Source organism: Hippoglossus hippoglossus, chromosome 3 (assembly GCF_009819705.1).
Source record: "Hippoglossus hippoglossus isolate fHipHip1 chromosome 3, fHipHip1.pri, whole genome shotgun sequence".
Lineage (NCBI taxonomy): Eukaryota > Metazoa > Chordata > Actinopteri > Pleuronectiformes > Pleuronectidae > Hippoglossus > Hippoglossus hippoglossus.
Genome location: NC_047153.1, coordinates 3,201,852 through 3,273,921, shown reverse-complemented (window position 1 = coordinate 3,273,921; position 72,070 = coordinate 3,201,852). Strand labels below are relative to the sequence as shown.

General features: G+C 44.7%; 3 protein-coding genes across 9 annotated transcripts in view; 1 reads left to right on the top strand and 2 right to left on the bottom strand.

Annotated features, from left to right (window-relative positions):
• The first annotated feature begins 15,397 nt into the window (after positions 1-15,397).
• On the top strand, positions 15,398-22,976 carry LOC117779361 (transcription factor E2F8-like). Of its 2 annotated transcripts, none has more exons than XM_034615467.1 (13): positions 15,398-15,647; positions 16,992-17,252; positions 17,355-17,508; positions 17,626-17,916; positions 18,259-18,420; positions 18,512-18,649; positions 18,768-18,977; positions 19,061-19,145; positions 19,674-20,169; positions 20,288-20,554; positions 20,663-20,795; positions 21,165-21,487; positions 22,209-22,976. In XM_034615467.1, exons 2-13 carry the CDS (start codon positions 17,082-17,084, stop codon positions 22,374-22,376), a joined length of 2,598 nt encoding a protein of 865 aa, XP_034471358.1. In that variant the 5' UTR covers positions 15,398-15,647; positions 16,992-17,081; the 3' UTR covers positions 22,377-22,976. The 2 variants fall into 2 exon arrangements, with proteins under 2 accessions (XP_034471358.1, XP_034471369.1); XM_034615478.1 differs by lacking the exon at positions 15,398-15,647 and adding an exon at positions 16,192-16,387.
• A 913-nt stretch (positions 22,977-23,889) lies between these two features.
• LOC117752565 (ribonuclease inhibitor-like) lies at positions 23,890-55,357 on the bottom strand. Of its 6 annotated transcripts, XM_034570015.1 has the most exons (5): positions 54,588-54,669; positions 53,005-53,181; positions 52,448-52,621; positions 50,951-51,048; positions 49,703-49,916 (listed from the first exon to the last, which is right to left on the bottom strand). In XM_034570015.1, the coding sequence occupies exons 1-4, from the start codon at positions 54,638-54,640 to the stop codon at positions 51,042-51,044; spliced, it is 411 nt and encodes a 136-aa protein (XP_034425906.1). In that variant the 5' UTR covers positions 54,641-54,669; the 3' UTR covers positions 49,703-49,916; positions 50,951-51,041. The 6 variants fall into 6 exon arrangements, 2 of the variants coding, with proteins under 2 accessions (XP_034425896.1, XP_034425906.1); XM_034570005.1 differs by lacking the exons at positions 49,703-49,916; positions 50,951-51,048 and adding an exon at positions 23,890-23,946; XR_004612102.1 differs by lacking the exons at positions 53,005-53,181; positions 54,588-54,669 and adding an exon at positions 55,300-55,357.
• Positions 55,358-69,864: 14,507 nt separating this feature from the next.
• Positions 69,865-72,070, bottom strand: part of LOC117759329 (ribonuclease inhibitor-like) — an 11,247-nt gene continuing 9,041 nt past the window's right edge. Inside the window, exons 6-8 of the mRNA XM_034581394.1 lie at positions 71,472-71,645; positions 70,915-71,091; positions 69,865-70,051 (exon numbers count right to left, since the gene is read on the bottom strand). Of these exons, the coding sequence (XP_034437285.1) occupies positions 69,865-70,051; positions 70,915-71,091; positions 71,472-71,645 (538 nt within the window). The remainder of the gene's footprint in view (positions 70,052-70,914; positions 71,092-71,471; positions 71,646-72,070) is intronic.

The following is a 72,070-nucleotide window of genomic DNA, read 5'->3' as shown; positions in this document are numbered from 1 at the left end:
CCCCCCCCCCCCCCCCCCCCCCCCCCCCCCCCATCATGTCCTGATCTGATCCTTGCCACAGACCTGATCTACAAAACATACATTGTCGTTGTCATTTCTATATGAGGACGGCACGATCTCTTAGGACCAAGTGCCTCACATGGAACCCTTCTCCAATGCGACCTTCTAAATTCTCGTTTGAATATTTGCTACTAGGACCGAGAACTGACGCTGGCTTCGAACCCGACAACCTGCCGGGGGCCTTTAGATTTCTGCGGGGGGGGGAGGGTTTTCTCCAAAGACGATGCACATTAGGTTAATTGGGGACTGTAAATTATCTGTAGGTGTAAATGTGGACATGAACGGTTGTGTATCTCTGTATGTTGGCATTGTGATTGACATCTGACCTAAGATTGGCTCCAGCCTCCGCCCCCAACCCCCAAGGGACAAGCAGTATAGATAATGGACAGATTTATATATGAATTAAATGAAACAAGTAAAAGCATTTGAAGTCAGCACTTGAATAACTTCAACCAAAAAAGATTCTCTATCCTTCTTCTGTTATTCCACATTTTTGGACTAACAAGCCGCAGAAGTGTGAAACTATTTTCCTTTAAGCTTCCATGTAGGTGTTAATTATACACATACGGTTATTTTGGTGGTGTTAGAACCAAAATCTCACACATGGATGAATTACAGACTGCAGACATGTTTCAACACTGCTGGTAAAAGAAAACATAACTATTTGGACTTCAATCAGTTGCACCTACAAAAAAGAAAGCAACGTGAAAAAAGCCGCAGTACGTGACATTTTGTAAACCAAGACAGTTTAGTCCTTCGTTAATTGGGGCAGGCTAATAAATAAATGGGCTATTTCTGCCTCATTTGCATTCAGAGCATCAAATTTGACACAAATACCTCTGAAAGCACAAATCATGAACAAAGCCTGAGGTTTAAACAGATTAAACAGCTTAAGAAAATTCACCTGCAGCACTACTGGTTTTTCTGAATACAGTACAAAGGAATTTAAACATAAGACCTTCTGACCCATTTGTATGCTTCACTTTTTTAGATGTAACTCACATTACAGCATGAATATCGGACAACTCAAGACTATAAAAAGATTTATTGCTCATAATTGTTTCTTCACGAGCTTCCTCTTTTAACCAATAATAGAAACCACCTGTCATCCCAGCTGCCCTTTATTTATATTGATTGTGATTTTGCCATAGACAGAGCCACATGAAAAGCATCTGTTCCAACACGAAGCTTAGTGCTCTCCGAGGAATCGAATGGCTCAGTTACAGCAGAGCTGCATGTCTGCAGCACCACCCTCCAAAACAGTGCTGAGGCAGCACCCGACACGCCCCCCTGGGATCTGAGACCCCAGATCCTGAAAAATATCCAGGTCCGCTGTGATAAAAATATCAAATATCCCTGTGGTATAATGAGCCATTGCTATTACATCTGAACTACAGATACGTCAGAGTGCAGGGACACGTTAGTCAGCTGTAATTTGCAGTAGGAACAAGAGTCTACAAGCAAAACAGTTCAATTCTGAGCAAGGCCTCATAAAATTGGCTGCAGACACAGATCAGAAGTCTGTAATTAAAAAAGGTCGTCACTGTCTTGATTTTGTTTCTTGTTACAGAAGTTAAACTTATTAACTAAATGTACTAAGTGGGGCTCATTTTTTTAAAATACACATCCACCTATTTCATCCATCTAAACCACAAAGAGCATCTGATTCCCTTCAGTTCAACAGAGGCAGATGAATTACTGCAGCATTCTCTTATTTGACAACAGTAATCACACCAAAGAGTAAAAACCATGGACCGTAGAGATGGACGAGATAAAGAAGTGTTCCTCAGGTGCAGAAACAGTCATAAATAGCTCCATCTCACGATTCAACACCACATTGAGTCTGTTGCAGCGCACTGACATCGACATGCAGATAAAACCCACAGCTGTGTCTGGGAAGGTGGAGAAAGACTGGGGGGAAGGTGCAGGAGACAGGAAATCATTGTCTGATTTATCATTTCATGTTCAGCAGATTAAACACGGAGAGAGACACTGGTGGAAAATCTGTGCTATTAATAAAAGAGAATTATTTATTCAGAAAGATAGAAGAAGCGTGAAGGTCTAATCCCTCCATGGAATCATAAAGTATCTCAACAACGATCTCATGGACCTTGCAGAGCCAACAAAGGTCCGACAACGGATGAGCCTGGATTTAATAAAGATTCAATTATCACTGCCTTATGAACCCATTGTGCCATGGTCCTGGATTCTTTTACAAAAAGAAATTCTCAAATTTTGAGCAACAGCTAAAAGAAAAATATAATTTTCCTCCTGGAGAAAGAGGCAACAAAGAAAAAGCCCTCCTGTCCCCTCAGTGCCATTCCTCACCATCCCGGTGCCAATTGTGTTTTCTCCAGCCCTGAAGGCAAAACGTGTGCAGCAATATTTCCCTGAACAAAACACGGTGGAAATCTCTTCTTCTTGCAACAAAGGAGGCTGATGTAGAGGAAGTTTGTCCAGCCTCCCTCTGCTCCTCTTCACCATTCCTCTTTAGATGTGGCAGATTTACACCAAGCTGGAGACGGGGGTTAAGGTTAAGAGGCTGGGTAGTGTGTGTCTATGTGGGAGGGGAATTGGCTGAGGAACCTCCAGCTCCACTTTCGAGGCTTCAGATGAAAAACAGCCCCTTTTCTCAACCCTCATCCTTTGCTATCGCTCGGAGAATCCCTGGTGTGTAAAATTGAATTCTGATCATATTTTCCAGGACCAAGATAAAGGGAAGGGATTGACGAAATCATAATGTGCAGAAGCCGCAACAAATGCTCTTTAACACAATCCCTCAATTTCACCCACACGTACATTAACTACAGACACAAGATAACGTCTCCGTCTTCCTGGAACCAAGTAGGTGGACTCATATTAAGCCGATGGTGCAAAGAAGAACTGAATCCCAGTATCATGCATGCTGATCTGGTAGCTCTGTGATGTTGCATGTGTTCACAGCAGCAAACGACTAAAAGAGGCTAATACATTTGAGTTTTTAACCACATCAGCTCTGCCACGTTGACTCCTGGTGTACACACTACTAAGTGTTTTAGAGCTGCTACAACTGAGAAGTTTGGAAACGCTGCTGTCCCCATTTTACTTTGAAAACTCAGGGGCTGCGTTCTAGTTTTGACGGGCAGAAAGGGGGACGTAGACACACAATCGTTTGCTTTTTGGGGTCTTTTCATTCACAGCATAGCCTCCTCTCATTCCTCAGGCTCCGATCACGTGATGCCAAAAACAACCAGCATCAGCAACCAGTGTAGAACGACATGGACGATCAGTTCCAAGCGTCCGCTGACCCTGTTGTCTTTGCGAACAGCTGTTGTGTGGTTGAATTCTGAGTCTACTGTTTATATGTGTAGGCGACGAGCTGTTACTCAAGAAACTTTACTGCTTCTCATTTGTTGCTTCGCTCTCTCTGCAACTAACCAGCTTCCTGTCTGCACCAGCACACACAGGCCCGGTGTATGTGAGAGGTGGAGGGATATTCAGGCAGGTTAGTGTGGACGCCAGGGATTCAAACTGATCTGAAGCCAGAGATGCTCATGTGGACAAAGACTGTTTTGGTTTGAAACAACCTTTTTCTAATGAAAGTGTAGTGTGAACGCAGCCTGAGACCCCTTTGCTGTTTTTAATCTATAGACTTCTCCTTCCTATCTATTCCAGTCACATACAAACTGAGCCTGCAGCTGTACTAACAGGTGCTGCACATGGATGGGATTTAATTTTTTTATGAGATTCAAATGAAAAAAAATAAAAGAATGCTTCATAATATAGAAAATATATCCACCGGCAAGAGCCAATTATAATAACTGCTCTTAGAGGAAAGATAATTTGGAAATGGGAGCAGCATTGACGTCTGATCGGGGTGAGGCAGCTTTAAAATGAGCTCTCCCCAGATATGACCAACGCTGCTTCTCAGCTTTAATTATAACCTCATTATTCAGTGAAATGACACGAAAGATAAAAGAGTGTTTAATTTATCAGGACTGTTTCCAATTCACCGCCACCTGCTCAAATTATTAAAACGTCTTGTTCTCACCGTGCAGGTTTGTGTGTGGATGCGATGAGCGTAGTAGCGCGGAGGAAATCCCGTCGCCACAGGAGCGAGCTGAAGCACCTGTTCACCGGCCGAGCACCTCCCCTGCCCGCTGACCCCCAGACCGGCTTCATCATGTTGTGTGAGTCAGAACAGCCGGACCCTCTCACACCCTGCGGAGTGTGTTACTGACAACACAATTTCTCCAGCCATATAGACCATATAGACATGTCACACACATACAGTGCAACAACTTGACCTCTGCTGATGTACAGTTCAATTTAAAAATGAGGTGAAACATGTAGCTTTTATGTAACTTTTTTAAATGTCATGTACTGATGTCTCGTTTAAATGCCATATTATTTTGGCCACTAGGTGGTAATGATTCTTCCAAGTGTTCTTGTTAAGCAACAATTATTAAATAAACAAAACATGGCTTGAGTTCTCTTATTTAACTATTTCAAATTCTATAATTGATATACTCGTTTATTTAATCAGAAATGATCTTTGTCGAAGCAGATGCATCATCCTGTGGATGGTCTGAAAATGACAGATTTCTAACCAGGGTCATCGAGGATGTCCTTCCTGACAGGAAGCTGAGCAGACCTCCGTTACGTGACGGGTCAATGTTTCATTCGACCCAACTGGCCAATCGTGTTCCCCCGTAGCTGAAGTCCAGGCCATCCCACCAGCCCCTGCCACCTGTCCTTCACCCTCCCTCAGGGTGCGGGGAGAGGGTGACGGCCAGATGGCTCTTGAGGGCCAAGCAGCATCCTGAGTGCAGCATCTCTCCCCACCCCCAGCCTCCGAGCTCCATGCCTGGTCCCACCTCCACCCTCTGACCCACCCTCCCCTTCCCCGATCCAAACCCCTGAGCCCCAGCGCTCGTCAGTGCTGCATGACTGAGCAAACACAGTCCTTCACCAAAATAAATCCCTGTCTCTCCTACGCAGCTGCCTGGTTTGCGAGAAAAGCTTAGCCGGCGCCTTCATCTCTGCTGGCAAAACAGCATTCATGACATTAAGATTCCCACTATCACTGAGAGCCAGAACCTGCTCCTGGTGCTGAAAATAAATTGTTAAAGGGGAAATGGTCTACGTCTGTGCCAGCTACAGAGCACCGCAGCTAAATAAGATAATGAGTGCTGACCATTGTGATCTATAAAGATGGTCATCATTTATCTGAGCCGACCGGTCAGGGGCAGGCTGGAGAGGAGCAACTGTTAAAGAGGGATAATGTGTACAATAGGTTTTAAATAATCTCACAAGGCTGCTCGTTTGTCACCACGCTCTCCTATCGCCCCGATATTACATTCAATTAGTTTCAGATACCAGCCGTGCGCGGCCGCTGGCGTTCGCAATCAATCAAACCCCGTCAATGACAAATCGTCACCCCTGCAGTCACTCTCTATAACTGGGCAGCAGGCCAACGGGACAGCGGAGACATGAGAGGTGAAGTTTAACAGACGCCTCAACCTGGAGTCTGAATCCAGCAAAAAGGTCTTTCAAATCTGTTCCCGTACGAGAAAGAAATTGTCTCCTTGATTCAGAGACAGTGCACGAGGGAGGTGATGACTGCAGTAATGTGAGTGGTAGCTAGCACAGATGTTGCCGTCCTAATGAACAGGTTGGCAGCTCAGGGAGGGGACGGCTGCGCTGACCTTGCCCATATGTCTGTCTAACTGTCCACTGCTGGAGGAAATGCTGGAGAGGAAACAGGGAAAGCAAATAACTCTTCTGTTGATTATCTTTACGAGCAGATTAATGTGACAAAACTGAGGCGTATGCTGCAATCGGAGCGTGAACATCACAACTCTTTCAGTGTGAAGTGAGCACCTGAGCAAGAAGATCAACATTTCTGATCAATTTAGCCATTTTGTCGAGGGACCAGTTTGTTTAACAACTCCTGTCAAAGGTGATTAGATTCACTAACCTGGATAAACCAAAGTAAACCGCACACAGGCTGTGACCTAGAACCAGTAAACAAAATGTGAAAATGTGCTTTTCAACTAATATCAGGAACCTAGTGAGGAGCTCAGAAAACTAGACAAGGAGATCAGAGTGGAAACACTGGTGGTTCATTATCTGATCAGGGTGACGCCTCCTTGTGGAGGATCATCTGACAAGGAGGACAACCAAGAACATTCTGGTGGGATTACATGCAGATGGATGGATGAAAGGATGAAAGGATGGATGGATGGATGGAAGGTAGGGTTGTGACTATTTTATTTATAATTCAAATGTGGAGGGCAAAGTTCCAATTCAAAATATACAGATCAATATATATTATCCATCTAGACTATGTGAAGTATTACTCATCAGTAAAGTGAGCCAGTAATACATTCAAACAAATGTGCTATGTCAAATTCATTCTAACATCTAATTTTGTTATCAATTTTGTCATAAGTTTTGAAAGTGACATGAAAATGATCATTTTCTGCTTTTGTTTTTGTCCGAGCCAGGATCTTATTGCTTCAAGAACCAATTAACCAATTAGACTTGTCCCATGCATTACAAACTCCTTGTCGGTATAATAAGCCAATGTCTCATCACCGTGTCCCACATCACAGAAGCCATGGAAACAAACTGTGAAGCTCACTAACCACAGTACGACCTGAATCCTGAGCCATGTAGGTTTTCCCACTCATCTGTGTCTCTTAACTAATTATGAGGCTGTAACAGAATTACTGCAGCAGAGCAGTCGGCAGCAGACACATCCGCTGTAAATACCTCATTATCCTACAGAACCTCACCCGACCGTATCGAACGCCTCTTAATGAGCGGCCTCAAACTAGACTGGTGGAAATAAATACATAATATGCAATGGCTCTGTTTGCACAATTAGTGTCACATTCCCTTTCATTCTCATTGAGCTGAATCAAAGATGGATTCCACTACAGAGCGCTCTCCTTCACCTTCTCAGTAACCTTTGTCATCTGCGTCACTCCAGTGGATAGGGATTTGATCCGCTGCCAGACTTCATTTTAAAAAACATACATTTTGTGTTCTTGTACAATTAGTGTCCTGCCAAGTTTAAAGAATAGAGATGTTCCCATATCAAGATCAGAAGTACCAATCGTCTGAGTATAAGTTTCACCCAGATAAAACTGCAATTTTCTTTTCCCAGAAATCACCTCTCCTTCTTCTACTAACAGCTCTTGCCAATGGCAGTACTGCATTATGGAAATATTTCCTTCTGGATAGTCCCACAAGTGAAACGGCGACGTGTACTATATGCAAAACTAAATTTTTTAGAGGTTGGCACTAGTGTTGCCAATGACAATACCAACAATCTCAAAGCATTTGAAGAACCATCACCACAAAAGAGCACAAAGGGGGAAAAGGTAGAAACTGCAACTGTAAACTTTGGCAAACGCATTCAAATGAAATTCGACAAAGCAGGAAAGATAATCAACGAACTCAGTGAGTTGATTGTTGTGTGTTCCTAGATTTATTTGCTCGTGTTGTTTTTCCGTTGAATGTTACTAGAGAATAAAAGAGGTTCTATATGGCATTCTGGGTTTAACCTTAGCCAGGCCACACAATAAGGCAATCAGCATTTCAATACAGGGTTATTATCATACAGCTTTCAAAACACGTTATATATGCTTTTATTTTTTTTAATGCACGGGTATCAGAACAGTTATTTGAATTTGCAAATATGCAAAAGTCCAGGTATCACTGTATCTGTAATTAAAGAACTTGCGATTTCTCAACACAACAAACCTTGGCCGTGGATAATATTCAGTATTAGCGCTGTAAATCTGCGCCGTATCCACAACAACTCGGTGTGAGGTCAGGATATAAATCACAGATCAGTTCATTAATATAAAGTTCAGGGTTTCATTAGCTCTTTCTGCAGAACCAGGCTGAATGGGAGGAGGGGATGTGCCAGCTGTCCAATATGCTGCGGAGTCATTGTTAATCAAAGATCAGCTCAGAGCTCCTTGTCTTTGACTGTGCTCCAATAAATTAAACATGCCTGCTAGACCTGGAGTTCACAGGCATCCCAGTTTCTCAGTTTTAATTTCACGCTGGCTCTCACAAGTCTGCGATACAAGGGAGATGCAATGCACGAATCAGAAACCATGAATATGTAGTGTATGGTGCAAAATTCTTAAGTGCGCTCCCTAAAGTAGAGTATGACACCAAAACTAACCAGATCCAATGGAAACAATAGAACAAAGACGTTCAGGTGTGAAAATGCCCTAAAACATGAAAATCCCCAAAACTAAGCTTGAAAACATCACTTTATTACAAAGCTACAGATCAGGATGGTGCTGAAAGGCCAAAGCTCAAATCTCACGGATCCTAGTTTCCAGTCGATCAAACCCTGAGCCGGGTTCACATCATCATAATACATCTCTGATTCTCCCTCTCTCTCTCTAACGCTCTCCATGATTGCTACTCAATGAACATTAATACATGGGGCAGGGGACATGTGAGAGAGTAAATCTACAACCAGAACAAAATCCAATTACCTCCGACTGGGGCGAGTATCACATATAGGATCTTGAACTCGAGGTAATTGTCGGGGGACGTTGAACCTTGCTGCCTGGGAGTCTGGGGTAATTCTCCAACAATGAGCGCCCGCGTGTCCACATTACTACCTCAGTGCTTTCAATTTATTTAAGTCGGCTGATGTCCATTAAGAGGGAAGGTGAGTATTGGCTCAGTCTGGCGCAGCCTCTCTTCCCTGGAGAGCGTCGGGCCCCGTCTGGACTGGCGATGCCGCCGCATTGTGAGGCTACTGATGACATCTAGACATGTCGCTGCCTGAAAACACCAAGAGCAACAAAACCCCACTTTATGAATTATATCAGGGTCCATTGTAGAGCCCGACCCATGTGGATTTTTGAGGGCTGATGCGGATTCCGATATTTGGAGTAAAATTTCAATACCAAACATATATTTTAAATTAGATATGTATTTAAAAAAGTGTCTTCATCAAATGTCCGCTTGATATTTTACATTTAAACCATAAACTTTATTAGAAATGAAAAGAAAACACAATCGAACCAAATACATAGAACCTGAGATAAGAAAATAAAACCTCTTTTCTGTATTGTTTATTCTACAAAATAAAAGTTGTATGTGTCGCAAAAAGTAAAAGCAGATACCGATATGTCTCATAATGGCCGAGTGTTATATCGGTCGGGCCACAAACAAAAGGAAAATGGGACCAGACTTTGTAAATACTGAGCGTTGAGCTGCATCCCAACACTTGACAGAGAAGCCGAAGTCATTCTCCCGCTCAGTGCGTCACTTAGCTTCCAGAGAGAAGCTCGGCAGTCTGGAAAATTGGAAAACAGCAGCTGGGACTTTGGTCGGGATCAATTAATATTCATGTTCTACATAATCCCGAGTGACTAATTTAACACACCTGATCAAATCAATAATTCACAGGGGGAGGGGGGGGGGGGTAAGAGATAGATGGGAATGAAATGAGAAAAAGGACAGAAACCTTCTTTTTGACTCTAATCCCTGCAGCACCTTCAGCAGACAGAGTCCAACACATCTCCACGAGGTTTGGAACTGAACCAGACTCAGCAGTGACCAAACTCCACCGACCATGCTAATCCTCACCTGCCCCGAGAGGTGGCCCCCATCCAGATGAGCCCCCCCCCCCCCCCCAGAGGTCATTGGGGATCCCTCCTGTTTTGCTACCTGAGCTGCAAACACACTGTAAACAGAGCGATGAATAAAAAGTCCACCACAGCATTAAAAGGGTTCACACACCGGAGGAGCTGTCAGGTTTCTCAGAATCTATATATATATATATAAAGTCAAATCATGAAAAGCAGAGAGCTGTGGGGTTTGCATACAACAACGGCACTACATCAACATCATGTGGAAATGCAGAGCGAAGCTGAAACGGGAAAATGAGCAGCGGTATTAAGTCGTCCATCAATCTTAGTGCAGGCTGCTGAAGTAATTCTACAAAACCACAAAGCATCAAAGAAGACTTAACAAGACGCCTCAGTGCTTTCACACACGCTTTAGCTTTTAATCAACATCGTTGTGCTTTCTTTGGCACCTCGTGAAAAGTGATGAAGGTCAGACGAGGTCAGGATGCAGATGTTTAAAAATCATCCCTGACCCAGTAGAGGGTGTTTCTGTATTTTTGCAACTCAACAATCTGGTTTAAATCTGTTTGGTTGAAAGTTTAGAATGTAAATTTAGAATTTCAAAGACTGTGGGAGGTTCGGGAGACATTATAAAAACATTTGTTTCAGCCCAAAGTCGTCATGGAAACTGATTTAGATGAAGCAGAAAATGTTCCTTAAAATATCCTCTGGCATCCAGAAGGAGCACAATCAGAAGCAGTACCTTTGTTTTGCACACTGCCAACATCAATCAATCCAGATTTGACTGTCAACACTCGAACCCAACTTCCCTGACTCAGCCTCATCGCACGTCACACAGCACAGTGCAAGATGCAAACATCTGGAGGATGAAGAGGATGGTTCCTCGACTCACCCTTTTCTGGTCCTCCAAGCCGTGCAGCACAGGTTTCCTCCTCGGGTGCTGCGGTGGACTCGCCTCTGCTCCCGCCTCCATCTTCCCATAAGTGAGTGAGTTCTCGGACTCTTCCACGGTGAAAAATATCCTTTCTGGGACCGAAGGGAAATACCTGCTCAGAGGATTTCAGTCCCCTTCCCGGCTGGATCCCAGCTGTGGTGCATGAATGTGTGGCCAAAAACAATACAAAAGCAAAAACGGTCTGTCCATCAACTTTGCTTCATGAAAAAGATGGTACCCAATCTCCAGGGGGATCCGAGCTCAGCCACATGCCGCGTCTCAGTCATATCCTTCCTCGATGCTCTTTCTTTACAGCTCCTGGTGTCGAGAGGCTGCAGCATCAGGGCGGAGAACAGCAACCGACGGTAAACAGGATGGTTTTCTCTGCCTCAAACATCATGGGATCCTAAAGGAGGGTGTGATCCTCATCGTGATCCTCTGTGCTGCTTCTGACTCAATCCGTCTGACGCTGGGAACAAGACGAGGGCAGGATTCTGTGTCTGTGCAGCGAAATGGGCAGACTTCAGTTTTCCAGGAAGCATCCACAAGTGTAAAAGCAAATAAAAAAAAAAGATGTGCAGCAAAGGCAGGTGTGTGAAAGCTGGTGTCACTCACAGCTCGAGAGTCGAGTGCATGGCATCCTGACAGGGAACAAGTGCTTGAGAAAAACAGAGTTACATAAAATATTATTGAAAAAGCTGAGTTGTCAAAGAACTTAAGGTAAATACTGGAATTATTTCATAGTTTAAGACTTTATATATTTTATGAAGGGACCAAAAACCCACAATTGAGTTAGTCCATCTCTCAAATATCCCAACTCGTCTGTAGGAAGCAGCACAGGCTTCATGAACAAGACGATTTTCAAGGAATGGAATTACTTTAGCTCAACAAGAGAAAAGGTGCATTTTAAAAAACTGTTTTCAGGACAAAACAAATACAGTGTATATACATAATGAAGGAACATGAAGCTGGTGCCACTGCGATGGGATTTTAACACTTTTTGAACAACAGCTAAGATCTATGTGGCACAGAAGAATGAATGGTTTTAGTTTTAATGATGGGATTTACAGACTAAATGCTGTGCAGTGACATTTACCATCAATTGCATAAATAACATAGTACAGCCCACAGCTAATTCCTGCAGGTGTGGTGCTTTTTCACAAACGGCAACTTTCTCACTTTTCATCGTTTGCAAACTTCCTCTCCTGCAACGCAGTTCTTGCCAATGGAAGCAATTTGCCGACGGACCAACACTGAGTGAGGAGTTGAGACGTGGAACCAGTCGCCCGCAGAAGCTCGGAGCTGCAGCAGCAGCATCTCTGCGGGAGAATGTGCGAGAACTCCGCGAGCTGCAGCCCCCGAGCTTCTCTGGAAACTTGCGGAAAGCTCTGGATCCGCGGGCAGCCAACGCACCGGGAGCAGGTAGAGGAACAGAAGTTTGTGTGGTAAGAAAAGATGCTCACCCCGCACTGCTCCGTGTCTGTCGGTGGAGGTGATGCTCCCTGTCTGTCTGTTCTCCCCTCCTGTCTGTCCTCCCTCCTCTCCTCCTGTCTGTCTCTCTCCTCCGGCTGCTGAGCAGAGCGGCCAGCTGCTGCCTTCACGGACTGTCGGAAAAAGACACACACTTTCAGAAAACACTGGCGTTCACGGTTTTCTTTTGCAGCACAAACTATTTCCTCTTTTAATCGCGTCAAATGTGCTTTCAAGCTAATTGTGTTTTGTTTTGTTTTGTATAATGCTCACATGCACATTGGTTGGTCTTCCTGGGATACACACAAAGCGTAAAACATGACATCACTTAAAATAAATACATAAAAGCCTTTAAAATGTTAATGATTCTAAACTAAGGGGAATATTTGCTGGATCTGACCATTCATCGAAGCACAGATAAAACTTATAGGTCAAAAAATTGGTGGAAAACTCTCAGGTCGTTGATCTCTAGTAAAACTTATATATTCTTCTTTCTTATGCTGAATTGATTTTGTATTAATCAGCAGACCTGAGCTGCAACAGCGTGGATCTCCTTTCAGTGGTTCATGGTTGTTTTGGTCGTGTTTTTAAACTCAAAACTGAAAATTTGTGTCATGGCTTTGAAAAAACTTAGTGCGTGATGGACATGTATCTCCACCACAGACCATCGAAAGAAGTATTTAAGTTTATTCTTCTGGCCAAAACAGACATATTCACCATGGTCACTCATTGTTTCATGATATGCAGACAAACTGGGTCCATTTCTAATCTGTACCCACCCAGCTGGAGCGGGTGGTCAAATTGACGAGCAGTACCTGAAGGCAGCATCAGGGTCCTCATTCTCACACCCGTAACATTACGTCACTGGATGCTTCGAGCTCGAGTGTTTTCGCCCAACATCCTTGAAGGTGCCCGTCGGTTTCCATGGTGATTACCAGTGAGGAGGACTGTAGCGCCACCTAGCGTCACGACAGAGACACGTCAGCGACCACTTAAATGAAATATGTTACCTTGAGGAAAACCTGCAAGAAGAGACATTTCGATAAGTCGTAGGTTCTGTATGCAGTAAGGGAATTTGGGTTTTATTTTTAAGTTTTGTTCTTTCTGTGTGTTCTCTTTGTCTTTCTTGTTGTTATCTACAATACCAGAAGATGGTATGATGTATGTTTTTGAAAAGCATGGCTGTGATGTAATCCCCAACAGGAACGGGCCACATGCAGAAATGTATTTAATTGGACTTTATTCAAATGCAAAAACCTGGTGTGATTTATTGAAATGACATGAGCAGTAATGAGGTCCTGCACTGTGGTTTATTGAAAACAGTCTTTCTCTGCAACTCAGTACTCGACATTTAAAATGAGACTGGGCCTGAATTTACGACGCTGTGGGCAGCTTGAGCAGATCAGGGGGGTTTAGGGTGAACATTAGCTGCTGCACCTCCACCTCACACACCGACAGCTCCCGGTGAATTATGTATGTGCCCTGTCACCGGTGAACACAAAAGGCTATTTGTACATGGCGGCTACATTATTTACCCAGAAACCACTTCTGTGCTGGAATAATAGCTCAGCCTGCACGGCCCCGGCGCCAAACAGGATTTTGACACAGGCTCCATCTACAGAGCAGGACAAAAATATAATTAATAATGCAAGACCTGCATTATTTGATATTTCAGTGGTGCGAGTTCCCAATTCATCAAGTTACCAAAGTCCAGTGACGTTCTGATAACCAGTTTAACCGTTTAAGGACCATGAGGTAAATGATCATATTACCTGGACAGTTGTTTCCTGTGAGCAGCCAAACATCTCTCCCTGATAATGAAATCACGTAAAACCTGAGTTTACTGCAAACCGTGCAAATGCTTCCATCAAACAATTATGTAAATTTGGTTATTTACTGTGGTGTGGTTACCGTGTGCATCTGTGCATCTGTGCATGTGATGCACGATTCACAGCTGTTTTCAACCGAACAGCCAGATATTTGTTTCCCAGCACGTTTTCCTCTGCAGCTAAATGAGCCCAGAGCATGTTTCACTCTGTTTTACTGCAAATAGACAGACGGGCTTGTAAAAATCCAACCGGCCGGAAACATCTTCACATTTTGCATAAATTCTTAAAGGATTTTGTCGGGAAAGAAAAGATCATAGGAAGTAAATGAAGTTCTGTACATCAACACATCTGGTTGCCGAACACAAGAAATGTAATATGATATAAATAAGATAGAAATCTGATGGCAACAAATACCACAGATGATTTTTAAATAATTTCTCACCTTGCATTGATGGAATGTATTCCATAAATACATTCACCTAAGTATTGTAGAAGTATAAAAACAAGGTGAAGCATCATATTGGATTCAGATAAACTGGTTAAGACACATTTTGGGAGGACGACAATTTTGTCTGTTTTAATATTAATCTAATCTGTTGATGTCACTTATTCTGAGGTTTGAAGAATTAAAGACATAATCACTTCTTAAAACATGTCATTTTTTAAATCCTTTTGATTATCTTACATCACTTCATTGTCAACTATTCTGTTCTATTACTGGTAAACGCTTTGTATTTATAAAGAGCTTTTCTAGTCTCGATGACCATACAAAGCACTTTTCCCCATTCAGGGTCTTGAGCAAGGACCAACGACCTTCTGGTTAGTGGACGACCCTCTTTACCTCCTGAACCACAACCACAGCCGCCCTGTTATTATTATTATGGATTTAATGGGGTTTTTTTTGTATTATGGGCCAGAGCAACCTCCTCTCTGCTCAGGTGACTGAGGTCTTCTGGAGTGAGGCCATTTTGTGACCCCCGCAGTGGCCTCGGTTGACAGTGATAACTTTGTTTGTACAGTACGGTGAGCGAGGGAGCTCAATGCACTGCGAACTCACAGAGCATTGAACTACAGCCAGGTTCATCACTTGTTTGCGGTCCCCTGGAAACATTCCCGTTGTCGTTTTCCCAAATTGCAGCGTGTTTCTGTATCTGCAGGTGTTGATGGAGCTGCTTTCTTAATTTTCACACCTCATTTTTCTACTTGCATGAGATGTCTTCATTGGAAGTGCGTTGACCACCAGTGTCGTGCAGGACTTTCTCAAAACAAATAACAAGGTGCACGTGCAATCTAATATGATTTCCATACATTTGTATTTCTCCTTTGTGTTGGAATCACTCACATGTCTGTGCATGCATGTGTTTGAAATGTGCAGTGTGAACCTGAAGCTCACTCCACCACTGTGATGTCAGCCTGGAGGAGGAGGAGGAGGACATGGCGGAAGTGCAGGGGCTAGTGTTTGGTGACGTTGGCAGCATGCTTACACTGGGCGGGGCTAAACTCTGCTGGACACACACACCAGGATCAAACTTTGCTCCTCTGCTGTAAACTTTGACCAACACCGGGATGAAAACACAGAAACCTGGGAGCTGCGGACACATTTGACTGTTTCCTCTTTGGAGTTTTATCCTCGTTTGGAACCCGGAAGTTTGAGATCTCGTGTTTTCAAACCTCACATCTGGAACAGACTGTGACGATGAGGGGGTTCTTCTGAGCAAGAGGTCGTTCTGCGGATTTTCGGTAAGTGTGGGAAACATCTGAGAAGCGTTGCTATTCTCTGTGAGGGGATAAAAAAGTTTGGCTCGATTTAAATCTGCGGTTTCGGTGTCGCGGGGGGTTACCGCCTCCTGGATTCACGTACAGGCGGCGTAACCTTAACGTAACTCTTCGCCGTGTGTTTGACTCTGTTGGATTTAAACCGCGGCCGCTCGGGAAGTTACCGGATCGTCCGGTTTTTTTACTGATTTAACGGGTTTTCCTCTCTGAACCAAACCGGACGCCGGGCGCTCGTCTCCGGCTCCGTCCCCACAAACATGAGCCCAAACTACTCCCGCGACACACTTCATCACGTTGTCCGTGTCGCCGTCACGTTAACGGCGGATCACACATCAACGGGTACAAAAAGGCTTAACGTGGATCCGCCGGCGTTTCCGTAAAACACGTTCCGCGCCAAGGATTTTTCAAAAACATTTCACCTGCGCGGGACAGCCTTCGCTTCCGGTACGCCGCCTCGTGCCGCGCTCCCATTGGCCGCCTCTTACGGGGAAAAGGGCGGGACCGCTGCGGGGATTCGACGGATCGCACGTCAGTTACCGCCAACACGGATGAGGCGTTTTTAATGAGATTTAAACCGATGTATTTAATTTATTGATCCTCGTTATCGCGCAGAACGGGAAGGTGATTTAATCTCCGCGTTTTTATCTGACGCGATGTCGTCACGCCGGGTGTAGAACAGACCAACGCGTTTCGTCCTGAAAGCGGTAAAACTGAAATAATAATGTTTATTCACCTAAAGTCTCGTGTTTCAATTAACTGACTAACTGGAATAATGCAGGACAAACTCCCGTTGAGTTGGTGTTATAGTTTGTAGAGTAGAGTTCGTGGTAGCTAGGGTGAACTAAGTCATTATTGTTGTTGTTGTGAGATTTTATTAACTGAAAATGCATTGATTATTAGAGAGAAATTGTCATACTTGTTAGAAAATGATTGATTGAGTTTCTTTTAAAGTTAGTTAGCTAGTGTTCAGTAAAGTTAGGGTAAGTTGCTTTTTGGTCTCTTTACTTTACTCTAAACAGGACTTTTGTTTTTATTCCTCTCTGTGGAGCACTTGCATTTTTCACGATTTAAATATTTTATACACTGAAATCAGTTGATTATTAAAGAGGATAGTGTCCCAACCTTTAGCTGAATGTATCTCTAATTAATATGAACCTTTCTGAAATACCCATGCTAAGGTGGAAAATGTCAAAACAGCAAAACATCTCAAAATCTAATCAAAATTTTTTTTATTCTAAGGGTGAAATACCCGTGTTGGATTGATTTAAATCGTATCTAACTCATTCACTCTCTCTTTCTCCTGACCAGGACGATGGCTTTGTAAAACCTCAGGTTCCTGTAAATACCTCGAAGAGATCATCTGACACGCGTGCGGTGTCGGAGGAGAACCAGCGAACCATGGGTCCCCTCGCTACGCCTAAGAAAGGACGGGAGGGAGGTTCTGTTGATCCATGGACGCCGACCTCCAACCTTAAAATGCTCATCAGTGCTGCTAGTCCTGACATGAGGAACCGAGAGAAGGAGCTGTGCATGGACCCTGACGGACGGGAAGGTCTCGACTCTGCACAGGTATTAAAATACGTCCGAGAATTAACACGTGACAGATTCTCTCTGTTGAGACAAGCTGTTCAAATATTCATTTTCCTGCTCTTGTCCGTGTTATTTTTGCAGGACGCTGAAAACGGAGAAGAGTCTGAGAGAATGATCAGCAGAAAAGAAAAGAGTTTGGGTTTGCTCTGTCACAAGTTCCTCGCCCGCTACCCAGATTACCCAAACCCCGCCCTCAACAACGACATCTGTCTGGACGACGTGGCCACTGAGCTCAGTACGTCCTCTCTGTCTTTGTCTTTAGCTTAAGCTTTCTTTTACATCAGTAACTTATGTTGTGCTAGTTTGTTCCTAGAGTTGATTCAATGTCTTTTCCCTTTTTTTGTCCGTACAGGTGTGGAGCGCCGGCGCATCTACGACATCATGAACGTGCTGGAGAGCCTGCACATGGTGAGCCGCTCGGCCAAGAACCGCTACACGTGGCACGGCCGCTCCAAGTTGGCCCAGACCCTGGCCATTCTGAAGCAGGTGGGCGAGGAGCAGCGGTACGGTCAGCAGATGCAGCAGATCCGGCAGCGTCTCCTGGAAGAGAAGGAGAACGAGGAGCTGGTGGAGCTGGAGAGCAGCGAGCAGGGCCAGAAGGAGCTCTTCTTCGTGGAGCTTCCGGGCGTGGAGTTCAAAGCAGGTGAGAAGCTGGAGAGTCTTCGGTCCACTTCCTCTGGCTGTCCATACATCAATCAGAGCGCGGTTAGCTGTGGTTTTGCTGGGGTAATGAATATCCTTGAAAAATATGTTGGAGGGTGTTGAAAATGAATATTGCTTAATTGCTGCAGAGATCACGTGATCATGTTCACGGTCGTCAGCTCTTATCACCACAAACTCTCCGTCTGACGTCCCTGTGAATACACCACACACAACGTTTGTCTTAGAATTAAACATCCAAGAGACAATGACAAGAACCTGCTACCTGAGTGATTCATATTTAAACAAATCGTCCTCTTCCTGTCTCGCTGTTTGTCCCGTCCAGCCTCTGTCAACAGCCGGAAGGACAAATCTCTGCGGGTGATGAGCCAGAAGTTTGTCATGCTCTTCCTGGTGTCTTATCCTCGCGTGGTCAGCCTGGACGTGGCTGCGAAGATCCTGATCGGAGAGGACCAGGGCGCCGATCAAGACAAGAACAAGTTCAAGAGTGAGCACAGAGTCTGACGGACAAAAAGTGTTTTCCTCTCTGTCTCTGTGTTGACATCAAATCATTTCACTGTTTGCTTATGTGTTTGCAGCCAAAGTGCGGCGGCTCTATGATATAGCTAACGTGCTGCGGAGCCTGAAGCTCATCGAGAAAGTGCACGTGACAGAAGAGCGGGGGAGGAAACCCGCCTTCGAATGGGTCGGCCCCGTAGAATTCCCACAAGTCAAAGGTATCGCCAGACCTCGTTTCTTATTTGCTATTTTTCAATGTTGGTTCAGCGTTTACAGTAAGTTTGTGATATGTGAACACATATTCTATAGGCAACAAACGTTCAATTCTTGTTTCAGACTTGGGGAGCTCCACGATTGAATGTCCAAGCAGGAAGAAAAATGTTCTGGAATCACGTGCGTCTGTGGACAACTGTGCCAAAAAACTCTTTTCCTCACCGGGGGCTAAACGCAGTTTCACCCGGCACCCCTCCCTCATAAAGCTGGTAAAGAGCATCCAGGACGACCGGCGCAAGATCAACTCGGCGCCCAGCAGTCCTGTCAAGACCAGTGAGTAGAGTCCAGATCTGCAGGTCCCTGTTTTGTAGGTTTGTTAATGGTGTGATGACACATGCATCTTCTCTTGTCTTAAGGTGATTCATCAAACAGCGACATCCCGAACAAGATGGCTCAACTTGCCGCCATCTGTAAAATCCAGCTCGACCAGGAGTCAACTGTGTAAGTTTGGTCCCATTTAGATTTGTATTCAGCCTGAACTGTTGCGTTCTTGTAATCAAATCTGGCTCAGTTATACATGAGGGAATTTGGTGCAGAGGAAAGTCAACCAGAAAGTGTGAAATTAATATGGATCTCGCCATGTTGAAGGAAGTGGGGAAAGTATTTCTGGACACGCCAATTCATCCAGATTTGCTCTGGCAATTTAATTGGTTCTTATTTTGGGTCATATTTTGGAATATCACGGAAATCGGTTCAATGGTTTTTGAGTAATCGTGCTCATGTGTTCATACTGTGAGTAGAAATCTGTTTCTCTTTCTAACTGCTTCTGTTTACATTGACTTTATTTTTACATCCCTTTATTTGTTTGTCATATTTTCCTTTAAACAGAAAAGAGAGAACAGTAATGGATGATTTACAGCTTTGATAGAGAAAAAGAGAAGCAACTAAAGGTTCAGCTCTGATTTAGTATTTTACAATGAAATCATTGCAGATTTCTGGATTATTAAATGAGTTTTGCTTCTGTTCCAGGTCTGGAGGTAAAAACCTTAAAGCTGCTGCTGCTGAGTCGGACGCAGCCGCTGCGAGACTCCAGCCGACCTCCTCTCATTCAATGGAACCGCCTCAGGCACCGTTATGGACTTCAACCCAGGAGCCTGGAGTCAACACTACACTCCACCTAACCCCCCACCCCCCACTGTCACTGCAGTCCGCAGGCGCCGTCGCTTACATCCCCACACAGTGTTCGCCCCTGATCCCCGTCCTGTTTCCCCAGCAGCGGGGGAGCGGGCCCTACGCTGTGTATCTACAACCGTCTTCCCTCAGGCCAAACCCTCTGGCCAGGCCGCAGCCGACCAGCCTCGCCGTGCGCTCTATGACCTTTGAGGATAAAAGCGGACAAAGCCCGAATGCGCCGTCTACCAGCAAGACGTCAGACGCCAGCCCCACGGCGCTCAAACGGCTGCATCCAGATTCAGCTGTGGAGAGCAGCCCGTCCAAAGCCAAGAGGGCCGACCCAAACTTTAAGGTGAGAAATAAAAGAAGTGGCCACAATGTATGAAACCCACAACAACAGGGCAACACGAAATGCATTCTGGGACATTTACGTCCAGAAAAGTCACCCCCCAGTATTCTGCCCCCTGTAGGACACCTCTCCGAAGCTGTGTGAGATCCTGCAGGCCCGTCTGAAAGCCCGTCGTGGCGACCAGCTGTCCAGCCGGCCCTCACCCCGCGTCCTCCACCTGGACCCGGAGTTTGTCAACACCCCCACTGGTGCTGGGGCCAATCAGACGCTAGAACAGAGCTTGGAGACCCTCCTGGACACAGAGGACAAGACTGTCAACTCTGACAGCGAGACGGGATTGACCCCGGTCAGAGCTGTGCCCCTCACACCCGGACAACTCCACACCGAGGTAAATAATGAACGATGCTTTCTGTGCTAAGTGTTATTCCAGGAAGGATTTTAAAAGCCTTCACGTGTTTTAGCTGCATACGAGACATTTGTTTTTCTGCCCATCCAGACTTTAGTACCGGCCGGATACCTGATCCCGATCTCCCAGCAGTCCCTCATCAGCTACAAGGAAAGTAAAGCTTCAGGGGGAGAAAGCCACAAGACCTCAACCCCCACGTACATTTACCAAACACCAACCGCAGGTAAATACCACAGAGAATCTGACGTCTGTTCATGTTTCACTATACTATGCTTTGTTATAGTCCGATCAACACTGGAAACTGTTCATCGTCATCACTCCAGTTAAATTGAACTGATTTAACTATTGAAATTAATCACTTTTCAGATGATGATAGAATTGATTTGTCTGATCAATGGTAGAATATCAAAAATATACAATGTACAGAAAAATACCAAAGTCAAATTTAAGACCAGAGTCTGTTTTTAACGTCTTAAAGAGCTAATTTATCGTCAAAATGATGAATGGAATCATATTTTCAGAACGAACAATAATTCGACGTCAAACGTCATCAGAAGAGCTCAGACAGTTTTTTAAATTTTGTTGTCCACAGGCTCCAGACCTGCCTCGGTCCAGGAGATGACACCCACCAGCCTTCGCCTCCACCGACCCGCTGCTGCCGACTCTCCGCGCCCCTCGCAGCAGGCTCACCACCTCCACAGCCCCAGTCCGGCCATCCTCAACTTCACCCTGCAGAACCTGGGCCTGATCTCCAGCCCAGGAAACGCCTTCGCTGCCCCTCAGACTCCAGAGCGTTGCAACTCCCTGTCCAGCCCCCTGTCAGCCCCGCTGTCTCTGCAGCAGAGAGGCATGGTCTTCATCAAACCCGTGTCCCCTGTGCCTGCACACCCAGTGACGCTGTTCAGTGTACAACAGGTGAAAATACACTCTTCTGTGTTCTGACTCACTAACTAACTTGATTGTTTTTAACTCTTTGGGTGGAATGGGGTACTTAAATGTTGCTTTTCGAGTTTTGTGAGTCGCGACCCACTGGTAAAGTCAGATTGGTGCACGACTGAGCCGCCAGGTCGCTGCTGTGTGGCCAGAACGCCCCCTGACCTGACTCTGGACCTGCTGAATTACAAATTAAGTTGTTAATACATCACAGAAACAGACTTTGATTCTCACAAACACTCAATAACTATTCAATCTTATTACTGGTACTGACAATTCAATACAAAAACAATTCCCAGTACAAAAATGTCATTTGAATTTGTAAAGAAATGATCTCACGACCCCCAGGTTGAGACTCACTGGTATAATATCATCAGCTTTGTTCAGTCTGAGGAAGTCCGTCATGTAATTTAACTATAGGGGTATACTTATATACTATATCCTTTATATTTGTATAAGATACAGGGTTTTTAATGTCTGTCCAAAGTGCCCAGACTTTAGGGAAGTGCAAAACAAAAAATGTAGTGCTTGAAAAATATCAATAAATGGTCAAATTGATTGTAACGCTTGACAAAAAGATATTGGCGGGAGGATGTATTGAAATTGAACTGCTTTTCATTCTTTATTTTCATTTCCATTGACTTATTTATCATAACCGTGAATCATGAGCCGTCCCACTAACTGAACTCTGTCCGTTGTCCAGCCCCTGATGACCACCCCCAAAGGGGCCGCGCTCCCCCAGCACAGCTTCTTCCACACGCCGGTCCCCCTCTCGCCTCTGGCCGCCATGGTGACCACAGCTGGACACGCGGCCTCCCAAACCGTTTACATCCCTCAGAGGAAGCTGGACGTGGCGTCCGAGGAGTCGTGAAGGGAAACGCTCCGGTGTCTGTGTTGATTACGTGTGTGAGTGCTGCGTCTGTGTGGTGGTCGGTTGGTGTTTCTGATGTTATTTGGTTTGTTTAGCGTGTTACAGTATTCTCTACCTCTGAGTATTTCACAGCGGCCTTGGTTCTTATCACAGTCGGCTCTAAAAATAGCTGCCGGACTGGGAGTGTGATTTCAAACCAACTTCACCAGCAACACTCATTGTGATGGGGGGGGTTCATAAACTAATGGAACAGAATTATAATTTTTGTTTTATTTTTTGTTGTATCAAATTTTTCTTCAAATTACCACAAGTAGTAAAAGTAAAAAGTATAAATAGCGCCACACGCAGCTCGGACGGATGTTTTGAACTGAAGAGACGAGTTTGATTGACTGATCATTTTAATAAGATGACTTTACTCTTGCACATATGTACATGTTAACTGTTGCCCCCTTTTTTAAAAAATGGAATTGTCAAGAATGTGTGAATACTTGAGACTAATCAAACGATTTGATGAGTTTAATTTATAAGCAAATGACAAATTGTTTTTGATGTCCTGCGAAATGTAAAATGCTGAATAAATTTGAATCTGTGTTTTTCTAAGAACGTCACACGCCATGTCTGGTTTTTCTTTTCTCCTCCAGAGGAATTTCTCCATATGCTGCATATCCAGTGAGCCTGATTTAAGTTTTTTTGCTCTAGTTTAGTTTAATTCATATATATTTGCCTTCTTCTAAATTAAATTTCATTTCTATATTTGGTATTTTTACACCAAGTATCTCCAAAGCTCTCCTCAGTTCTCTGATGAAGTTTCTCCCATTCAAACTGTTTTCTTCCCTTATAATTAAAATGATTTCTCATTTCCTCTCACCTCATTCTTCCTCTTTGAATAAATCAGAAACATGTTTCCTGATTCAGACGACTTAGTTCAGTCATCTCCATCATTTAACTGCAAATTAACTATTTCTACAATATAATATGAACGTGCCTGAATCCTTTAGAGTCCTCGGCTACTGCAGCTAGTTTTAAATACGTTAAATTTAGTTTCACCTTGCTGATGTTTGGTATCTTTTTTATTTCAGAAAATACATTTTTCAACATATTAGACCCAAAAAACACACAAGACAAATCAGGTAAAGACTCCAGAGGTTTTAAATGACTTCAAAACAGATTTAGAAAAGTGTTGATCTGCAGTCATGTCATCGTGTTTGTGTTCAGAATATGTGAGTGAATAAAAGAGTGGAGGAGGTGGAGGAGCGTGAGTGTGTCTGCAGACACTGAGTCAAAGGACAGAGCAGCAGCAGATCCACTGATGATGCTGTGTCACATCCACAGGAACACACAGGGAGGATGGTGGACTGGACACTGTGTGACAGCTGATCTCAGAGCAGCTCACCTCCTCTGATTCCTCTGGAGCTCTGTCTCCACTCTGCCTCCCAGCAACAAGGCCCAGTCAGAGCCGCTCTACACACAAGCTGCTGCTGCTTCAGCCTCTGGATCCTCAGGACACAGCTCAGCCTCCGTCCACACACACTGTCCTCTTCACACTCACCTCCACATAGATCCCTCCCAACTGTTGAGAGAAGAAGACATCAGTGTTTCCAGAGACTCACTTCATCAGCTGTGAGTCAGTGATGCAGCACATCCAGTAGAAAGAGCAGCAGGGACTTCAGTCCTGTTCAGAGGTGGAGCAGCTTCCTCTCTGCTTCATGTTCACGTGTTGGAATGAACACGCTAAGAGCTAAGTGTGTTTCCTCTGCATGTCAAAGTGCAGAGTGGACACCTGAGAGGTGGATTTACTGCTGTTACAGGTGAAGCCATGTTTCACTGTGTGAGCACGTGCACATAAAAGGGGCGGGGTTTACTGCGTATGACCAATCACAGACATGGACAGTTTGACTGACAGCAGAGCCTCATATTTCACGGGGATCAAACTGTTCTATAATAAAAATCAGAGGAGAACAAACACATGATCCAGAATAAAAGAAACTCAGTTACAGCTGCTAAATGCAGGAAGAACAGCTGGTAAAACATCTGGGATTGTGTCAATGTGTAAGTTACAGCGCCCCCTGGTGGCATTTGGTAAAGATATATTACGTGACCACGATATAATAACGTGTGTGAACGAGATAAATAACTCGAGGCCACGAGATCTGAATCTGTTGTTTACTAACAAGACGAGTGGAAGAGAAGAAGTTTCTTGATGAGAAACGTTTGAATCCCAGGATGTGACACACAGTGTCTCACTGTCTCTGAGGACACACACTGTCTCTGAGGACACACACTGTCTCACTGTCTCTGAGGACACACACTGTCTCACTGTCTCTGAGGACACACACTGTCTCACTGACTCTGAGGACAGACACTGACTCACTGACTCTGAGGACACACACTGACTCTGAGGACACACACTGTCTCACTGACTCTGAGGACACACACTGACTCTGAGGACACACACTGTCTCACTGACTCTGAGGACACACACTGACTCACTGACTCTGAGGACACACACTGACTCTGAGGACACACACTGTCTCACTGTCTCTGAGGACACTCACTGTCTCACTATCTCTGAGGACACACACTGTCTTACTGTCTCTGAGGACACACACTGACTCTGAGGACACACACTGTCTCACTGACTCTGAGGACACACACTGTCCACTGTCTCTGAGGACACACACTGTCTCACTGTCTCTGAGGACACACACTGACTCTGAGGACACACATTGTCTCTGAGGACACACACTGACTCTGAGGACACACACTGTCTCAGAGGACACTCACTGTCTCACTGTCTCTGAGGACACACACTGACTCTGAGGACACACACAGTCCCACTGACTCTGAGGACACACACTGTCTCTGAGGACACACACCGTCTCCCTGACTGACGACACACACTGACTCTGAGGACACACACTGTCTCACTGTCTCTGAGGACATACATTGTCTCACTGACTCTGACGACACACACTGTCTCTGAGGACACTCACTGACTCTGAGGACACACACACTGACTCTGAGGACACACTGTCTCACTGACTCTGAGGACACACACTGTCCACTGACTCTGAGGACACACACTGTCCACTGTCTCTGAGGACACACACTGACTCTGAGGACACACACTGTCTCACTGTCTCTGAGGACACACACTGACTCTGAGGACACACACGGTCTCTGAGGACACACAATGTGTCACTGTCTCTGAGGACACACACTGTCTCACTGACTCTGAGGACACACACTGACTATGAGGACACACATTGTCTCTGAGGACACACACTGACTCTGAGGACACACACTTACTCTGAGGACACACACTGTCTCACTGTCTCTGAGGACACACACTGACTCTGAGGACACACACTGTCCCACTGACTCTGAGGACACACACTGTCTCTGAGGACACACACCGTCTCCCTGACTGAGGACACACACTGACTCTGAAGAAAACACACTGACTCTGACGACACACACTGACTCTGAGGACACACACTGTCTCACTGTCTCTGAGGACACACACTGACTCTGAGGACACACACGGTCTCTGAGGACACACAATGTGTCACTGTCTCTGAGGACACACACTGTCTCACTGACTCTGAGGACACACACTGACTCTGATGACACACATTGAGTCTAAGGACACACACTGACTCTGAGGACACACACTTACTCTGAGGACACACACTGTCTCTGAGGACACTCACTGTCTCACTGTCTCTGAGGACACACACTGACTCTGAGGACACACACTGTCCCACTGACTCTGAGGACACACACTGTCTCTGAGGACACACACCGTCTCCCTGACTGAGGACACACACTGACTCTGAAGAAAACACACTGACTCTGACGACACACACTGACTCTGAGGACACACACTGTCTCACTGTCTCTGAGGACACACATTGTCTCACTGACTCTGACGACACACACTGTCTCTGAGGACACTCACTGACTCTGAGGACACACACACTGACTCTGAGGACACACTGTCTCACTGTCTTTGAGGACACACACTGTCTCTGAGGACACTCACTGACTCTGAGGACACACACTGACTCTGAGAACACACACTGACTCTGAGGACACACACTGACTCTGAGGACACACACTGTCTCTGAGGACACACACTGTCTCACTGTCTCTGAGGACACACTGTCACACTGACTCTGAGGACACACACTGTTTCACTGACTCTGAGGACACACACTGACTCTGAGAACACACACTGACTCTGAGGACACACACTGACTCTGAGGACACACACTGTCTCTGAGGACACACACTGTCTCACTGTCTCTGAGGACACACTGTCACACTGACTCTGAGGACACACACTGTCTCACTGACTCTGAGGACACACACTGACTCTGAGGACACACACTGACTCTGAGGACACACACTGTCTCTGAGGACACACACTGTCTCACTGTCTCTGAGGACACACTGTCACACTGACTCTGAGGACACACACTGTCTCACTGACTCTGAGGACACACACTGACTCTGAGGACACTCACTGACTCTGAGGACACACACTGTCTCACTGTCTCTGAGGACACACACTGTCTCACTGACTCTGAGGACACACTGACTCTGAGGACACACACTGACTCTGAGGACACACACACTGACTCTGAGGACACACACTGACACTGAGGACACACACTGACTCTGAGGACACACTGGACCTATCTTCAGGAAGCTGACTGAGTGCATCTGGTGTTTTGGTGATAGGATGAGTCTGGAGAGATTGAGATGTTCTGGGTGAGTTAGAGATCAACTGAACCAACCAGACGTTGATTTAAACTTCCCTTATCCGTCCCTTTAAGGAGAGTGTGCACCACACAACAGTGGAGAGTCACTGTGGTCAGTGGGCGGAGCTTTGATACAGGTTGATCTCCAACTTAACCTGGAGCAGGTTAGCCGTTCATCAGAAGTTACCATGGTGATTTACCTCGTTAAGAAGTGAACGAGCTTCGTAGGACTGAAAAAACTAAACCTGAAGTTAACCTGATAACCACAAATCCTGCTTGGTAGCACAGACCCTGGATCTGTACTGTGATACTGACTGTGTTTAGTAAAATACTGATGAAAGCAGCGTGGACTGACTCCAACCATCTACTGACCTCACAATCTGCAGTCGACAGCCTGAACTCTGCTGTAGATCAAGCAGCTCCTTCACTCCTGAGTCCTGCAGCTTGTTGTTTCTACTCAGATCCAGTTCTCTCAGATGAGAGGGGTTTGACCTCAGAGCTGAAGCCAGAGAAGAACAGCTGATCTCTGACATACTGCAGCCCCCCAACCTGGATTGATAATAACAATAATAAACTTTATTCATATAGTACTTTTTAAAAACAGAGTTTACAAAGTGCTTTGACAGCAAAGCAAGAAAGGTGAATAAAAACTTGAACCCATAAAAGCAGTAAAATGACAATAGAGATAAATGAACAAGTAAATAAAAGGTGAAAATGATAAAAACACAGTAAAAACACAACATCACATAAAAGCAAGTCTATAAAAATGGGTTTTAAGAAGTGATTTAAAAGAAGTCACTGACTCTGCCTTATCTCCTCAGGGGGCCGCTCCAAAGCCGAGGGGCCCTGATGGTAAAAGCACGGTCACGGTTTAGTTTTCAACCTGGACTTTGGAACAGCAGGATCCACCTGAGGATCTAAGGCTGCGTGCAGGAACATACGGGCTCAATAATTCTGTGATGTAGTTTGGGGTCAGATGCTTTAAAACTGATCAGTAAAATCTTAAAATCAATTCTAAAACGGACAGGGAGCCAATGGAGAGAAGCGAGGATCAGGGAGATGTGATGTTGCCGTTTAATACCAGTGAGAAGCTGCTGCGTTCTGAACTGGTTGGAGGCAGGAGAGTGACTTTTGGCTTATTCCAGAGAGGAGGGAGTTACAGTCGTCCAGTCTAGAGAAGACTTGTATAAAGTATAAAGGATTAAACTAAACTGTAAATTAAACTGAGTCCATGTGTGAAAATAAAGGACTTTGACTAAACATCCCTGTCTCTGTTTTCAGACCTGCATTGAAGTCTGAGTTAAGTTGTTCTGGACATTTTCTGGAACTTTTCCTGCAGCCTCCGAATAACGTTTCTGGGTGAGTCCATGTGAGAATAGAGCAGGTGAATGTCCAGAGGATTCACAGAGAGCGAGTGGACGTGTTGATGACACAAACACGTGACGGACGTGAAACTGGAAGAACACAAATATCTCAGGATGAAGAAGAGGAGCCGTACACGTCATGTCCGGCCTCCTGCTGCTCCACCCATTCTTCATATGTGAAGCCATGTTTTTTACAGTAGCCCAGACTGGACAAACTAAACCTTTTGAGTTTCTTTTACAACTGAAGCTACCACAGGTTCTCTGTCATGTTTGGAAGGGGGGGGGGGGGCAACATGACACTTCACCATTAGATGTCACTAAATTCTACACGTTGAACCCTTTAACAATAAAACATGATGTCTGACCTCAGAGTCTCCAGTCGACAGGTTGGACTCTGTAGAAAACCACACAGCTCCTTCACTCCTGAGTCCTGCAGGTTGTTGTCACTCAGATCCAGTTCTCTCAGATGAGAGGGGTTTGACCTCAGAGCTGAAGCCAGAGAAGAACAGCTGATCTCTGACAGAATGCAGCTCTTCAACCTGGATAAAGAAATATGAATATTAGAATGTGTCCTCCTGTTGTTGTGGATCGTCATCATGTCAACACAGACTCTCAACATGCTGCTGACCTCAGTCCAGTCTGTGACCTGAAGATAAACATCAGATCAGACATGTTGGACCATTGTTTCATTTATCACCTTCTACTCTGTGTGTTTGGTCACTAAGCAGGTTTGTGTAATTAAACACTGTTTAAAGTAGGGATGGCTCCTGACAGTCACTTCCTGTTTGTTTCTATACTTATCAACTGTGCAACGTGTTTCAATAAGAATGTGTCTTATTTTGAAAACCTGAGGAGGACGAGTGCTCGGCCTCAGTCCACATGTTATTTACTGACACTTTCTTAGTGATCAGGAGCAGGTGAGTGCAGGTGAATGGAGTTGATGAGGTGGACGTGACTGACAGGCTGGGTGAGTGACAGATGACTGAGGGACAGTGAGCAGAGCAGAACTGAGACAATTTAAATAAATAATGACCGAATAAGAAAGAAAGTTGGAAAAGTGAAGAAGGATTTAAGGACCTCAGAGTCTCCAGTTGACAGTTTGGACTCTCCAGTCCAGAACACAGCAGCTTCACTCCTGAGTCCTGCAGGTCATTTTCACTCAGATCCAGTTCTCTCAGATGTGAGGGGTCTGACTTCAGAGCTGAGGCCATGACTTCACAGTGAGTCTCTGAGAGTCGACAACCACCGAGTCTGTAAGTAAAGAAAATATCAGTTAGAATAAAATCAGAAAACACAACATTCATACAAAACGTGATCATGTGACCCTCACCCTGGTAAATCCCCTTTTTGTCTCATGAACATGTTAAAGGGGACATAGCATGCCCATTTTACCACTAGTTGATATGGTTCCTTGGGGTCTTAATGAAATGTCTGTAACATACTTTGGTCAAAATACCACAAGGATCATTTAAAACAGCTCCTTTTTACCCTGTATAAAACAGCCCTCCACAGAGCGACCTGTTTTGAGTGCCTGTTCCTTTAAATGCTAATGAGCCAGCTCCCCCCTCCCCCCTCTCCCCCCATGATTTTAAACAATATAAATTACATATTTTATATGATATAAATTATCAAATATGCATCCCATACTTTGTATTCCCCTTCTGTTGTCCTGGAGTTTTAATTTCCCCAATCACATAATTAAATGTCCCCCTCTGCCCATCCACTACAAGCACACAAGCAGACAGACAGAGGTGTAAACCCGGCGGAACTACTGTAACCCGGCGTACAGTAGTGCTGAACACTGCGGAAGTCTTCCACACTGCTGGCTGTGTGGCGCTGACAGAAATTCCAGCTCACGCACGGGAGAGCGAGCGGTCGCGCCCGAGCAGCTGCTGCAGCCTCCCAGTCCCAACGATCCAGACAAATGCCACATGTGAGTGAATAGCGGGCTGACCAGCGGAGACATGCTCGTCCCGTGTGAACAGCCAGGCGGCTGCGTGCTTGGGAACGGCGCTGCGCTGCCTCGCAGCCTCGCTGCCTCCGGCGTAAACCCGGCTTGACGAGTGTGGGGGGACGGGGGGGGGGGGGTGAGGTGGGGGGTGGGCCAAGACCATGTAGGGAGACTTCCAGTTCCTTGTTACGACACAAAACCCAGGAAGCGCAATCGAGTCGCTCAAGCATGACGTTTCTGACTTAGAGGAACTATAACAAAACGCGCAAGTGTTTTTTCCCCAGAGTTTTTGGGTTGGTAGACATGCCAGATACCCACATTAACCTGTAGAAGCACTAACAAAGTGGAATTTGCTATGTCCCCTTTAAAAACTCCTCAAGAGAATCCTTTCAGATTTGGTACAAGCGATTAGATTTCAGTGGTCAAAGGTCAAAGGTTACAGTGACCTCATATTATTGTGAATGCAACATGTCAGGAACCTAGAGGGACTGACACTGCACTGGTTGGCGGTGGCGTACAAACGCAGGGTGGTAATTCTAGTTTGACCAGAAAGAAGAATAAACAATATTTCCAGTTGTGCTTCTTCAGTTTAAAGGAACAGTCAGTGATTCTCATCCTAAACACAGAGAAGCTGTGATTTATCTGATTAATCACCGTTTCTAAATGCCCGAAAAATCCCCATTATCTCTGTATATTGTTGTGGGAACAGAAAGATAAATGACAGAAGGTGGATATATACATTTAACATTAGTTAAAGTCCAAATAATAGTTAGTAAGATTGAAAAATACAACAAAATCAAACTAAAACATACCACACGATAATTCAATCTTGCTGTCTCTTTGCTTTGCGTCTGAGCAAACATGGGATGATGTTATTTAGAACTTTTTTTTTTATCAAACTCAAAGAACCTTTATCTTAAACAATCGGGGCTTCTTAGCCTTTGCTCTTTTTTTTAGCAAATATAGGATGGTTGAATAAGACTGTTTTCTTTTCTTTTTTAAATCAAACAAACAACCAAACCTTGACACAATTAAATGTGAATGTGAAATCTGAATCTGAGCCCATCTGTAGAAGCAGAGTTCAGTTCATGCAGATGAAAATGAACTAGTTCACGTTCACAGTTCATTTTTTATTGGGAGGATTCAGGTGACAAACGTCCGGTCATGTGTTTGGTTCTGAATCGATGGAGTCGGATCATGTCTGCGTGTCGCTCATTTTAACACTGAGTCCTGACTGTGAGCGTCTCGTGTTGTACTGAGCACAACATGTTGACGAGTCATTTTCATGATGTTTAAATGCAGCCTCATAAACTGTGGAATCAAACCAACACTCAGTGACTTCATGTGCTGATCAGGTCCTGATAACTAGTGATGAGTGTTTATTAGTTCCAGTGAGAGCAGAGTGGAGGAGGACACAGAAACTCCAGCTCGGTCCAAACCAGCTGCAGCTTCTGCTCTGATCATGAAGCAGCTGATCACTGAGCAGCTGAGACCAGAGAAACTCTGTGTTTCACTTCTACAAAGTCACTGAGCGGCTGCTTCACGTGAACGAGCTCTGATCTCACTGCGTGTGTCGCTCTGAGCGAGTGAGTGGGGGGGGGGGTTCATGGAGCGGATCATTCTGCGCATGCGTTAATGCGTTAAAATAATTAACACGTTCATTCCACAAATTAATAATCACACGTTAACGCGTTAATTTAAATATACGGCTCCAGCACAGTGATCACTTGGATTTCACTCTCCACATCTGATCTAGTTGCTCTTATATGTAAATGAGAACAATGAGAATGTATATATACACACCAAATGTATACATATATTTACGTATTCATACGCATAAATACACACACACACACACACACACACACACACACAGACACACACACACACACACACACACACACACACACACACACACACACTCCAGCCAGTAGCCACTTATCCTTTAGCGGTCTCAGGGGCCTGGAGCCGATCTCAGCTGACACTGAATCTCAGTCTCCAATCAACCTAACTCCGATCTACATGTCTTTGGGTTTGTGGAGGAAGCTGGAGAACCCAGAGAAAACCCTGCAGACACCAGGAGAACATCCTCCTCACAGAAAGGCTGCACTAACAGTGTTGACCACTGCAACACCATGCTGCCCAAAACAATGAGAATCAATTAACACTGAGTGTATTTGAAGAACGACTCATCTCCACTGATTGAACATGTTATTGATCATGTCTGGACTCACAGAGCCTTCCTGCAGTTCCTCACAGCTGGGATCAGTCTCCGTCGACCCTGGTCTGATGCGTTGAACTTCTCCAGGTCCAACTCATCCAGAACCTCCTCTGACATCAGCAGCATGTAGGCCAGAGCTGAGCAGTGGATCTCAGAGAGTTCCTCCTTCGATCTGTTCTTTGACGTCAAGAACTGTTGCATCTGCTGATGAACTGAGTGGTCGTTCATCTCAATCAGACAGTGGAAGATGTTGATGCTTCTGTCAGGAGAAATGTCACCACTCTTCATCTCCTTCAGGTTGTTGATGACTCTCTGGATGATCTTTGGATTGTTCCCTGTCCGACCCAGCAGGCCTCCTAAGACTCTCTGGATGATCTTTGGATTGTTCCCTGTCCGACCCAGCAGGCCTCCTAAGACTCTCTGGTTGGACTCCAGACTGAGGCCGTGAAGGAAGCGAACAAACAGGTCCAGATGACCATTTGTACTGGTGAGGGATTTCTCCATGGTTCTCTTCAGGAGGTCATCCAGGGAGAAGGTACTGTTTGTGTTCCCATATGTTCCTAAGAAGTTGTTGAGTTCTTCTGTGTTCCTCTTGGTGTAACAGTGGAACATGTAGACTGCAGCCAGAAACTCCTGAACGCTCAGATGAACAAAGCAGTAGACTGATTTCTGGAAGATCACACACTCTCTTCTGAAGATCTCAGTACAAACTCCTGAGTACACTGAGGCCTCTGTGACATTAAGACCACACCGCTCCAGGTCTTCTTGGTGGAACATGATGTTTCCTTCCTCCAGATGTTTAAGCGCCAGCCTCCCCAGCTTCAGAAGAATGTCCCTGTCAGCCTCCGTCAGCTGCTGTGGAGTCGTCTCATGTCCCTCACCGTACTTGTTGTTCTTCCTCTTTGTCTGAACCAGCAGGAAGTGTGAGTACAGGTCAGTCAGGGTCTTGGGCAGCTCTCCTCTCTGGTCTGTGGTCAACATGTGCTCCAGAACTGTAGCACTGATCCAGCAGAAGACTGGGATTTGACACATGATGTGGAGGCTCCTGGACGTCTTGATGTGTGAGATGATTCTGCTGCACAGCTCTTCATCACTGAATCTCCTCCTGAAGTACTCCTCCTTCTGGGCGTCAGTGAAGCCTCGTACTTCTGTGACCCTGTCAACACATGTAGGAGGGATCTGATTGGCCGCCGCAGGTCTGGAGGTTATCCAGACGAGAGCCGAGGGAAGCAGCTTCCCCTGGATGAGGTTTGTCAGCAGCACGTTGACTGATGACCTCTGTGTGACATCAGACACAAGCTTCCTGTGGTTGAAGTCCAGAGAAAGTCTGCTTTCATCCAGGCCGTCAAAGATGAACAAAGGTTTACAGACAGCGAGCGTCTCTGCCGTGAGCTTCTGTAACGCTGGATGGAAAACACGGAGCAGCGTGAGAAGACTGTGCTGCTGGTCTTTCACCAGGTTCAGCTCCCTGAACGAAAGCACAGTCAGCAGACCCACATCTTGGTTTTCTAAACCCTCTGCCCAGTCCAGAGTGAACTTCTGCACCGAGAAGGTTTTTCCAACGCCAGCGACGCCGTTGGTCAGGACGACTCTGATGCTGCTCTGCTGGTCAGTTAAGGCTTTAAAGATGTCGTGGCACTTGATGGGAGTGTCGTGGAGGCTCTTCATCTTGGAAGCCGTCTCAAGCTGCCTCACCTCATGTTGAGTATTAACCTCTTCACTCTGTCCCTCTGTGATGTAGAGCTCAGTGTAGATTCTGTTGAGGAGGGTTCTACTTCCTGTTTCATCAGTTCCTTCAGTCACATGTTCACATCTCCTCCTCAGACTGAGCTTATGTTCATCTAAAGCCTCCTGCAGACCACGATCTGCTGAAAGACAAGAAACAATGTTAGAGACAGAGAATCTGAGAATCTGCTGATTGTTTTCATCAGATACAGAAAAACTACAGAAAATAAAAGCTTTTTAACTTTGTGCTTTTATAACGATGTTAAATGTTGATGCTGTATGAAGGAACAAAATAAAACAACATGTGCTGTTGTCAGAAGTGAAGACATCAGCAGACACATGTACAGTGCTGCTCTGACCGGCTGTCTGAGCTCCAGCTCCTGTTCTGGATCTTTGTCCACACTGGGGACAGGAGGAGTCTCCTGAAGAGCCAGACTGGTCCCAGTATGAGGTGATGCACTGTCTACAGAACCAGTGTCCACAGCTGGTGGAGACTGGATCCTTCAGGACGTCCTGACACGAAGCACAGCAGGACGACTGCTCCTCCTCAGAAACATGACTCCTCTTCCTCTCCCTGTGAAGACATTTCCTGATAACTCACATGTCACAGTCACAGGTTGTCATTACTTCTGTCAAGGAGGTTTTGTTTTCACCCAGTATGTTTGTGTGTTGGTTGGTTTGTTCGTTAGTGGGATTATAAAACACCACTGAACAGATTACCAGTAAACTTGGTGGAAGGATGTGGTCTGTGAACCAGATTGGGGGGGGGGTGTGTGGAATTTGGTGCAGATCCAAATCAAAATGAGTCTCTAGTGAATCTCAAAGTGGTTTCATAAGGAGCGTGTTGGTTCTTGGTGGAGGTCTGAGCTCTTTGAGTGATTCTGAGAGATTAGTCACCAACTTCAATGAAGCTGTGTCCTAATGCAGGGGCCACACTAGAGGAAACTAAATCCTCTTCAGAGCAGGTCACAGTAGAAACAGTCTCTTACTCTGTGTGTGAGGGTCCAGGTTCATTTCTGAATTTTAGAGGAGGATCCATGGACCAGTCACTCTTCAGAGACACACAGCTGAACCCTGGAGACTCTGCTCTGTCCTCCTCTTCCTCCTCATAACCACTCATCTTCAGTCTGAGAGGAAAAACACTGTAAGCGCAAAGGAATCAGGACAAACAAGTCTATCAAGAAACACACACACACACACACACACACACACACACACACACACACACACACACACACACACACACACACACCAGCTAAGGTGACTGTAACGTATGATTCTGAAAACACGTTCCGTTATTAAACACTTGATGAACAGATGTGATGAAGATAAAACATGAAACTGTGAGTTAACTCTGTTAATTAGTCCTTTGAAGGCTCTTTGTTCCACAGCTGCTGTTCACATCTGTCTCTGGGGATCCGATCACATGAAACTACGTCTGTCACCAGGTGTGAACTGACAAACTTAGAGTCGTGTGATCAGCAGACGGATGTTAACAGCAGGTGTGAGAGTGTGACAGTAAAACTTTCAGAAAGTTGTGTTCTCACTCACCTGCTCACTTTTCTTCCTTCTGCTCATCCAGGTGAAAATGGAGTCTGACACCTCCCTGTTCTCAGGCTCCTCCTCTCTCTCTTTACAGTAGATATGAGAGTTGCTCACAGACCATTTAAAGCTCCAGTGTGTAAGACTCAGGTGAAAGGATCCATCTTTGGAAATTAAATATAAAATAATCCTAGTGATGTTTCCACTACTGTGTTTCATCTAAATTGTATGAATCACAGTTTTCTTTAGTCTAGAATGGGAAGATCTGTATCACGTTATAACGTGAAACTCAGCACGTTGTCCTGTGGAGTGGAGCTTCCTGAAACAGCCGCTCACAGGAGGAAACAGTGCATTTGTTGGGGACTATTTCCAGCGGCGGATGGAGCTCTATGGCACAAACACATGAGATGTGTCAGGCTGTGGATGCACACACAATATATTCATATCAACAAGAAGAAAAATATAAAATATCACCAGACTTATTCTTTTAAACGTCTTCTCCTGATAATCAGACTGAGAGAGTTTGAGTTTTGGGCTGTGAATCATCGATTAAAGTCCGTCCTTCCTCTTCTGGTTATAATACTGAAGGATTCACACTTCCTTCTTTTCTCATCTAACAGCTTTGACTTCTCTTTCTTCTACTTCCCAGCCTATGTGTATAATACTGAATATAAGGTAGTGGTCACATCCAATTGTTGAGTCTTCCCATACTTCCCACTCACATGTCCATGCCACTTCACTTGGTACCAGTGTCAAATCCAGTGCTGAAGTGTTACCTGTGTGTACATCTATCCTTGTCCCTCTCCCGTCGTTAATACATATTAATTTACTATCCTCCAATTGTTGTTCTAGTATCTCCCCATGTGTGTCCGTCTTTCTCCCCCCCCACAATGTGCTATGTGAATTAAAATCCCCACAGCAAAAGATATGATTCCTGATCTGTACTTGTATCTGCTTGAGTTTATTGATTCCTAGTTTCCTGCATGAGTTATAGTGATTTATGATGTTAACTGATGTTGTGCAATAATGCATTAAACGTGATACCATAAAATGGTGTGCTTTTTGGCATTCAATAAATTTGGTTATCAAAATAAAATATTGAATATTAATATTAAAAATGTTAATATTAAATAATAATTTGAATTGATTAAAGTTACCTCGGGGCACCACCCTTCAAAGGAAGGGAAAAGATAGCCAATTTATTGATTACGTCTCATAAAAGTACTAACTACAAATTTGGAACTCTGATCAACAATTAAATTAATAACTATAACCAAAATAACCATATAGATAGTTAGCTAAGCTGAAGGATATAGAGTTCTTGACAGTGTAGAGGTTGGCAAAATGTACTTATGCAACATTAATGAAAAAACATGATGTGCTGTTCGTCGTCCAGTGAAGTCGTTTTGCTGGTTGTGGTTCTGCTGTGCGATGCAGCTCTTATGCTGAGTTGTTGGGCAGGACCTTGCGTCGCTGCCTCTTGGAAGGTTTTAGCAGTCTCCGGTCAGGCCTGCTTGAAGGTTGGTAGAGCTTGGATTGGGAGGAGGTTTCCTTTGTGAGGTGAGCTACGAGCTGCACCTCTCCTCCATAAAAGAGTGAGCTGGACAGCCACCCTTCTCCTCTGAGAGAGTTCGTGGAAAGAGATGAGTCGAAAAGAGACAGAAGAGAGGGGGGACATGGCTTATATTGGCCCGGTGACCTCACGGGTCACAGGGCCCAGAGTGACCAATAGTGGTTGAAACTTGTGTCCCCGGTCGGACAGAAACAATCTGCTGAGTTTGTTTGTGTTCCGAATATGTGAGTGAATAAAAGAGTGGAGGAGGTGGAGGAGCGTGAGAGTGTCTGCAGACACTGAGTCAAAGGACAGAGCAGCAGCAGATCCACTGATGATGCTGTGTCACATCCACAGGAACACACAGGGAGGATGGTGGACTGGACACTGTGTGACAGCTGATCTCAGAGCAGCTCACCTCCTCTGATTCCTCTGGAGCTCTGTCTCCACTCTGCCTCCCAGCAACAAGGCCCAGTCAGAGCCGCTCTACACACAAGCTGCTGCTGCTTCAGCCTCTGGATCCTCAGGACACAGCTCAGCCTCCGTCCACACACACTGTCCTCTTCACACTCACCTTCACAAAGACCACCCCCATCTGTTGAGAGAAGAAGACATCAGTGTTTCCAGAGACTCACTTCATCAGCTGTGAGTCAGTGATGCAGCACATCCAGTAGAAAGAGCAGCAGGGACTTCAGTCCTGTTCAGAGGTGGAGCAGCTTCCTCTCTGCTTCATGTTCACGTGTTGGAATGAACACGCTAAGAGCTAAGTGTGTTTCCTCTGCATGTCAAAGTGCAGAGTGGACACCTGAGAGGTGGATTTACTGCTGTTACAGGTGAAGCCATGTTTCACTGTGTGAGCACGTGCACATAAAAGGGGCGGGGTTTACTGCGTATGACCAATCACAGACATGGACAGTTTGACTGACAGCAGAGCCTCATATTTCACGAGGATCAAACTGTTCTATAATAAAAATCAGAGGAGAACAAACACATGATCCAGAATAAAAGAAACTCAGTTACAGCTGCTAAATGCAGGAAGAACAGCTGGTAAAACATCTGGGATTGTGTCAATGTGTAAGTTACAGCGCCCCCTGGTGGCATTTGGTAAAAATATATTACGTGACAACGATATAATAACGTGTGTGAACGAGATAAATAACTCGAGGCCACGAGATCTGAATCTGTTGTTTACTAACAAGACGAGTGGAAGAGAAGAAGATTCTTGATGAGAAACGTTTGAATCCCAGGATGTGACACACACTGTCTCACTGTCTCTGAGGACACACACTGTCTCACTGTCTCTGAGGACACACACTGTCTCACTGTCTCTGAGGACACACACTGACTCTGAAGACACACACTGTCTCTGAGGACACACACTGTCTCACTGACTCTGAGGACACACACTGTCTCACTGTCTCTGAGGACACACACTGTCTCTTAAGACACACACTGATTCTGAGGACACACACTGTCTCACTGTCTCTGAGGACACACACTGACTCTGAAGACACACTGTCTCTGAGGACACACTGTCTCACTGACTCTGAGGACACACACTGTCTCACTGTCTCTGAGGACACACACTGACTCTGGGGACACACACTGACTCTGAGGACACACACTGTCTCTGAAGACACACACTGACTGAGGACACAAACTGTCTCACTGTCTCTGAGGACACACACTGTCTCACTGTCTCTGAGGACACACACTGACTCTGAAGACACACACTGTCTCTGAGGACACACACTGTCTCACTGACTCTGAGGACACACACTGTCTCACTGTCTCTGAGGACACACACTGTCTCTTAAGACACACACTGATTCTGAGGACACACACTGTCTCACTGTCTCTGAGGACACACACTGACTCTGAAGACACACTGTCTCTGAGGACACACTGTCTCACTGACTCTGAGGACACACACTGTCTCACTGTCTCTGAGGACACACACTGACTCTGGGGACACACACTGACTCTGAGGACACACACTGTCTCTGAAGACACACACTGACTGAGGACACAAACTGTCTCACTGTCTCTGAGGACACACACTGACTCACTGACTGAGGACACTCACTGACTCTGATGACACACACTGACTCTGAGGACACACGCTGTCTCGCTGACTCTGAGGACACAAACTGTCTCACTGTCTCTGAGGACACACACTGACTCTGAAGACACACACTGTCTCTGAGGACACACGCTGTCTCGCTGACTCTGAGGACACAAACTGTCTCACTGTCTCTGAGGACACACACTGACTCTGAAGACACACACTGTCTCTGAGGACACACACTGTCTCACTGACTCTGAGGACACACACTGTCTCACTGTCTCTGAGGACACACACTGACTCTGGGGACACACACTGACTCTGAGGACACACACTGTCTCTGAAGACACACACTGACTGAGGACACAAACTGTCTCACTGTCTCTGAGGACACACACTGACTCTGAGGACAAAAAACGTCACTGAGGACACACACTGTCTCACTGACTGAGGACACTCACTGACTCTGATGACACACACTGTCTCTGAAGACACACACTGACTGAGGACACAAACTGTCTCACTGTCTCTGAGGACACACACTGTCTCACTGTCTCTGAGGACACACACTGACTCTGAAGACACACACTGTCTCTGAGGACACACACTGTCTCACTGACTCTGAGGACACACACTGTCTCACTGTCTCTGAGGACACACACTGTCTCTTAAGACACACACTGATTCTGAGGACACACACTGTCTCACTGTCTCTGAGGACACACACTGACTCTGAAGACACACTGTCTCTGAGGACACACTGTCTCACTGACTCTGAGGACACACACTGTCTCACTGTCTCTGAGGACACACACTGACTCTGGGGACACACACTGACTCTGAGGACACACACTGTCTCTGAAGACACACACTGACTGAGGACACAAACTGTCTCACTGTCTCTGAGGACACACACTGACTCACTGACTGAGGACACTCACTGACTCTGATGACACACACTGACTCTGAGGACACACGCTGTCTCGCTGACTCTGAGGACACAAACTGTCTCACTGTCTCTGAGGACACACACTGACTCTGAAGACACACACTGTCTCTGAGGACACACGCTGTCTCGCTGACTCTGAGGACACAAACTGTCTCACTGTCTCTGAGGACACACACTGACTCTGAAGACACACACTGTCTCTGAGGACACACACTGTCTCACTGACTCTGAGGACACACACTGTCTCACTGTCTCTGAGGACACACACTGACTCTGGGGACACACACTGACTCTGAGGACACACACTGTCTCTGAAGACACACACTGACTGAGGACACAAACTGTCTCACTGTCTCTGAGGACACACACTGACTCTGAGGACAAAAAACGTCACTGAGGACACACACTGTCTCACTGACTGAGGACACTCACTGACTCTGATGACACACACTGACTCTGAGGACACACACTGTCTCGCTGACTCTGAGGACACACACTAACTCTGAGGACACACACAGTCTCTGAGGACACACACTGTCTCACTGACTCTGAGGACACACATTGTCTCTTAAGACACACACTGACTCTGAGGACACACACTGTCTCACTGTTTCTGAGGACACACACTGACTCTGAGGACACAAACTGTCTCACTGTCTCTGAGGACACACACTGACTCTGAAGACACACACTGTCTCTGAGGACACACACTGTCTCACTGACTCTGAGGACACACACTGTCTCACTGTCTCTGAGGACACACACTGACTCTGAGGACACACACTGTCTCTGAAGACACACACTGACTGAGGACACAAACTGTCTCACTGTCTCTGAGGACACACACTGACTCTGAGGACAAAAAACGTCACTGAGGACACACACTGTCTCACTGACTGAGGACACTCACTGACTCTGATGACACACACTGAATCTGAGGACACACGCTGTCTCGCTGACTCTGAGGACACACACTGACTCTGAGAACACACAATGACTCTCAGGACACGCACAGTCTCTGAGGACACACACTGTCTAACTGACTCTGAGGACACACACCGACCCTGAGGACACACACTGTCTCACTGTCTCTGAGGACAAACACTAACTCTGAGGACACACACAGTCTCTGAGGACACACACTGTCTCACTGACTCTGAGGACACACAACGGGTTCATCTCCAACTTAACCTGGAGCAGGTTAGCCGTTCATCAGAAGTTACCATGGTGATTTACCTCGATAAGAAGTGGACGAGCTTCGTAGGACTGAAAAAACTAAACCTCAAGTTAACCTGATAACCACAAATCCTGCTTGGTAGCACAGACCCTGGATCTGAACTGTGATACTGACTGTGTTTAGTAAAATACTGATGAAAGCAGCGTGGACTGACTCCAACCATCTACTGACCTCAGAGTCTCCAGTCGACAGCCTGAACTCTGCTTTAGATCAAGCAGCTCCTTCACTCCTGAGTCCTGCAGGTCGTTGTACCTCAGATCCAGTTCTCTCAGATGAGAGGGGTTTGACCTCAGAGCTGAAGCCAGAGAAGAAAAGCTGATCTCTGACAGTTTGCAGCACTCCAACCTGAATAAAGAATAAAACTTAACTGTAAATTAAACTGAGTTCATTTGTGAACATAACATACAAATATTCATGTGAGCACAGACTCATAACATGGAAGATAAATATGAAATCAGACATGTTGGACTAAAAACGAATCCTGATTCAGTGAAAATAGATTATTTGGACCCGGTCTCTGTCCTGCAGATCAGTTTAGGAAATCCAGAACTAAACTCAGTGTTTTAACAAGCAGCTGAATATTTAAAATGTCACAGATTAATTAATGAATGGATTCAAGTTATGTACGAAGAGGAATTGTGTTAAATTAGAATTAAATGAGATCAATTGGGTATAAATGCTGTATTATAGACATGAGATCTACAAAAGTCAGTCAGTGAACTGACCTCAGAGTCTCCAGTCGACAGGTTGGACTCTGTAGAAAACCACACAGCTCCTTCACTGCTGAGTCCTGCAGGTCATTGTAGCTCAGATCCAGTTCTCTCAGATGAGAGGGGTTTGACCTCAGAGCTGAAGCCAGAGAAGAACAGCTGATCTCTGACAGACTGCAGCTCTCCAACCTGAATAAATAACAATAATAAACTTTATTGATATAGTACTTTTTGAAAACAGAGTTTACAAAGTGCTTTGACACCAAAGCAAGAAAAGTAAATAAAAACTTGAACCCATAAAAGCAGTAAAATGACAATAGAGATAAATGAACAAGTAAATAAAAGGTGAAACTGATAAAAACACAGTAAAAACACAACATCACATAAAAGCAAGTCTATAAAAATGGGTTTTAAGAAGTGATTTAAAAGAAGTCACTGACTCTGCCTTATCTCCTCAGGGGGCTGTTCCAAAGCCGAGGGGCCCTGATGGTAAAAGCACGGTCACGGTTTAGTTTTCAACCTGGACTTTGGAACAGCAGGATCCACCTCAGGATCTAAGGCTGCGCGCAGGAACATACGGGCTCAATAATTCTGTGATGTAGTTTGGGGCCAGATGCTTTAAAAGTGATCAGTAAAATCTTAAAATCAATTCTAAAACAGACAGGGAGCCAATGGAGAGAAGCGAGGATCAGGGAGATGTGATGTTGCCGTTTAATACCAGTGAGAAGCTGCTGCGTTCTGAACTGGTTGGAAACTAATTGTTGTTTTCTTTACCTTAAAATTAGACATTCATAATTAACTAAATTATATTTACATACATTATATTTACATCAGGAGCGGGTCCTCTCTACAGAGGCAGCCATGTTTTTTTACAGTAGCCCAGACTGAACCAACTAAACCTTTTGAGTTTCTATGACAACTGAAGCTACCACAGGTTCTCTTTCATGTTTGGAAGGGGAGGGTGAGGTGAGGGGTGTTCAGCTGCAACATGACACTTCACCACTAGATGTCACTAAATTCTACATACTGAACCTTTAACAATAAAACATGATGTCTGACCTCAGAGTCTCCAGTCGACAGGTTGGACTCCGTAGAAAACCACACAGCTTCTTCACTCCTGAGTCCTGCAGGTTGTTTAGACTCAGATCCAGTTCTCTCAGATGAGAGGGGTTTGACCTCAGAGCTGAAGCCAGAGAAGAACAGCTGATCTCTGACAGACTGCAGCTCTTCAACCTGAATAAAGGATCAAACTAAACTGTAAATTAAACTGAATTCATGTGTGAAAATAACATACAAATATTCATGTCAGCACAGACTCATAACATGGAAGATGAATATGAAATCAGACATGTTGGACTAAAAACGAGTCCTGATTCAGTAAAAATATATTATTTGGACCCGGTCTCTGTCCTGAGGACACACACTGACTCTGAAGTCCGTCCTTCCTCTTCTGGTTATAATACTGAAGGATTCACACTTCCTTCTTTTCTCATCTAACAGACTTGACTTCTCTTTCTTCTACTTCCCAGCCTATGTGTATAATACTGAATATAAGGTAGTGGTCACTTCCAATTGTTGAGTCTTCCCATACTTCCCACTCACATGTCCATGCCACCTCACTTGATACCAGTGTCAAATCCAGTGCTGAAGTGTTACCTGTGTGTACATCTATCCTTGTCCCTCTCCCGTCGTTCATACATATTAAATTACTATCCTCCAATTGTTGTTCTATTATCTCTCCATGTGTGTCCGTCTTTCTCCCCCCCCACAAGGTGCTATGTGAATTAAAATCCCCACAGCAAAAGATATGATTCCTGATCTGTCCTTGTATCTGCTTGAGTTTATTGATTCCTAGTTTCCTGCATGAGTTATAGTGATTTATGATGTTAAACTGATGTTGTGCAATAATGCATTAAACGTGATACCATAAAATGGTGTGCCTTTCGGCATTCAATAAATTTGGTTATCAAAATAAAATATTGAATATTAATATTAAAAATATTAATATTAAATAATAACTTTAATTGATTAAAGTTACCTCGGGGCACCACCCTTCAAAGGAAGGGAAAAGATAGCCAATTTATTGATTAAGTCTCATAAAAGTACTAATTACAAATTTGGAACTCTGATTAACAATTCAATTAATAACTATAACCAAAATTACCATATAGATAGTTAGCTAAGTTGAAGGATATAGAGTTCTTGACAGTGTAGAGGTTGGCAAAATTAACTTACGCAGCATTAATGAAAAAAGACAAATTACTAACAGTGTACTTAATATATAAAGATGTGGATGTGAGTATGCGTGTGTGTGTCTGTGTCTGTGTGAGTGAGCGTGCTTCCAAAATGGCGTCTGGCCACTCCAAAGATAACGCCCCCCCCCCCCCCCCCCCCCCCCCCTTTTGGAATATTTACGACATGTAGCGGGGGTCAGAGAGATGGGTGCTGAGATATGCGTGTGTCTGTGTGTTGGTGCCAAGTTAGAGAAAGAGCATAGAGTGAAGAGCATACATAACTAACATTAACTTTCAAATAACTTGAAACCAAAATATCACAGCAACACGAATCAAACTTATAAACATCACAAGGAATCGAATAAACAGTCTTTGCTTAGCCTAGTATAATTATTAAGGCCAGTTGTGTTACCCGTCCATGAAAAGGGAGAAAAAAGGTTGCTGTGCTGTTCGTCCAGTGAAGTCGTCTTGCTGGGTTGAGGCTCCTGTCTTTGTGGTTCTGATGTGCAGTGCAGCGGTTTTGCTGTTCGTTGTTTAGGCAGGACCTGGCGTCGCTGCTTGAAGGTTGGAAGAGCTTGCATTTGGAGGAGGTTTCCCTCGCTCGGTGAGTGGAAAGCTGCACCTCTTGTGCAGACAGAGAGGTGGGCTCCTCTCGGAGGGTCGCGTTGAAAGAGGAATCGGAAAGAGGAAGAAGAGAAGGGCTTATATTGTACCGGTGACCTCACGGGTCATGGGGCCCAGAGTGACCAATAGTAGTTGAAACTTGTAGGCCGAACTGTAGTTCACAAATACCAGGTCCCAACACTGGATTCCTCTTGAAAAGGATCCAGAGAGCAGCAGCAACATGTAGCAAACAGAGCAGCTTTTTTCAGGGAGTCTGGTCTTTCTGACCGGTCTGTAGCTCAGGCCAAGTGACAAAGACGCATCATACATATCACGTAGAGGTGGAGAAAGAAGTAGAGCAAATGACTTGTAAAATTCAACCGTGAATCCATCCGGGCCAGGTGATTCGCCCCTCTGTAGAGTTGTAATCGCATTCATAACCAATTTGTAGAAATTGGCCTGCATAGATCCTCCACCACCTCGCTGTCGACTGTAGGAAACTCAATAGTGTTCAATTTATTATCTGAGTTGACTTGAGTGCCATCCGAGGTGTATAAAGCAGAATAAAATGTGGCAAATGTTTCATTCGTGGATTTTGGGTCGGTGAGGACAACACCTGATGGAGATTTAATACGCCTGGACGCAGCTACAGCCAGAAGCTTGTTGAGCCAGAAGCTTGCCCGCTTTATCCCCTGATTCGAAGAACCATTGTCTGGATTTGTGTAATTGTAGTTCCGCTTCATTCGTAGTTAAGAGGTTGAACTCAGTCTGCAGCTGTAATTGTTTTTTGTAAAGTGATGCGTCTGGGCAGTTGGCATAGCTACTATCCACCTCCCGAATTGTTTGAGACAATTCTCGTTGTCCGGCTGTTGTTAATTTTCTTCGGTGAGTTGTATAGGAGATTATATGGCCTCTTAAGTATGCCTGCTTAGAGGATTCCCATAAGGTTCCTCTCGACATATCTGGAGTGTCATTTATTTAAAAAAAAAATGTAATATTAGGTCTTAAGGAGTCTACAAATGGGTCGCTGGTGAGTAAATGCCAATTAAATCTCCATTGTTTAAAGGTGGGGTTGTGATTAGGAAAACTTAAATCTAGTGAAGTAGGGGCATGGTCTGAGATTCCAATACTATGGTAGTCACATGAATGTGCATTAGAAAGCAATCTATTTGAGAATATGAGTGGTGGACGTGTGAGAAAAAGGAGAACGATTTGTGGTCGTGGAATTTATGCCTCCATGGATCGGACAGGCCCAGCTCGTTCGCTAATGAAGTTAGTAACTTGGCCGAGTCGGTAAGAGAATGTGTTCTGGTAGATGATCTGTCTAAATCCCCCCCCCACCCCGACAATGATGATCTGTCTAAATCAGCATCCTGGACTAAATTGAAGTGAGAGATTTTAACTCCGATGAATCAATGTGAAATAAACACGAGAACAACATCGATGAGCCTTTCTGATGTTTATGGTTAAGAATCAACTGGATTTGAGGCGTCTCATTTTCTCCCAATCGTATCAAGAAAGTCCCAAAATATTGAAGAAATTATTCTACTTGATTCACTTTTTGAATAAACGTACGAAACATAATCACTGTGTTTCCTCCATGAGTCTGTTCTCTCAGTTTTAACAACTATTGAGGTCGTTCTTTAGAAAACTTAAAGATTCTTCTTGTTGCACTTTGTTTTAGTTTGTATGAAGCGACTTTCAGACAAGAAAAGAACAAAACTAATCCAATCTTTTGCAAAGGAAAAACACAGGAGAGGGCGGCTGTGGAGGAAATGGACTCACCGTGGGGTCGGGCTCTGCTGAGGCCCGGTGTCATCATGAACTGTGAGAGGCTGCTAGTGCTGCTGGTGCTGCTGGTGCTGCTGGTGCTGCTGGTGGTGCTGAGGTTCCCCCACTGCAGGAACACAGAGCCGCCGGACCTGCTGGCTGCCAACAGCATCGTCCGATCCCTGAAGGGGATGAGCCTGAAGGGGCCTTTACCCAAAACTACAGACAGGACGCCATGTCAGTGTTTTTACAGTATAACAAACCAACCAATTAATGCTTCTCAACTTTGATTTATATTTATTATACTTTTTTAACACTTAAAAAAAGTAAGGAATTGAATCCCATTTTCACAGCCATACAAACAGAGTATAAACTGTATCAGGGACATGAATTAATTTAGATTTTTGATCATGTTTTTAAACTTCCCAGCTTTATCTTATTATAATATTGTTAATAATAATAATTATTATATTGATATTTAATTATCTGGAGAAGCACAACTAACGGATGGAATAATGGGTCGATGGATTAGCCAATAAAAAAATAAGGTGAGAAGGTCTGTGGTCTGGAAAAAACCTCCCACACTGATAAATACTGTGAAAAATGACTGAGCTGTGGGTGAAATAAATAAATGTTCATACCTTTGTTGAAGAATTCACAATCATAAGCTGCAGAGAGAAAATAATCAGTTAATAACAATAACGTAAATATTAAAAAGTTTTATAATTAAGACAAATCTGTTTATCTTATTTAAATTTAACATTTTAAAGGGCTCTTTTAATGATGAATGATTTATTAATGTTTCATAGGTTGTCAGGTTTACTGTTTATGATTATCTCTTAAAATTTCCTGCACTTTGACTTACGACTCTATTGAACGTCACACTCCAACTTAAATCTGTCAATTTATGTTTGATCTATTTATTCTATTTATCTGGAATATAATAAATCTAAAAGGTTATGGATGAACAAACTAAAACACACATGTTAAACCAAGGGAATGTCTTAAACTGAAAAAAATTTGAAATATATGAGATTGACAGTTTCACAACAAGGGTAGTTGAGCGTCGTCAGTCAGGAGGTGATGAGCAGTGAGACGAGAGAGTTTCAGAGCAACAAGACAGAAGCAGCAGATCCAAACCTGCAGGAGCAGATTACTCACCACTGGGTGGCAGGCCTGGAAGACCTCGCACAGACATCACGAGCAGACCATTTTAAATGTGAAGTGATTTGGTGACCCCACACTCCACAGGACTGAACCTATTGAATGTTTTTCAGTGTGTGTTTTTGTCTTTGCACTTTGTAGACGGTCCCTGCACTCGTCTCACTGCAGGTTGTCAAGTCCAATGGTTTCCTCCTGATGGTTTATAAATGAAAACTGTAGCTGCTTGTGTACGTGACGCTGACTGGAAGGAGGCTTCACTTGTGTTTTAACAACGTTTCATTCATTACTGGTCTGAAAAGTCACATTATGACGTGATACGGATCGTTTGCTCAGTTTTCTGCTGTGACAGCAGTTTTCTTCTGTACGTCTCTCTTGAACCACAAACTGTAAAAGAAGATGGACGACGTGACGGCTCCCACAGTGAAGTGAAAAACATCTGGATCGCCCCCTAGTGGCCGGCTGCAGTATAGGTCATGAACCCTACTTCCTCCATGTTAGCAGCTGGGACATGGATCAATCTAAAAACTCAAAGTAGATGTTAAATAAATATGATATACTTAGAGGGAGAGAAAGCGGTTAAACCTAACACAAACTTAAACCTAATCTAAACATGAACCTTATCGTAACCCAACCCTAGACTTAAACTAACCTAAACCTAAACCTGGCCTAAACTAAACCTGAAACTACTTTGTCATGAATGTCTAGGGAAAGAACAGCGGATTATATTAGATTATTCTTCCTTCTGCTCCTTTTCAGTCAAGATTTGAGAATTTGTATTTAAATCAAACTTTTCTTCATAAGTATAAAGTATATCCCATAAATATGTTTGGTGGAATTTGAACGGGTCATTTGGACGACGTGTCCTTCACACTTTGTGTTTTGTCTGTGTCACCATGACAACAGCCTCGTGCACAGCTCCATGCAGAGATGATGGTCCCACTCTGGTGCAGAGGAAGTGGACTGGACCTCACAGCTTCAACATCTGCTGGACAGATGTTAGAGCAGCGTGTTCATGAACATGGCGTCACAGTCACATGTTACACTGACACACGTGTGTTGATGATCATAACAAAGTCACATGATGACCTCTACATACAGTGAGAACTTGAGCCTGTCAGGAACCGACTCTGTCAAACATTTCTTATCCTGAAGTCACAAAGAACTGAGACGGGCTTGAAAATAAACTCAGTGAAATCATCATGTTGAGACAAGTGTCTCCACAAAATAACACAAACTGTTCAACACAACAGGCCCAAAATGTCCACTGTCTTCAGGACATCATCTCTCAGACACTTTCTGTCACTTGTCTCTGCTGTGAACCTCCCATCATCAATTATTTCCCAGCATGCTGCTGTTCCCAGAGGCCTGCTACAGTCTCCCCCTTGTGGTTGTTCTGAGTTGGTGGTCGAGAACATACAAACACAGATTTACATTGTTTTTGAACAATTCATAAACTTGACAGACGAAGAATCTTCATCTACGTTTGTATAAAACGTCCTTGGGTCAGTTTTCTATTAAATATGGTAAAATATTTCTGAAAGTTTCCTCAGAGACTTAAAGATGCTCTGCTCTTTATCGACTCTTCTTCATTCTGTAAATATGACATTCATTTTTCTTCTGGTTGTTTCCATTATGTCAAACTGGTGATTTTGTTCATGTACCTGCAGCAAGGAGGTGATGTTTCCACCTGTTTGTTTGCAAGAGGAAGGAAAACCAGAGTCATGATTCCAGTGAAGTCGGTGGAAGGATGTTTATTGTGCATTAAATGATCCATGTGTTTGACTCATAGACTGAATATAAAGGCTTTGACTGGGATGTTCTGCTTTTATACTACAGCGCCACCTGTGGGTCAAAAAGTAGAAAAGCAACCACCGCTCTGCACCTGATGCAGAAATGAAAACGTCCCATTTTTAAGTCCAGGATTTTGATCTTTTGTGTCAAAGACAAAACTCTGATTTTAAACTCAAAGTGATTTAAATGTGTTTAACTTTGTGTGGAACTAAATCAATTTGTGACGTGAATCCAGGAACTTTAAGATCATAAACAGATACACAGAATGTGGTTATACACACATGGAGACATACTGAGGGACACAGGTGGAAAATAACAAAGGAAAAGTTAAATACACTATATGTGACTCTTTACAGAGGGTTTATATATTCTGTTGGTGTTGTGTCCTTTCAATAAAGACATTCTTCATGTGAATAAACACAATCGGTAGCGAGGGGCAAGACTTTGGGGCTGCGCGGTGGTTGGCACTGTCGCCTCACAGCAAGAAGGTTCCTGGTTTGAATCCCGGTTCAGATGGGCTCTTCCTGTGTGGAGTCTGCATGTTCTCCCCGTGTTTTCTCCAGGTGCTCCGGCTTCATCTCACAAACACATGCAGATCAGGGGTTGGGTAAATTGGAGACTCTACATTGAGCGTAGGTGTGAACAGAAATAATCTGCTGAGTGTGTTTGTGTTCAGAATATGTGAGTGAACAAAAGAGTGGAGGAGGTGGAGGAGCGTGAGAGTGTCTGCAGACACTGAGTCAAAGGACAGAGCAGCAGCAGATCCACTGATGATGCTGTGTCACATCCACAGGAACACACAGGGAGGATGGTGGACTGGACACTGTGTGACAGCTGATCTCAGAGCAGCTCACCTCCTCTGATTCCTCTGGAGCTCTGTCTCCACTCTGCCTCCCAGCAACAAGGCCCAGTCAGAGCCGCTCTACACACAAGCTGCTGCTGCTTCAGCCTCTGGATCCTCAGGACACAGCTCAGCCTGCGTCCACACACACTGTCCTCTTCACACTCACCTCCACAAAGATCACCATCTGTTAAGAGAAGAAGACATCAGTGTTTCCAGAGACTCACTTCATCAGCTGTGAGTCAGTGATGCAGCACATCCAGTAGAAAGAGCAGCAGGGACTTCAGTCCTGTTCAGAGGTGGAGCAGCTTCCTCTCTGCTTCATGTTCACGTGTTGGAATGAACACGCTAAGAGCTAAGTGTGTTTCCTCTGCATGTCAAAGTGCAGAGTGGACACCTGAGAGGTGGATTTACTGCTGTTACAGGTGAAGCCATGTTTCACTGTGTGAGCACCTGCACATAAAAGGGGCGGGGTTTACTGCGTATGACCAATGACAGACATGGACAGTTTGACTGACAGCAGAGCCTCATATTTCACAACGAGGATCAAACTGTTCTATAATAAAAATCAAAGGAGAACAAACACATGATCCAGAATAAAAGAAACTCAGTTACAGCTGCTAAATGCAGGAAGAACAGCTGGTAAAACATCTGGGATTGTGTCAATGTGTAAGTTACAGCGCCCCCTGGTGGCCTTTGGTAAAAATATATTACGTGACCACGATATAATAACGTGTGTGAACGAGATAAATAACTCGGGGCCACGAGATCTGAATCTGTTGTTTACTAACAAGACGAGTGGAAGAGAAGAAGATTCTTGATGAGAAACGTTTGAATCCCAGGATGTGACACACAGTGTCTCACTGTCTCTGAGGACACACACTGACTCTGAGGACACACACTGACTCTGAGGACACACACTGTCTCTGAGGACACACACTGACTCTGAGGACACACACTGACTCTGAGGACACAACTGACTCTGAGGACACACACTGTCTCACTGACTCTGAGGACACACACTGTGTCACTGACTCTGAGGACACACACTGTCTCACTGACTCTGAGGACACACACTGTCTCACTGTCTCTGAGGACACACTGTGGTGGAAACCTCTGACATCACTCCTCAATAGAAACACATGGACCTATCTTCAGGAAGCTGACTGAGTGCATCTGGTGTTTTGGTGACAGGATGAGTCTGGAGAGATTGAGATGTTCTGGGTGAGTTAGAGATCAACTGAACCAACCAGACGTTGATTTAAACTTCCCTTATCCTTCCCTTTAAGGAGAGTGTGCACCACACAACAGTGGAGAGTCACTGTGGTCAGTGGGCGGAGCTTTTATACGGGTTGATCTCCAACTTAACCTGGAGCAGGTTAGCCGTTCATCTTAAGTTACCATGGTGATTTACCTCGATAAGAAGTGAACGAGCTTCGTAGGACTGAAAAAACTAAACCTGAAGTTAACCTGATAACCACAAATCCTGCTTGGTAGCACAGACCCTGGATCTGTACTGTGATACTGACTGTGTTTAGTAAAATACTGATGAAAGCAGTGTGGACTGACTCCAACCATCTACTGACCTCAGAGTCTCCAGTCGACAGGTTGGACTCTGCTTTAGATCAAGCAGCTCCTTCACTCCTGAGACCTGCAGCCTGTTTCTAGTCAGATCCAGTTCTCTCAGATGAGAGGGATTTGACCTCAGAGCTGAAGCCACAGAAGAACAGCTGATCTCTGTCAGTCTGCAGCCCCTCAACCTGAAGAAAGGATAAAACTTAACTGTAAATTAAACTGAGTTCATGTGTGAAAATAACATACAACTATTCATGTGAGCACAGACTCATAACATGGAAGATAAATATGAAATCAGACATGTTGGACTAAAAACGAGTCCTGATTCAGTAAAAATATATTATTTGGACCCGGTCTCTGTCCTGCAGATCAGTTTAGGAAATCCAGAACTAAACTCAGATGTGTTTTAACAAGTAGCTGAATATTTAAAATGTCACAGATTAATTAAAGACTGGATTCAAGTTATGTATGAAGAGGAATTGTGTTAAATTAGAAGTAAATGAGATCAATTGGGTATAAATGCTGTATTAGAGATATGAGATCTACAAAAGTCAGTCAGTGAACTGACCACAGAGTCTCCAGTCGACAGGTTGGACTCTGTAGAAAACCACACAGCTCCTTCACTCCTGAGTCCTGCAGCTTGTTGTTGTTACTCAGATGCAGTTCTCTCAGATGAGAGGGGTTTGACCTCAGAGCTGAAGCCAGAGAAGAACAGCTGATCTCTGACAGACTGCAGTCCCACAACCTGAATAAATAATAATAATAATAAACTTTATTAATATAGTACTTTTTAAAAACAGAGTCTACAAAGTGCTTTGACAGCAAAGCAAGAAAAGTAAATAAAAACTTGAACCCATAAAAGCAGTAAAATGACAATAGAGATAAATGAACAAGTAAATAAAAGGTGAAAATGATAAAAACACAGTAAAAACACAACATCACATGAAAGCAAGTCTATAAAAATGGGTTTTAAGAATTGATTTAAAAGAAGTCACTGACTCTGCCTTATCTCCTCAGGGGGCCGTTCCAAAGCCGAGGGGCCCAGATGGTAAAAGCACGGTCACGGTTTAGTTTTCAACCTGGACTTTGGAACAGCAGGATCCACCAGAGGATCTAAGGCTGCGTGCAGGAACCTACAGGCTCAATAATTCTGTGATGTAGTTTGGGGCCAGATGCTTTAAAAGTGATCAGTAAAATCTTAAAATCAATTCTAAAACGGACAGGGAGCCAATGGAGAGAAGCGAGGATCAGGGAGATGTGATGTTGCCGTTTAATACCAGTGAGAAGCTGCTGCGTTCTGAACTGGTTGGAAACTAATTGTTGTTTTCTTTACCCTAAAATGAGACATTTATATTTAACTACATTATATTTACATACTTTATATTTACATCAGGAGCGGGTCCTCTCTACAGAGGCAGCCATGTTTTTTCACAGTAGCCCAGACTGGACAAACTAAACCTTTTGAGTTTCTATGACAACTGAAGCTTCCACAGGTTCTCTTTCATGTTTGGAAAGGAGGGGGGTTGTTTAGCTGCAACATGACACTTCACCACTAGATGTCACCAAACTGAACCTTCAACAATAAAACATGATGTCCGACCTCAGAGTCTCCAGTCGACAGTTTGGACTCTGTAGAAAACCACACAGCTCCTTCACTCCTGAGTCCTGCAGGTCATTTAGAGTCAGATCCAGTTCTCTCAGATGAGAGGGGTTTGACCTCAGAGCTGAAGCCAGAGAAGAACAGCTGATCTCTGACAGACTGCAGCTCTCCAACCTGAATAAAGGATAAAACTTAACTGTAAATTAAACTGAGTTCATGTGTGAAAATAACATACAAATATTCATGTCAGCACAGATTCATAACATGGAAGATAAATATGAAATCAGACACGTTGGACTTAAAACGAGTCCTGATTCAGTAAAAATATATTATTTGGACCCGGTCTCTGTCCTGCAGATCAGTTTAAGAAATCCAGAACTAAACTCAGATGTGTTTTAACAAGTAGCTGAATATTTAAAATGTCACCGATTAATTAATGAATAGATTCAAGTTACTTATGAATTATGTTATATTAGAATTAAATGGGATCAATTGGGTATAAATGCTGTATTATAGATATGAGATCTACAAAAGTCAGTCAGTGAACTGACCTCAGAGTCTCCAGTCGACAGGTTGGACTCTGTAGAAAACCACACAGCTCCATCACTCCTGAGTCCTGCAGGTCATTGTAGTTCAGATCCAGTTCTCTCAGATGAGAGGGGTTTGACCTCAGAGCTGAAGCCAGAGAAGAACAGCTGATCTCTGACAGTCTGCAGCTCTTCAACCTGGATAAAGAAATATGAATATTTGAATGTGTCCTCCTGTTGTTGTGGATCGTCATCATGTCAACACAGACTCTCAACATGCTGCTGACCTCAGTCCAGTCTGTGACCTGAAGATAAATATCAGATCAGACATGTTGGACCATTGTTTCATTTATCTCCTTCTTCTCTGTGTGTTTGGTCACTGAGCAGGTTTGTGTAATTAAACACTGTTTAAAGTAGGGATGGCTCCTGACAGTCACTTCCTGTTTGTTTCTATACTTATCAACTGTCCAACGTGTTTCAATAAGAATGTGTCTTATTTTGAAAACCTGAGGAGGACGAGTGCTCGGCCTCAGTCCACATGTTATTTACTGACACTTTCTTAGTGATCAGGAGCAGGTGAGTGCAGGTGAATGGAGTTGATGAGGTGGACGTGACTGACAGGCTGGGTGAGTGACAGATGACGGAGGGACAGTGAGCAGAGCAGAACTGAGAAAATTTAAATAAATAATGACCGAATAAGAAAGAAAGTTGGAAAAGAAAAGAAGGATTTAAGGACCTCAGATTCTCCAGTCGACATTTTGGACTCTCCAGTCCAGAACACAGCAGCTTCACTCCTGAATCCAGCAGGGAGTTTACACTCAGATCCAGTTCTCTCAGATGTGAGGGGTCTGACTTCAGAGCTGAGGCCACGACTTCACAGTGAGTCTCTGAGAGTCGACAACCATCAAGTCTGTAATTAAAGAAAATATCAGTTAGAATAAAATCAGAAAACACAACATTCATACAAAACGTGATCATGTGACCCTCACCCTGGTAAATCCCCTTTTTGCCTCATGAACATGTTGAAAACTCCTCAAGAGAATCCTTTCAGATTTGGTACAAGCGTTCATTTAGACTGACAGAGGAACTCATTAGATTCAGGTGGTCAAAGGTCAAGGTCACACAAAATGTACATTTAACATTAGTTTTGTTATTGTTGACAAGTCCAAATGATAGATATTAAGATTGAAAAATATAATAAAATCAAACTAAAACATACCACACCATAATTAAATGTGGCTGTCTCTTTGCTTTGCCTCTGAGCAAACATAGGATGATGTTATTTAGAACATTAAATTTCTTTATCAAACTCAAAGAAACTTTATCCTAAACAATCAGGGGTTCTTAGCTTTTCCTTTTTTTTTTTTATAGCAAATATAGGATGGTTGAATAAAACCTTTTTCTTTTCTTTTTAAATCAAACAAACAACCAAACCTTGACACAATTAAATGTGAATGTGAAATCTGAATCTGAGCCCATCTGCAGAAGCAGTGTTCAGCCAGTTCACACTTAAAAAGAACGAGTTCCAAGTTCAGTTCATGCAGATGAAAATGAACTAGTTCACGTTCACAGTTCATTTTTTATTGGGATGATTCAGGTGACAAACGTCCGGTCATGTGTTTGGTTCTGAATCGATGGAGTCGGATCATGTCTGCGTGTCGCTCATTTTAACACTGAGTCCTGACTGTGAGCGTCTCGTGTTGTACTGAGCACAACATGTTGACGAGTCATTTTCATGATGTTTAAATGCAGCCTCATAAACTGTGGAATCAAACCAACACTAAGTGACTTCATGTGCTGATCAGGTCCTGATAACTAGTGATGAGTGGTTATTAGTTCCAGTGAGAGCAGAGTGGAGGACACAGAAACTCCAGCTCGGTACAAACCAGCTGCAGCTTCTGCTCTGATTATGAAGCAGCTGATCACTGAGCAGCTGAGACCAGAGAAACTCTGTGTTTCACTTCAACAAAGTCACTGAGCGGCTGCTTCACGTGAACGAGCTCTGATCTCACTGCGTGTGTCGCTCTGAGCGAGTGAGTGGGGGGGGGTGTATGGGTTCATGGAGCGGCTCATTCTGCGCATGCGTTAAAATAATTAACACGTTAATTCCACAAATTAATCATCCCGTTAATTTTGATACATATATTTAAGTATGCATACGTATAAATAAACACACACACACTCCAGCCAGTAGCCACTTATCCTTTAGCGGTCTCAGGGGCCTGGAGCCAATCTCAGCTGACACTGAATCTCAGTCTCCAATCAACCTAACTCCGATCTACATGTCTTTGGGTTTGTGGAGGAAGCTGGAGAACCCAGAGAAAACCCTGCAGACACCAGGAGAACATCCTCCTCACAGAAAGGCTGCACTAACAGTGTTGACCACTGCAACACCATGCTGCCCAAAACAATGAGAATCATTTAACACTGAGTGTATTTGAAGAACGACTCATCGCCACTGATTGAACATGTTATTGATCATGTCTGGACTCACTGAGCCTTCCTGCAGTTCCTCACAGCTGGGATCAGTCTCCATCGACCCCGGTCTGATGTGTTGAACTTCTCCAGGTCCAACTCATCCAGAACCTCCTCTGACATCTGCAGCATGTAGGCCAGAGCTGAGCAGTGGATCTCAGAGAGTTCCTCCTTCGATCTGTTCTCTGACGTCAGGAACTGTTGCATCTGCTGATGAACTGAGTGGTCGTTCATCTCAGTCAGACAGTGGAAGATGTTGATGCTTCTGTCAGGAGAAATGTCACCACTCTCCATCTCCTTCAGGTTGTTGATGACTCTCTGGATGATCTCTGGATGGTTCTCTGTCCGACCCAGCAGGTCTCCTAAGACTCTCTGGTTGGACTCCAGACTGACGCCGTGAAGGAAGCGAACAAACAGGTCCAGATGACCATTTGTACTGGTGAGGGATTTCTTCATGGTTCTCTTCAGGAGATCATCCAGGGAGAAGGTACGGTCTGTGTTCCCATATGTTCCCAAGAAGTTGTTGAGTTCTTCTGTGTTCCTCTTAGTGTAACAGTGGAACATGTAGACTGCAGCCAGAAACTCCTGAACGCTCAGATGAACAAAACAGTAGACTGATTTCTGGAAGATCACACACTCTCTTCTGAAGATCTCAGTACAAACTCCTGAGTACACTGAGGCCTCTGTAACATTAAGACCACACCGCTCCAGGTCTTCTTGGTAGAACATGATGTTTCCTTCCTCCAGATGTTTAAGCGCCAGCCTCCCCAGCTTCAGAAGAACGTCCCTGTCAGCCTCCGTCAGCTGCTGTGGAGTCGTCTCATGTCCCTCACCGTACTTGTTGTTCTTCCTCTTTGTCTGAACCAGCAGGAAGTGTGAGTACAGGTCAGTCAGGGTCTTGGGCAGCTCTCCTCTCTGGTCTGTGGTCAACATGTGCTCCAGAACCGTAGCACTGATGCAGCAGAAGACTGGGATTTGACACATGATGTGGAGGCTCCTGGACGTCTTGATGTGTGAGATGATTCTGCTGCAGAACTCTTCATCACTGAATCTCCTCCTGAAGTACTCCTCCTTCTGGGCCTCAGTGAAGCCTCGTACTTCTGTGACCCTGTCAACACATGTAGGAGGGATCTGATTGGCCGCCGCAGGTCTGGAGGTTATCCAGACGAGAGCCGAGGGAAGCAGCTTCCCCTGGATGAGGTTTGTCAGCAGCACGTTGACTGATGACCTCTGTGTGACATCAGACACAACCTTCTTGTGGTTGAAGTCCAGAGAAAGTCTGCTTTCATCCAGGCCGTCAAAGATGAACAAAGGTTTACAGACAGCGAGCGTCTCTGCCGTGAGCTTCTGTAACGTTGGATGGAAAACACGGAGCAGTGTGAGAAGACTGTGCTGCTGGTCCTTCACCAGGTTCAGCTCCCTGAACGAAAGCACAGTCAGCAGACCCACATCTTGGTTTTCTAAACCCTCTGCCCAGTCCAGAGTGAACTTCTGCACCGAGAAGGTTTTTCCAACGCCAGCGACGCCGTTGGTCAAGACGACTCTGATGCTGCTCTGCTGGTCAGTTAAGGCTTTAAAGATGTCGTGGCACTTGATGGGAGTGTCGTGGAGGCTCTTCATCTTGGAAGCCGTCTCAAGCTGCCTCACGTCATGTTGAGTATTAACGTCTTCACTCTGTCCCTCTGTGATGTAGAGCTCAGTGTAGATCCTGTTGAGGAGGGTTCTACTTCCTGTTTCATCAGTTCCTTCAGTCACATGTTCACATCTCCTCCTCAGATTAAGCTTATGTTCATCTAAAGCCTCCTGCAGACCACGATCTGCTGAAAGACAAGAAACAATGTCAGAGACAGAGAATCTGAGAATCTGCTGATTGATTTCATCAGATCCAGAAAAACTACAGAAAATAAAAGCTTTTTAACTTTGTGCTTTTATAACGATGTTAAATGTTGATGCTGTATGAAGGAACAAAATAAAACCACATGTGCTGATGTCAGAAGTGAAGACATCAGCAGACACATGTACAGTGCTGCTCTGACCGGCTATCTGAGCTCCAGCTCCTGTTCTGGATCTTTGTCCACACTGGGGACAGGAGGAGTCTCCTGAAGAACCAGACTGGTCCCAGTATGAGGTGATGCACTGTCTGTAGAACCAGTGTCCACAGCTGGTGGAGACTGGATCCTTCAGGACGTCCTGACACGAAGCACAGCAGGACGACTGCTCCTCCTCAGAAACATGACTCCTCTTCCTCTCTCTGTGAAGACATTTCCTGATAACTCGCATGTCCCAGTCACAGGTTGTCATTACTTCTGTCAAGGAGGTTTTGTTTTCACCCTGTATGTTTGTGTGTCGGTTGGTTTGTTCGTTAGTGGGATTATAAAACACCACTGAACAGATTACCAGTAAACTTGGTGGAAGGATGTGTCCTATGAACCAGATCGGGGGGGTTCCTCTTTCACAGACATGTTCAGAGGACTGATGTTTATGAGTGTGTGGAATTTGGTGCAGATCCAAATAAAAATGAGTCTCTAGAGAATTTCAAAGTGGTTTCATAAGGAGCGTGTTGGTTCTTGGTGGAGGTCTGAGCTCTTTCAGTGATTCTGAGAGATTAGTCACCAACTTCAATGAAGCTGTGTCCTAATGCAGGGGCCACACTAGAGGAAACTAAATCCTCTTCAGAGCAGGTCACAGTAGAAACAGTCTCTTACTCTGTGTGTGAGGGTCCAGGTCCATTACTGAAGACTGGAGGATCTCCCATGGACCGGTCACTCTTCAGAGACACACAGCTGGACCCTGGAGACTCTGCTCTCAGTCTGTGGTCCTGACCTCTGCAAACACAAACATGTTTTTATTCAGAACACATCATTCACTGGTTCATTCTGTGAGGATTCAGTTTGGAGGTTCACATGTTTGGAGCAGGTCTCTTACTTTGTGTGTGAGGGTCCAGGTTCATTACTGAAGTATAGAGGAAGTCCTTTGGACTGGTCACTCTTCAGAGACACACAGCTGAACACTGGAGCCTCTGCTCCGTCCTCCTCTTCCTTCTCATAACCACTCATCTTCAGTCTGAGAGGAAAAACACTGTAAGCGCAAAGGAATCAGGACAAACAAGTCTATCAAGAAACACACCCAAAAAAACAAGGAAGGACACACACACACACACACACACACACACACACACACACACACACACACACACACACACACACACACACACACACACACACACACCAGCTAAGGTGACTGTAACGTATGATTCTGAAAACACGTTCTGTTATTAAACACTTGATGAACAGATGTGATGAAGATCAAACGTGAAACTGTGAGTTAACTCTCTTAATTAGTCCTTTGAAGGCTCTTTGTTCCACAGCTGCTGTTCACATCTGTCTCTGGGGATCCGATCACATGAAACTACGTCTGTCACCAGGTGTGAACTGACAAACTTAGAGTCGTGTGATCAGCAGACGGATGTTAACAGCAGGTGTGAGAGTGTGACAGTAAAACTTTCATAAAGTTGTGTTCACACTCACCTGCTCACTTTTCTTCCTTCTGCTCATCCAAGTGAAAATGGAGTCTGACACCTCCCTGTTCTCAGGCTCCTCCTCTCTCTCTTTACAGTAGATATGAGAGTTGCTCACAGACCATTTAAAGCTCCAGTGTGTAAGACTCAGGTGAAAGGATCCATCTTTGGAAATTAAATATAAAATAATCCTAGTGATGTTTCCACTACTGTGTTTCATCTAAATTGTATGAATCACAGTTTTCTTGACTCTAGAATGGGAAGATCTGTATCACGTTATAACGTGAAACTCAGCACGTTGTCCTGTGGAGTGGAGCTTCCTGAAACAGCCGCTCACAGGAGGAAACAGTGCATTTGTTGGGGACTATTTCCAGCGGCGGATGGAGCTCTATGGCACAAACACATGAGATGTGTCAGGCTGTGGATGCACACACAATATATTCATATCAACAAGAAGAAAAATATAAAATATCACCAGACTTGTTCTTTTAAACGTCTTCTCCTGATAATCAGACTGAGAGAGTTTGAGTTTTGGGCTGTGAATCATCGATTAAAGTCCGTCCTTCCTCTTCTGGTTATAATACTGAAGGATTCACGCTTCCTTCTTTTCTCATCTAACAGATGTGACTTCTCTTTCTTCTACTTCCCAGCCTATGTGTATATTACTGAATATAAGGTAGTGGTCACATCCAATTGTTGAGTCTTCCCATACTTCCCACTCACATGTCCATGCCACCTCACTTGGTACCAGTGTCAAATCCAGTGCTGAAGTGTTACCTGTGTGTACATCTATCCTTGTCCCTCTCCCGTCGTTAATACATATTAATTTACTATCATCCAATTGTTGTTCTAGTATCTCCCCATGTGTGTCCGTCTTTCTCCCCCCCCACAATGTGCTATGTGAATTAAAATCCCCACAGCAAAAGATATGATTCCTGATCTGTACTTGTATCTGCTTGAGTTTATTGATTCCTAGTTTCCTGCATGAGTTATAGTGATTTATGATGTTAACTGATGTTGTGCAATAATGCATTAAACGTGATACCATAAAATGGTGTGCTTTTTGGCATTCAATAAATTTGGTTATCAAAATAAAATATTGAATATTAATATTAAAAATGTTAATATTAAATAATAATTTGAATTGATTAAAGTTACCTCGGGGCACCACCCTTCAAAGGAAGGGAAAAGATAGCCAATTTATTGATTACGTCTCATAAAAGTACTAACTACAAATTTGGAACTCTGATCAACAATTAAATTAATAACTACAACCAAAATTACCATATAGATAGTTAGCTAAGCTGAAGGATATAGAGTTCTTGACAGTGTAGAGGTTGGCAAAATGTACTTATGCAACATTAATGAAAAAACATGATGTGCTGTTCGTCGTCCAGTGAAGTCGTTTTGCTGGTTGTGGTTCTGCTGTGCGATGCAGCTCTTATGCTGAGTTGTTGGGCAGGACCTTGCGTCGCTGCCTCTTGGAAGGTTTTAGCAGTCTCCGGTCAGGCCTGCTTGAAGGTTGGTAGAGCTTGGATTGGGAGGAGGTTTCCTTTGTGAGGTGAGCTACGAGCTGCACCTCTCCTCCATAAAAGAGTGAGCTGGACAGCCACCCTTCTCCTCTGAGAGAGTTCGTGGAAAGAGATGAGTCGAAAAGAGACAGAAGAGAGGGGGGACATGGCTTATATTGGCCCGGTGACCTCACGGGTCACAGGGCCCAGAGTGACCAATAGTGGTTGAAACTTGTGTCCCCGGTCGGACAGAAACAATCTGCTGAGTTTGTTTGTGTTCCGAATATGTGAGTGAATAAAAGAGTGGAGGAGGTGGAGGAGCGTGAGAGTGTCTGCAGACACTGAGTCAAAGGACAGAGCAGCAGCAGATCCACTGATGATGCTGTGTCACATCCACAGGAACACACAGGGAGGATGGTGGACTGGACACTGTGTGACAGCTGATCTCAGAGCAGCTCACCTCCTCTGATTCCTCTGGAGCTCTGTCTCCACTCTGCCTCCCAGCAACAAGGCCCAGTCAGAGCCGCTCTACACACAAGCTGCTGCTGCTTCAGCCTCTGGATCCTCAGGACACAGCTCAGCCTCCGTCCACACACACTGTCCTCTTCACACTCACCTTCACAAAGACCACCCCCATCTGTTGAGAGAAGAAGACATCAGTGTTTCCAGAGACTCACTTCATCAGCTGTGAGTCAGTGATGCAGCACATCCAGTAGAAAGAGCAGCAGGGACTTCAGTCCTGTTCAGAGGTGGAGCAGCTTCCTCTCTGCTTCATGTTCACGTGTTGGAATGAACACGCTAAGAGCTAAGTGTGTTTCCTCTGCATGTCAAAGTGCAGAGTGGACACCTGAGGGGTGGATTTACTGCTGTTACAGGTGAAGACATGTTTCACTGTGTGAGCACGTGCACGTAAAAGGGGCGGGGTTTACTGCGTATGACCAATCACAGACATGGACAGTTTGACTGACAGCAGAGCCTCATATTTCACGAGGATCAAACTGTTCTATAATAAAAATCAGAGGAGAACAAACACATGATCCAGAATAAAAGAAACTCAGTTACAGCTGCTAAATGCAGGAAGAACAGCTGGTAAAACATCTGGGATTGTGTCAATGTGTAAGTTACAGCGCCCCCTGGTGGCATTTGGTAAAAATATATTACGTGACAACGATATAATAACGTGTGTGAACGAGATAAATAACTCGAGGCCACGAGATCTGAATCTGTTGTTTACTAACAAGACGAGTGGAAGAGAAGAAGTTTCTTGATGAGAAACGTTTGAATCCCAGGATGTGACACACAGTGTCTCACTGTCTCTGAGGACACACACTGTCTCTGAGGACACACTGTCTCACTGTCTCTGAGGACACACACTGTCTCACTGTCTCTGAGGACACACACTGTCTCACTGACTCTGAGGACAGACACTGACTCACTGACTCTGAGGACACACACTGACTCTGAGGACACACACTGTCTCACTGACTCTGAGGACACACACTGACTCTGAGGACACACACTGTCTCACTGACTCTGAGGACACACACTGACTCACTGACTCTGAGGACACACACTGACTCTGAGGACACACACTGTCTCACTGTCTCTGAGGACACTCACTGTCTCACTATCTCTGAGGACACACACTGTCTTACTGTCTCTGAGGACACACACTGACTCTGAGGACACACACTGTCTCACTGACTCTGAGGACACACACTGTCCACTGTCTCTGAGGACACACACTGTCTCACTGTCTCTGAGGACACACACTGACTCTGAGGACACACATTGTCTCTGAGGACACACACTGACTCTGAGGACACACACTGTCTCAGAGGACACTCACTGTCTCACTGTCTCTGAGGACACACACTGACTCTGAGGACACACACAGTCCCACTGACTCTGAGGACACACACTGTCTCTGAGGACACACACCGTCTCCCTGACTGACGACACACACTGACTCTGAGGACACACACTGTCTCACTGTCTCTGAGGACATACATTGTCTCACTGACTCTGACGACACACACTGTCTCTGAGGACACTCACTGACTCTGAGGACACACACACTGACTCTGAGGACACACTGTCTCACTGACTCTGAGGACACACACTGTCCACTGACTCTGAGGACACACACTGTCCACTGTCTCTGAGGACACACACTGACTCTGAGGACACACACTGTCTCACTGTCTCTGAGGACACACACTGACTCTGAGGACACACACGGTCTCTGAGGACACACAATGTGTCACTGTCTCTGAGGACACACACTGTCTCACTGACTCTGAGGACACACACTGACTATGAGGACACACATTGTCTCTGAGGACACACACTGACTCTGAGGACACACACTTACTCTGAGGACACACACTGTCTCACTGTCTCTGAGGACACACACTGACTCTGAGGACACACACTGTCCCACTGACTCTGAGGACACACACTGTCTCTGAGGACACACACCGTCTCCCTGACTGAGGACACACACTGACTCTGAAGAAAACACACTGACTCTGACGACACACACTGACTCTGAGGACACACACTGTCTCACTGTCTCTGAGGACACACACTGACTCTGAGGACACACACGGTCTCTGAGGACACACAATGTGTCACTGTCTCTGAGGACACACACTGTCTCACTGACTCTGAGGACACACACTGACTCTGATGACACACATTGAGTCTAAGGACACACACTGACTCTGAGGACACACACTTACTCTGAGGACACACACTGTCTCTGAGGACACTCACTGTCTCACTGTCTCTGAGGACACACACTGACTCTGAGGACACACACTGTCCCACTGACTCTGAGGACACACACTGTCTCTGAGGACACACACCGTCTCCCTGACTGAGGACACACACTGACTCTGAAGAAAACACACTGACTCTGACGACACACACTGACTCTGAGGACACACACTGTCTCACTGTCTCTGAGGACACACATTGTCTCACTGACTCTGACGACACACACTGTCTCTGAGGACACTCACTGACTCTGAGGACACACACACTGACTCTGAGGACACACTGTCTCACTGTCTTTGAGGACACACACTGTCTCTGAGGACACTCACTGACTCTGAGGACACACACTGACTCTGAGAACACACACTGACTCTGAGGACACACACTGACTCTGAGGACACACACTGTCTCTGAGGACACACACTGTCTCACTGTCTCTGAGGACACACTGTCACACTGACTCTGAGGACACACACTGTTTCACTGACTCTGAGGACACACACTGACTCTGAGAACACACACTGACTCTGAGGACACACACTGACTCTGAGGACACACACTGTCTCTGAGGACACACACTGTCTCACTGTCTCTGAGGACACACTGTCACACTGACTCTGAGGACACACACTGTCTCACTGACTCTGAGGACACACACTGACTCTGAGGACACACACTGACTCTGAGGACACACACTGTCTCTGAGGACACACACTGTCTCACTGTCTCTGAGGACACACTGTCACACTGACTCTGAGGACACACACTGTCTCACTGACTCTGAGGACACACACTGACTCTGAGGACACTCACTGACTCTGAGGACACACACTGTCTCACTGTCTCTGAGGACACACACTGTCTCACTGACTCTGAGGACACACTGACTCTGAGGACACACACTGACTCTGAGGACACACACACTGACTCTGAGGACACACACTGACACTGAGGACACACACTGACTCTGAGGACACACTGGACCTATCTTCAGGAAGCTGACTGAGTGCATCTGGTGTTTTGGTGATAGGATGAGTCTGGAGAGATTGAGATGTTCTGGGTGAGTTAGAGATCAACTGAACCAACCAGACGTTGATTTAAACTTCCCTTATCCGTCCCTTTAAGGAGAGTGTGCACCACACAACAGTGGAGAGTCACTGTGGTCAGTGGGCGGAGCTTTGATACAGGTTGATCTCCAACTTAACCTGGAGCAGGTTAGCCGTTCATCAGAAGTTACCATGGTGATTTACCTCGTTAAGAAGTGAACGAGCTTCGTAGGACTGAAAAAACTAAACCTGAAGTTAACCTGATAACCACAAATCCTGCTTGGTAGCACAGACCCTGGATCTGTACTGTGATACTGACTGTGTTTAGTAAAATACTGATGAAAGCAGCGTGGACTGACTCCAACCATCTACTGACCTCAGAGTCTCCAGTCGACAGCCTGAACTCTGCTGTAGATCAAGCAGCTCCTTCACTCCTGAGTCCTGCAGGTCGTTTCCTCTCAGATTCAGTTCTCTCAGATGAGAGGGGTTTGACCTCAGAGCTGAAGCCAGAGAAGAACAGCTGATCTCTGACAGTCTGCAGCTCTCCAACCTGGATAAAGGATAAAACTACACTGTAAATTAAACTGAGTTCATGTGTGAAAATAATACACAAATATTCATGTCAGCACAGACTCATAACATGGAAGATAAATATGAAATCAGACATGTTGGACTAAAATCGAGTCCTGATTCGGTAAAAATATATTATTTGGACCCGGTCTCTGTCCTGCAGATCAGTTTAGGAAATCCAGAACTAAACTCAGATGTGTTTTAACAAGTAGCTGAATATTTAAAATGTCACAGATTAATTAATGAATGGATCACGTTATTATGAAGAGGAATTATGTTAAATTAGAATTAAATGAGATCAATTGGGTATAAATGCTGTATTATAAATATGAGATCTACAAAAGTCAGTCAGTGAACTGACCTCAGAGTCTCCAGTCGACAGGTTGGACTCTGTAGAAAACCACACAGCTCCTTCACTCCTGAGTCCTGCAGGTTGTCGTTTAGACTCAGATCCAGTTCTCTCAGATGAGAGGGGTTTGACCTCAGAGCTGAAGCCAGAGAAGAACAGCTGATCTGTGACAGACTGCAGCCCCACAACCTGAATAAATAATAATAATAATAATAAACTTTATTGATATAATACTTTTTAAAAACAGAGTTTACAAAGTGCTTTGACAGCAAAGCAAGAAAAATAAATAAAACTTGAACCCATAAAAGCAGTAAAATGACAATAGAGATAAATGAACAAGTAAATAACAGGTGGAAATGATAAAAACAAAGTCAAAACACAACATCACATAAAAGCAAGTCTATAAAAATGGGTTTTAAGAATTGATTTAAAAGAAGTCACTGACTCTGCCTTATCTCCTCAGGGGGCCGTTCCAAAGCCGAGGGGCCCAGATGGTAAAAGCACGGTCACGGTTTAGTTTTCAACCTGGACTTTGGAACAGCAGGATCCACCTGAGGATCTAAGGCTGCGTGCAGGAACCTACAGGCTCAATAATTCTGTGATGTAGTTTGGGGCCAGATGCTTTAAAAGTGATCAGTAAAATCTTAAAATCAATTCTAAAATGGACAGAGAGCCAATGGAGAGAAGCGAGGATCAGGGAGATGTGATGTTGCCGTTTAATACCAGTGAGAAGCTGCTGCATTCTGAACTGGTTGGAAACTAATTGTTGTTTTCTTTACCCTAAAATGAGACATTTATATTTAACTACATTATATTTACATACTTTATATTTACATCAGGAGCGGGTCCTCTCTACAGAGGAAGCCATGTTTTTTTACAGTAGCCCAGACTGGACAAACTAAACCTTTTGAATTTCTATGACAACTGAAGCTACCACAGGTTCTCTTTCATGTTTGGAAGGGGAGGGTGAGGTGAGGGGTGTTCAGCTGCAACATGACACTTCACCACTAGATGTCACCAAACTGAACCAACAATAAAACATGATGTCTGACCTCAGAATCTCCTGTCGACAGCTTGGACTCTGTAGAAAACCACACAGCTCCTTCACTCCTGAGTCCTGCAGGTCGTTGTTTCTACTCAGATCCAGTTCTCTCAGATGAGAGGGGTTTGACCTCAGAGCTGAAGCCAGAGAAGAACAGCTGATCTCTGACAGTCTGCAGCTCTTCAACCTGGAGACAGAATAAAACGTAACTGTAAATTAACCCTCGTGTTATTCCTGGGTCGGATTGACCCAGAGTGTGTGTGTGCGTGCGTGCGTGCGTGTGATCATCCGCAAGCCCTGGCCGGTCAGGGTTAGGGTTAGGGTGACCCAAGGATTGTCATTATCTAATTCTCCTGGGGTAATTGAGACCAATGGATTGTCATTCTCGATTCTCCTGGGGGTTCATTTAGACCCCCAGAGAGGGCGCTGTGGTGCTCTGTGTGGTCATTTAGACCCACACCTGATTCCAATTGTAATCTAGGGGGGTACATTAGACCCACAAAGAAGCCGGCGCGTCGTTCTCCATGTGCCACCCTCCCGGACCATGGCACGATGTCACGTCAGGAGCGTTTCACCAGAGAACAGGTTCTCCAACAGCTAGGCCGGTGTCCGTTCCGTCAGTACATGCCCTGCAAGCCGGCGAAATACGGGATCAAGTCATGGGTGGCCTGCGATGCTAAATACAGCTACGCTTGGAAGATGCAAGTGTAAACCGGAAAGCCGAGCGGCAGACGCCCAGAATGGAACCAGGGGTTGCGGGTAGTGCTCGATGTAACGGAGGGACTGCACGGTCGTAACGTCACGTGTGACAATTACTTCACCTCCTACGAACTTGCGCGGCAGCTGCTGGAGAGGAAGCTCACCGTGGTCGGCACGGTTCGGAAGAACAAGCCTGAGCTCCCGACCGGGCTGCTCGTGGTCAAGGGAAGAGAGGTGTTCTCATCCAAGTTCGCATTCACGCCCACCGCCACTCTGGTGTCCTACATCCCAAAGAAAAGCAGGAACGTGGTACTCCTGAGCACACGGCACGCTGAGGCCGACGTCAGCGACCGCGAGGACGGGAAACCGGTCATCGTCCTGGACTACAACCGCAACAAAGGTGGCGTGGACAACCTAGACAAGATGATCGGAACGTACAGCTGCAGGAGGATGACCGCGCGCTGGCCCCTGGTCGTCTTTCACAACATTCTCGACGTCTCTTCCTACAACGCCTTCGTGATATGGAGAGAGATCAACCCAGACTGGATGCCGGGCAAGCGGAACAAGCGGAGGGTGTTCCTAGAGCAGCTGGGAAAGGCTCTCGTGACTCTGTTCATCGCACGAAGGGAGCGCATCCCCCGCACGGAAGCGTCTGCCGCGGTTGTGAAGGCTGTAAAAGCCGCCACCGCCGCCGCATAGACAGCTCTTGACCACGACGACTACGACACTCAACCCGAGCGTCCGGCCTCCTCCATAGCCCTAGCAGCAACCCCGCTCGGGGCGAGTAAGAGGAAGAGGTGTCAGATATGCCCCAGGAAGAAGGACTGTAAAACTCACACCATGTGCCGCGGGTGTAACAAATACATCTGCAAGGGCTGCTCACTTGTCTATTGCCCTACGTGTGCGTCCTAATATGGGGTGGGCTATGTGAGGGGGCCAACAGCGGGGGGAAGCAGGGACAACACAAGGGTTATACTGAGTTCATGTGTGAAAATAACATACAAATATTCATGTGAGCACAGACTCATAACATGGAAGATAAATATGAAATCAGACATGTTGGACTAAAAACGAGTCCTGATTCAGTAAAAATAGATTATTTGGACCCGGTCTCTGTCCTGCAGATCAGTTTAGGAAATCCAGAACTAAACTCAGATGTGTTTTAACAAGTAGTTGAATATTTAAAATGTCACTGATTAATTAATGAATGGATTCACGTTATGTATGAAGAGGAATTATGTTAAATTAGAATTAAATGAGATCAATTGGGTATAAATGCTGTATTATAGATATGAGATTTACAAACGTCAGTCAGTGAACTGACCTCAGAGTCTCCAGTCGACAGGTTGGACTCTGTAGAAAACCACACAGCTCCTTCACTCCTGAGTCCTGCAGGTCGTTGTTTATCAGATCCAGTTCTCTCAGATGAGAGGGGTTTGACCTCAGAGCTGAAGCCAGAGAAGAACAGCTGATCTCTGACAGACTGCAGCGAATCAACCTGGATAAATAATAACAATAATAAACTTTATTGATATTGTACTTTTTAAAAACAGAGTCTACAAAGTGCTTTGACAGCAAAACAATAAAAGTAAATAAAAACTTGAACCCATATAAGCAGTAAAATGACAATAGAGATAAATTAACAAGTATATAAAAGGTAAAAATGATAAAAACACAATAAAAAGACAACATCACATGAAAGCAAGTCTATACAAATGGGTTTTAAGAAGTGATTTAAAAGAAGTCACTGACTCTGCCTTATCTCCTCAGGGGGCCGTTCCAAAGCCGAGGGGCCCTGATGGTAAAAGCACGGTCACGGTTTAGTTTTCAACCTGGACTTTGGAACAGCAGGATCCACCTGAGGATCTAAGGCTGCGTGCAGGAACATATGGGCTCAATAATTCTGTGATGTAGTTTGGGGCCAGATGCTTTAAAAGTGATCAGTAAAATCTTAAAATCAATTCTAAAACAGACAGGGAGCCAATGGAGAGAAGCGAGGATCAGGGAGATGTGATGTTGCTGTTTAATACCAGTGAGAAGGTGCTGCGTTCTGAACTGGTTGGAAACTAACCGTTGTTTTCTTTACCCTAAAATGAGACCTTTTTATTTAACTACATTATATTAACATACTTTATATTTACATCAGGAGCGGGTCCTCTCTACAGAGGAAGCCATGTTTTTTACAGTAGCCCAAACTGGACCAACTAAACCTTTTGAGTTTCTATGTCAACTGAAGCTACCACAGGTTGTCTTTCATGTTTGGAAGGGGAGGGTGAGGTGAGGGGTGTTCAGCTGCAACATGACACTTCACCACTAGATGTCACCAAACTGAAACTCTAACAATAAAACATGATGTCTGACCCCAGAGTCTCCAGTCGACAGGTTGGACTCTGTAGAAAACCACACAGCTCCTTCACTCCTGAGTCCTGCAGGTCGTTGTTTCTACTCAGATCCAGTTCTCTCAGATGAGAGGGGTTTGACCTCAGAGCTGAAGCCAGAGAAGAACAGCTGATCTCTGACAGTCTGCAGCTCTTCAACCTGGAGAAAGAATAAAACTTAACTGTAAATTAAACTGAGTTCATGTGTGAAAATAACACACAAATATTCATGTCAGCACAGACTCATAACATGGAAGATAAATATGAAATCAGACATGTTGGACTAAAAACTAGTCCTGATTCAGTAAAAATATATTATTTGGACCCGGTCTCTGTCCTGCAGATCAGTTTAGGAAATCCAGAACTAAACTCAGTGTTTTAACAAGTAGCTGAATATTTAAAATGTCACCGATTAATTAATGAATGGATTCATGTTATGTATGAAGAGGAATTATGTTAAATTAGAATTGAATGAGATAAATTGGGTATAAATGCTGTATTATAGATATGAGATCTACAAAAGTCAGTCAGTGAACTGACCTCAGAGTCTCCAGTCGACAGGTTGGACTCTGTAGAAAACCACACAGCTCCTTCACTGCTGAGTCCTGCAGGTTGTTGATACTCAGATCCAGTTCTCTCAGATGAGAGGGGTTTGACCTCAGAGCTGAAGCCAGAGAAGAACAGCTGATCTCTGACAGACTGCAGTCCTCCAACCTGAATAAATAATAACAATAATAAACTTTATTAATATAATACTTTTTAAAAACAGATTTACAAAGTGCTTTGACAGCAAAGCAAGAAGAGTAAATAAAAACTTGAACCCATAAAAGCAGTAAAATGACAATAGAGATAAATGAACAAGTAAATAAAAGGTGAAAATGATAAAAACACAGTAAAAAGACAACATCACTTAAAAGCAAGTCTATAAAAAAGTGTTTTAAGAAGTGATTTAAAAGAAGTCACTGACTCTGCCTTATCTCCTCAGGGGGCTGTTCCAAAGCCGAGGGGCCCTGATGGTAAAAGCACGGTCACGGTTTAGTTTTCAACCTGGACTTTGGAACAGCAGGATCCACCTGAGGATCTAAGGCTGCGTGCAGGAACATACGGGCTCAATAATTCTGTGATGTAGTTTGGGGCCA

Bases quoted from the DNA above. Each gene is read 5' to 3' on its own strand.
- LOC117779361 (XM_034615467.1), top strand. From the start codon at position 17,082: ATGGGTCCCCTCGCTACGCCTAAGAAAGGACGGGAGGGAGGTTCTGTT. The intron at 19,146-19,673 runs GTAAGTTTGGTC...CTTCTGTTCCAG, and splicing joins CTCGACCAGGAGTCAACTGT to GTCTGGAGGTAAAAACCTTA. The intron at 20,170-20,287 runs GTGAGAAATAAA...TGCCCCCTGTAG, and splicing joins GGGCCGACCCAAACTTTAAG to GACACCTCTCCGAAGCTGTG.
- LOC117752565 (XM_034570005.1), bottom strand. From the start codon at position 54,640: ATGGAGCTGTGTGGTTTTCTACAGAGTCCAACCTGTCGACTGGAGACT. The intron at 52,622-53,004 runs GTCAGTTCACTG...TCCTTTCTTCAG, and splicing joins TGTCGACTGGAGACTCTGTG to GTTGAGGGGCTGCAGACTGA. The intron at 23,947-52,447 runs GTCAGTAGATGG...TTCTCTCAACAG, and splicing joins TGTCGACTGGAGACTCTGAG to TTGGGAGGGATCTATGTGGA.